Genomic DNA, 72,089 nt, shown 5'->3' with positions numbered 1-72,089 from the left:
AAACTGATGCATAAAAGTTCCACTGTGCCTGAAATATTGCACATGTGTCATAGCATCGTTCTTTAGTTCTATTATTTCATACGAGTACAAGATAGGAAAAATAATACATGACATGTTCATGTACTTAATTTCGACTAATAATGTGTACTACTATTATCTGTCACCACTAATTAGTGGCTAGACCTGAATTGCAATCAATAAAATTATATATACATATTCCGTGATAACTGTGTGTGCGTATACCAAAATGGCTAACACCTCGATGTATTAGATTATGCAACTAAACTTTGACTGCAACTCATAGAAATGCTTCTAAGCTTATGTATTAGATTCATGGTAGAAGACAACGAGACTCATGATGTGGTTTCCATCCAAGTGTATAATAACAATTTTAATCAACTTAGTATCACTTTTGTTAAGCAACTTTATTTCCAGCACTTGCAGCTTCACGATATTTTGTAATAGTAAATAATTGTTGATAAAAAAAAATAAAACAATAAATCTAATTGTCCGACATAATATAAAACCATCAACATGTTATTTCTAACGGCTTATTATTAAAAATAATTTTTATTCAATAAAAAAATACAAATATTGGAAGTTTTTTACTTTATAATGGCATCATATCTTGAAGGGGTATTGATAGAATCCAAATAATTTTTCTGAAATTATGGCACCTAGCAATTAAACTCATCAATTATTTGTAATTAAGTTATTAAATATTTTATAATTATGTTGTCTATAATTATATATATATATATGATTTAGATCTACTCTTATCTATATATACCTATATCCAATGGATAATAAGATATACATTCAAATCATTTTCGCCTCTTACATGGTATCGCATGTTTTTTTTTCTGATCGAGACCCCACCTTTTGTACTTGATATTGTGCGCTCCTCTCTTCACTAGTGCAAAAAAAAAACGTTTAACGTTACCCTTTAGACGTCCGATCCTTTAGACGTCCGATCCTTTAGACGTCCGATCCTTTAGACGTCCGATCCTTGAATATCTAACGTAAAAAATGACCGGTGACATTTTCTATAAATAAGTGGGTCTAGTTTTTAGAAGTATATACCCTTGAATATTCATAGTTTAACGTTACCCTTTAGACTTCCGACAATTCATAGTTTATAAGTAGGTGCAAACTTCATCCAACAAGCCGGTTTTGTGGGGTTGAGTTAGGCTTAAAGTCCACTTCTAACATGGTATCAGAGTCATGGTTATAGCCTATGCTAGCGATATTTGTTGTTTGTTGGGCATATTGTTCCACCCGCTATCGGACTGCTATCAGACCACCCATTAAAAATGTCTAATCCCACTCTTGAGATGTATATACCTCGGCATGATGGGGGTGTGTTGGAAGTCCCACATCGACTAGAGATAAGGTCAATTCATAGTTTATAAGTGGGTTCTATAGCAGAGCATGATCCTCTATAGCAGAGCATGACCTTATAAGTGGGTTCATAAGGTCAACTCATACTGACCGCTATATTGAGTAGGTTCTATAGCAGAGCATGATCCTCTAGTGCTGACATAAGGTGGTGTGGGAGCTTTAGCGGGCCCCATGGTGCCTTGCGTCATGGAATGCAGCTTCTCTTCAAGCGCTTTTTGTATTTCTTTTTGTTCTTGTAGCTGCTCGATGAATCGTTGCTCCATTGATCTCATGCTTTGGTTGAGTCTTTCCTCCCACTGAAGATCCATCTGCCTCAGTGCCTCCTGACTCATTGATTAAGTGTTTTTCTGTGTAGGGCCAAAGTAGTCACGAAGACCAATCACCTCAGGAAATCCACGTACACGTCTTGGGTGCTCGGGTTTTCTAATGGCCATTGTTAGAATGTCGTCCCTACCTTGGACAAGCAAATGTTCATTGAGTCTGCTGCTCAACCAACTCATCCTGCATATAAAAAAACTAAGTTACTTAGAAGACATGCTATGATAAATACACAATCAAACAATGTTTAGAATTTTAACTTACAATTCTTTGTGAGATCAAGGCAGTTGAGGAAGATGTCATGTTCCCATCAGATTTAGTCCGAGCAGCCTTCCACAGCTCGTACCTAGCAGGTGCAGGTGCTACGTCCGGGGACTCAAGCCCCAAGGCATCCGCTCGAGACTTTCTAATTTTCTTTTCCAGTTTTGCATAAGCACCTCGTGATAATAAGTGTGGTGCATTATTTAGCCTTTGCCTTTCTTGGGTGGCTAACCTTTTACCTTGTGAAACCATGTATATTCATAAGTGTAAAATCATAAAAACTTAATGAAAGACTTTGTAGAGGTTAAGAAACATACCTTCCATTCCTCAGACTTCTCTAGATGCACGAAACTATATCCACTCCTCCTCTGTGATGGTATAATGCTGACATGGATTTTCATGTTGTCTGTCTCCAAAGACATATAGTCGTGTCAGCCTTGTCTTGAAATCCCTCCATTTTATCGCTATATGCGATAACACTTTATTTCTAATCTGTATTTTGTTTGGAATATCATGACGTTGCTGTTTAAAACAAAAAACATGTTAATGACATAATAAGATAAAAGAAATAAGTATATCAAAATTCTTTTAAGTAAACATACCTGAATATCTTGCCATAAGAGGTTCTTCTCGACCTCTGGGACGTCATCCCAAGATGCATGAAGGATAGAGACATGACTTTTTGCTAACTTACCCAGATAACTCCTAAACCTCTCAACATTTGGCCCTGATGCCTGACCTGATCTAGGGTCAATGTTAACATGTCTCCTCTGCCCATCAACGCGTCCGGATGTCACATCCGGCAATCGTGTGACGCCTCGACCACGTCTGGTCTGTCATGATCCTGATTCTGAGGCCGACATACCTGAAAAATATATACAAGGTTAATAATAATTCAAATATGATGAAACTACATATAAAGTCATTACAAAAAATATCACAACCTATTAAGTTATTGTTTTCTCTCAGATCCCTTCATTGTGATCACTACGAATTGCCTGAATGTCATCAGCAACGTCATCAACTGAGTCCTCAATGGGTCTTGATTCAACAGATGTTGTCTCAAGTATATCAAGAGAATCTTCATCATCATATCCTTGCATGCTTTTTCCTTCTAAAACCATTGACCATTTTTTCTTCGCTGGATCATTTACGTAGAATATTTGTCTTGCTTGACTAGCCATGATAAATGGTTCATCAGTGTAATTCATCTTATTCAAGTCTACCAATGTGAAACCAACACTAGTACAAAAACAACGTACAACTTCAAATATTGGCCTTTCACGTCGAATTCTAGAACAACGTCATATCGGGAGACGTTAAATTTGTCAATATACGACTTTAATTTAACGTTGAATTTTGAACATATACGACGTTAATCAATTTTTTTATTTTTTTAATTAATTGTAATCCTTTCTAACAGCTCTACGAAACCTGAAAAGCAGAACTGTGAACGATAATATAGGATCAACAACAAATAACAATAACAAACAACAAACAAGTTCAATCAAACAAAAAACAAGTTCAATCAAACAACAACAACAAACAAGTTCAACCAAACAAAAACAAACAAATTCAACAAAAAAAAACAACAAACAAGTTTAACAAATAAGTTCTTCAAAATGAAAACGAAAACTAACTTTAAAACGTGGGTTCATAGGAATAAAGTGTTGCCACAAGTGAGAGGGAAAGCAAAATGCGCCTATGAAGGACAAGAACACAAAAATAATCGGTGAAAACAAACGAAAATCATACATAAAGTAGTTAATTAACATGCATTTGTATCAAATGAAAGAAAGATTACATGTGATGGTCGTCAAACTTTGTTCGAGAAAAGTTTGAGCAGAGAAGAAGGTCTCGCGCGCTAAGATAAAGTGAATGAATTTTCAATCTCTCGCCCAAATTTTTATTGAATTCACTGGCCTTTTGACGTCTAACGTTGAGACATTCAACGTTTTATATCGTCTTACGTCGAATTATAATTCTAAACGACGTTTAATAATTGCATTTATTTACAAAATTTCCACCGGTCATTTTTAACGTTGGTTATTTAGTGGTTAGACGTTAAACGCTTGACTTTATACGTTGTTTTTCCACTAGTGCAAAGTCATCTATCATGACACAAGAATTTATATCAACCCATTTACACTTGAAAATTGGGATCTAAAACTAACATAATCAACTTCCCATATTTCTTGTATTATTCCAAAATAACTCATGGATGCTGTGATTGGATTTTTGTTTTTAGAACTAGCAAAGTGCACAACCTCAGCTTGTAGTGTAACACCACTATTTTAAACTCTAATTTTGTCATCTTCTACCTTTGTCTGAAAAGAAATATTGTTTATATAGTACCTAGCATATGTAATAACATCTGTGTTCGGCCCACGAGATAACCTCAATAAACTTTCAGAAACATGTGGAATCGCATAAATCTTTTTCTTAAACTATTGTAAGAAGATTTTGACATGTTCATTAAGATGTCATTTTTCACTCATTCTTGGGTGTGATGCCTTTACTTCATTAACGTGTTCAAAAATGTAAGGAATCACATCAATAGTGTTGTGTACGATGTACAAATGAGCTTGGTCAACTTAGTTTCTACTAACACTTTGAATTCTCACACCTCAAACACCCTTACCTTCACATTTTCCTTCATGTCTGCTCTTGGGAAGACCCACTGGTTCACAAGTTGGCATATAACTTGAACAAAATTCAATGGCTTCTTCTGCAACATATCGCTCTATGATTGAAGCTTCTAGTCGATACTGATTCTTGAATATCCTTTTAAGATCTTCATGTATCTTTCAACTGGGTACATCCACCTTAAGAAGACCGACCCACATATTCGAATTTCTCTGACTAGATGAACAATCAAATGAACCATGATATAAAAAAAGAAGGTGGAAAATACATCTCCAATTCACATAGTAGTCTTATTCCTTCATTTTCCAATTGATCTAAACCTCGAGGGTCAACAACTTTCTTGCAAATGGCATCAAAGAACAAACTCAAACATGTCAGAATACCCCTAACAGAACGAGGTAATATGCCTCGAATAACAACTGGTAAAATTGTTGCATCAATATATGACAATCGTGAGACTTTAAATCAACTAACTTTAACTCTTGCATAGAAACAAGGTTACTAATATGTGAAGAATAACCTTGTGGAACCTTCACACTTCTTAAACAGTTACAAAAACTGTTTTTCTTTTTTAGAAAGAGTGTGACAGGCTGGGGGTAGATAGGTGCGTCTTCAGTATTATCTGTGGATGTAACTCAGATCGGATTCCCATGTCAGCCAAATCTTGTCGTGCTTTTATTCCATCTTTGCTCTTCCCTTTCACATTTAATAAAGTTTCGATGACACTGTCACAAACATTTTTTTCAACGTGCATCACATCAATACAATGTCTAACAGCAAGTTTACACCAGTATGGAAGATTAAAAAATATTGATCGTTTCTTCCAAATGTTTTTTGCAAAGGTACTTTTATGATGTTTTCCAAACACAATGTCAATGTTTTTGACTTCGTTGTACGCCTTTTCACCATTATGGGGCCTGGACACAACCTCATCCTCAACACTTACATTAAATGCTTTTTTCAATCTACGATAAGGGTGATTACGAGGAAGGAATTTCCGATGTCTTGTATATACTGTCTTCTGACCATGCTTCAATTGAAGGTAACTAGTGTTTTCTTCACAAATGAGACATGTAAAATGACCTTTAACACTATAACCGCTCAAGTTTCCATACGCTGGGAAATCATTTATAGTGCAAAACAACATTGCACGCAAACGGAATTGTTCTTCAACATGTGAATCAAACACTTCCACCCCTTTTTCCCACAACAATTTCAAATCATCAATTAAAGGTTTTAAGTAAACATCAATGTCATTTCCAGGTTGTCTCAGACCCGATATCATCATGGACAACATCACATATTTTCTCTTCATGCACAATGAAGGAGAAAGATTGTATATCATCAACATAATTGGCCATGAACTGTGTTTGGTACTTATGTTCCCATAAGGATTCATACCATCAGTTGCAAATGCAAGTCTTAAGTTTCTTGGATCTGCACCCAATTTTGGAAATGTTTTATCGATCTTCTTTCATTGTGGTGAATCAGTTGGGTGTCGAAGAAGATTATCGCACTTTCTTCCAACAACGTGCCATTTAAGGTTCTTTGCATCTTCTTTAACAGAGAACATACGTTTGAACCTAGGTATTATAGGCAAATACCACATCACCTTAGCAGATGCACCATCATTACCTTCATCAATAGTGTTTCTATCAGATTTCTTTTTAAAACAGGATAAACCACATGTTGGACAATACTTTAGCGAAGCGAACTCCTTTATGTACAAAACACAATCATTAGGACAAGCATGTATGTTTTTATATTCAAGACCTATTGGACATAAAAAAATTTTTGCCTCGTAATTACGAATAGGTAGAGTATTATTTTCTGGAAGCATCTCCTTCAATAAGTCCAACAACTCTGTGAAACTTTTATCGGTCAATCCATTCCTTGCTTTTAAACTAAACAACTTCAAAGTTGCAGACATACGTGTAAAGTTTGAGCATCCTGGGAACAACGGTTGCTTTGAATCATTTATAAGAGAATCATACAAATTAGCTCTTCCAAAATTATCTTCACCGACATCACGTATCATGTCCTCTAAATGATCACTCATCCATTCTTACACATAATCCTTCCTCGTGACGTGGTAGGCTGGTCCAGTACTTCTCCATGCCAAGTCCAAACGATATAAGTTCTCATTATGCCGAACATGAATATATGGTCACACACATTGCCTAAGTCTTGCCGTATTTGATTAAGACAACGAACACAAGGACACAAATATGTCCCGTTCACAGCTTAGCATTTTGTTCAGCATATTGCAAGAACTCCGAAACACCCTTCTCATATTCTTCACTGATGCGACGTTCATTCATCCAGCTTCGATCCATACTATGTTCATAACATACTTCATCAGTTTAAGTTTTTTAACTCTCACAAGGTTAGGCCCTACTCATTCAGAAAAATTATTTTTCATAAATTTCTAAGACACATGCAAAGAAGTCTACATCATAAATTTGATAAGATTTCGGCAGCATTTCGCATTGGTCTCCGAAATACACGAAATGAGAGTAGTCAAGGATGACCACAATCAAATATGCATCCGGAGAACAACACAAATACTGAACCGAAATTTTATCAATCTTATCCATAAACTCCAACGTACATGTTATAACAAATTATGAAAAATAATTTTCCCAAACTGTCCAATTGACAATTCAAAATTTAATACAAACGATTACAAGATTAATCGTTTGTGTTAAATTTCAAACGGGAACTAAGTTTCACTTAATGATTTCATACTTATAATCTAACATGCCAATTATAATAACACAACTATCGCATGCATATTCAAAAGTCAATAACACATGCATACCTAAAAGCCAAAAACATGCATACGCAAAAGGCAATAAAAAGCATACACAAAAAACCAATAACATGCATATAACAAAAGTTTTCAACAAAGCAGCTAACCTTTTTAGCAAATTAAAAAAGCAATGGAGTAATGCACGCCCAAAATCGTAGGCAAAAAAGAGTCAAAAATGCCGCCCAAGAGTAATTTAAATGGAATATATCATGGCAAAATCTGTGTTTTCTCTTTTTGTTTCAATAAAACTAGAGTTACTTTTTTTTTGTAAATGAAAGATAACAATTGTTTTTTAAAATTTTAAGTCTAAAAGGTTGACCCTTTTTTGTCTTAAGATTAATGTGAGAATTTACTGTACACATTTTTTTTTCTTTACTAGACTTGAAAGTTAAATTTATAAAAACTGGTGAGAGTGCATTATTTTCTTGGAATTCCCCTAATGTTTGATGTTTTTATTTTGTTCTAGTAATTTTTTAAATTATTTTTTTTTTGTATTTGTTGATTATAAATTATAGACAACTAATTTTTATGTTAATTTGTTCTATTGACTTTGTCAACTTAGAAGTGCAATCAATTACAACCTTCATCTGTTCTAGTTAATTATACCATTTTAGTCAACACGTAATGTAAAAGAATTTAGGTTACCTTTGTTGTAGGTAATAATGTTTAAGACAAAAATAGATTATGTTGATTAATGCTCCCAAATGTCTACAATTTTGTGCTATATTTAAGAATTATTGAAAGAGTGATTACACATTAAATTTTGTTTGAAAAATCAGTTTTACAGATAGAAGACTTAAATATTTTAAAATTTTGTTAAACTTTATTTATAAACTTTGATCCAAACCTACACAAAACAAAAAGGAGTGTCTTAAATAAAGGTGTGTTCAGCCCGTGAAAAGTTCAGAAAACATGCTCTAACTAGCTTCACGAAAAGTATTATGCATAATACTATGCTTTTGACTTCAAGTTCACATGCAACAACGTCTGGTCTAACATTGATTTAGTCTTTCTGCTGTTTTTCCCTCCTCTTTCTGCTGCTGTGTCTGTATTATTAATTATGACGTTGCGAGCTGTTGAATTAAATAAGCATTTGTAACTATTAATCTATCAGATGGATCAGCGTATGAGGAAGAATTAGGATTAGGTGGAGATGTAAGAACTATGAAGAATATTTACTTTAATAACAATTTTATTATTAGTAATAATAAATTTATTTGTGAATGAAAAATATAATTAATAAGTTTATGTAAAAATAAAATGTGGAAAGCTAAATAAGAAATTTTAGTAGTTTAAATGGTAGAAAATTGTGGTGATTTCAAGAACATGAGTTCAAACTTTTTTCTACCTTTTTGTTTAAAAAAAAATAAATTAAAATAGTGATAGTGGATAAGCACTCCACGTTTGAAGTCATTATTGAGGGATTAGATATATCAAGAGATGATTAAAATATTAATATAATAAAATAATATTAAAATGATAAATAATATTAAAAAATTGTTAAATTGTAAAATTTTTGGACTATAAATAGCCATGAGAGAGGAGGTTATTCTGCACAAAGAGAGGAAGAATCAAGTGAGAAATCTTGAGAAATAGAGAAGAAAGAGTTAGGAAGAAATTTTTAGTTTCAAGAAGAGTAGAGGTTCTCGAGGGTTTTCGGGGAAACAACTTATGAGAAGAGATTAAGTCTGAAATAGAGGTAGGGGAGCTAACCTTTCTAAGCTTTTATATTATGATTTAGTATTGTTTTATGACTATTCATGTCTTGAAATTCTGTGTGAATACTTTTAATGAAAAACATATGTGCTTGGTGTATATCTATCTATATTTAATTTCTGTGTTAATATTATATGTTGTAGTTTTAAATCTGTAAATAAAAAATTTGTTAAAAACTAGTTGAGGAACACTTTGCCTAAGGAAAAACTTGGTACTTAAGTTGTCCATGGTGACACACCTCTCTTTCCTAGAAGTCTACTCGATAGGTTTTTAACTTAAATCCTATTGAACAGATTAAGTACTGTTAAACTATTATGCAATATATTCAATTAATATAAAATATGTGATGGATTCATCTTTTTGGAAGGATAAGAAGATGTCTAACCGGCTATGCCAGATTCAACTTCTTAGTTCCCCAACACCTTTATATTAAGGTTATAATTGTGATGGTAGGATAGAGGAATCTTAAAAACCAGAGTTGGTACATCACTGATCATAGAACAACCCTAGTCAATTCCAGTAAGTTGTGACTAGTCATATGTACTGGCGTTTATGGTGAGTTTAATTCGTCAAACATTTGATTCTTCTCTGGTACCATTTATGGTGATATTTTAGTATTGTTAATTTATTTTGTGATATATTCATTTTGTATGATTTATGTGATGATTGTATTTTATTATATTGGATTTGAATTTATGCATCTGAACATGATATGAGTATTATGGGAAGATTTTGTAATGGTATAATATGAGTTGAGGAATATGAGCATGGTATGAGTCTCGTGGAGAGATTCTGTAATGATATGGTATTAGTGTATATGTTGATGTTGAGGGTCCTGTTGTTGGAGGTTATCCTGATACTCTAATAATCATCCAGTCTCAAGTAGAGAAGGATGAATTATGTGGTGAGAGGGGCAGGAGGTCCTGGTCTATGTGCCAGTTTTGGACATAGTGTTGAGGACTAACCTTGTGGATGGTATAAAGTATTTTGGAAGTGTATTTGTAAGAAGAAGTAGAAGTCATCACAAGTGCATAACCTCCCGTGACCGCTTAAGTATTGTGGGATGAATGTCTATTGGGTATTGTGGAATGATTGTCTATTGAGTACTGTAGGATGAGTGTCTATTGGGTATTGTGGGATGAATGTCTATTGGGTATTGTGGGATGAGTGTCTATTAAGGATTGTGGTATGATGGGATGAGTATCTATGGTGCTATTATTGTATGATGGTATGAGGGTGTCTGACATAATTATTATATGAGGTTTGTTGAGTGTATCAAAGTAATTATGCATGTTTTATAAATGATTTGTTGCATGTTAGCTCACCCTACTTGTTTGTGTTTGTCTATGTGCGATGATCGTATAATTCATTATACGGGAGCAGATGAAGGAATGTCGTCTGATTCAGTGCCAATGAAGAAAGAGATAGAAGAATAAGTTAGAAGAATTCGAGTTATATTTATGAGTTTGTAGTTGAAATCTGAGTTTAAAACACACACAAACACACACACACACACACACACACACACACACACACACACACACACACATATATATATATATATATATATATATATATCAACTATGAATTATCAAGTGTGAGATTATGGAATGTTACCTTAAACAATATATCAATTATGAATTAACACACACACACATACACACACACACACACACACACACACACACACACACACACACACATATATATATATATATATATATATATATATATATATATATATATATATATATATCAACTATGAATTATCAAGTGTGAGATTATGGGATGTTACCTTAAATGTAATATTACAATATATCAATTATGAATTATCAAGTATGAGATTATGGGATGTTACAAAGAAATGGTCAGAGACGGGATGATCACGTTTCTAAGAGATCATCACTCTCTTCATCTTTATAAATACTAACTCCTTAAGTGATAAAATTCCATCCTGAAACTTGCAAAAAGCTATACATACATAGATTTTGCTAAAATGGCCATCTATGGTGCCTCCAAATTCATGACATTTGTTGCCGTTGCAGCAATAGTTTTACTCATGTTCTCTACGGTGGCAAGAGCTGACCAACCTGCTGTTAAACTAGGTATGTTGCTGTTTGTTTCACAATCCTTATCCATTTCCTTCTTTCAATCAAATATTTATATATATATATATATTCGCCCTTTATATTGTGCAGGGAGAAAACTATTCCAGTATGAATTACCAGAACCATATCCTACCTATCCTGGTGGTGGAGCATATACCCCTCCATCAAATCCATCAAAACCGTGAAGAAAGGGATAAACTGATGCATAAAAGTTCACTGTGCCTGAAATATTGCACATGCACTAGTACAAAATACGGTAAAGAAGACGGCCAATAGGTCCCGGTTTTCAGAGAACCGAGGTATATGTAAAGGCGGTGGCATTTTTGCAATTTAAGTGAATTTATAGGCCTCGGTTCTCTTAAAACCGAGGCATAAATGTCAAATTACCTCGGTTAATGGTTAAAACGAGGCGAAAGGCTTTTCCAAATTGACCTACGGCATCGGTTGAATTGGACCGAGACAGTAAACTCACTATAGGCATCGGGTTTTTAAAATAACCGAGTCAGTATTACATTTTTATCTTCAAAAGTGCAGAACCCTAAAATCTCCAGATCCTCTTCCTCTTCTCCGCGCACAGGTATTCTTCCTCTTCTCCCCCACAGTCCATCTCTGCTCCCAAAGGCCACTTCCTCTTCTCCGCGCACAATTCTTCTTCCTCTTCTCCCCCGCAGTTCTTCCTCCGTCTCTGCTCCCAAAGCCCATGGCCGCATCGTCGTTGTCCCACCCCCAAACCCGTCACGCCTCCCACCCCCGCAACCCTAACCCCACCACCAATCAGAACCGCCACCGGACGCGATCTCGCTCCGCCACGGGAAGCGATCTGGACGCGTTTTCGCTCCGGCACCGAACGCGATTTGGACGCGATCTGGACGCGATCTGAACGCGATCTTTCTCCCCCATCGGACACGATCTTGCTCCGCCACCGGACGAGATCTGGACGCGATCTCGCAACGCCACCGGACGCAATCTGGACACGATCTGGCTCCGCCACCAGACGCGATCTGGCTCCGCCACGGACGCGATTTCTCTCCTCCACCGAACGCGATCTGGACGCGATCTGGCTCCGCCACGGACGCGATCTCTCTCATCGTCGAACTGGCGCCGCTTCCTTGCTCTCGTCTCCGCCCCCCAAGCTCGACAAGTTTGTTCCGCCGCACCTCTGGCCTGGGCTCGTGCCCAAGAGGAGACCCACCTGGGCCGGGTTCTTTCTTTATCAATTGTTTTGGGTTTGATAGTTGTTGTTTTGTGGTTGTAGGCATCACCAACACCATTGAAAATATTGTTCAATTTTTTTTTCAGAGTTTTGCTACTGGTCCATGGAGTGCGGTTGTCCAATTGGCTAATACAGGATGGCAGCCCATCACTATATGGAGTGATTCATGAAAGACTCCTTGGTATGTACATTTGTACTGGTCATGGAATTGAGGCAGAGAAACAGTTGATGAAGATGAAGCTTTGGAGATGAAGCTTGTGGGTAAGGAAGCTGATGGAGATCTTTGTGACATTGTCTTGCCATTTTTTACTTCACAGAAATAGGGCAATGCCATTTCGTCATGAGTCGTGATAGTCTAGGAGGATATCTTTTGCATCTTGTTAATTTGTGAAAAGATTATTCCTTGTTTGTCGTGGTTGAAGATGTTGGTAACATTTGATAACGATGATTATTGTACTACTCAGTGGAAACTGCCAAATTTTAGATTACAGTAAAGCACTGAAAGAAGGACTCACGATAACATTTTTTTTTTATTGAATTTTCCAGTATATTACCCCGGTTCAAAAGAGAACCGAGGCAAAATCCTATTATTTTCGATTTCGGTCTATAACCGAGGCAAAAGAAGCAGACTTTTTTTACCTCGTTCGTATATGCTTCGGTTCTAGAACCGCTATCTATAGGTAAAAACAACCGAAGCGGTATCTTTTTACTTATAGCATCGTTCTTTAGTTCTATTATTTCATACGAGTACAATATAGGAAAATAATACATGACATGTTCATGTACTTAATTTAGGCTAATAATGTGTACTACTATAATCTGTCACCACTAATTAGTGGCTAGACCTGAATTGCAATCAATAAAATTATATATACATATTCCGTGATAACTGTGTGTGCGTATACCAAAATGTCTAACGCCTCGATGTATTGGATTATGCAACTAAACTTTGAATGCAACGCATAGAAATGCTTTTAAGCTTATGTATTAGATTCATCGTAGAAGACAACGAGATTCCCTCATGACGTGGTTTCCACTCAAGTGTATAATAACAATTTGAATCAACTTTGTACCACTTTTGTTAAGCAAATTTATTTACAGCCCTTGTAACTTCACGATATTTTGTAATAGTAAATAATTGTGTGAAAACTTTCAGTGAGATAAAAAAAAATAAAACAATAAATCTAATTGTCCATAAAAAAATACAAATATTGGAAGTTTTTTACTTTATAACGACAACATATTCTCTAAGGGTATTGATAGAATCCAAATCATTTTTCTGAAATTATGGGAACTAGCAATTAAACTAATCAATTATTTGTAATTAAGTTATTAAATATTCTGTAATTATGTTGTGTATTATTACATATATACTTGATTTAGATCATACTGTTATCTATACATATCTATCTCCAATGTATCATAAAATAAACATTCAAATAATTTTCTTCTCTTACATGATATCACGAGTCTTTTTCTAATCCAGACCCCACCTTTTGTGCTTGATACGGTGTGCTCCTCTCTTTTCCGCATCGCCTTATGCTTCAAGGCTCTTTCTTACGTAGTCATTGCTTCCAATGACCATCACGCCCTCCGTCCATCAACAACCTGCTTTTGCACCTTAACTCCCTTCCTTCCCCAAGTCGCACGCTATCCCTTCTATTTCAACAGTCGTGAGCCACCTCTCCCTCATTGCTCGCATGCCATCGCCTTTTTTATCATTATATATTCATGAGCCAACTTCGATCTTGGATCCTCCTCCTTATTTAAACTTGAAATTCACCCACCACTCACGTCACTAATATAAAAAATAACATCCTTTTTATGTCGGACATGGAGAAGGACCATTATGCTCTATGGGCTCAACTGTTTGAAACACATCCTCAGTTTACTTGAGTTCTTTGTCATATCATCCCTCAACCTGAGAAGGAACGTCCGACTCTAACCAATGTTAATTACGGAAAATTACGATATAAAACACCTTTTTTAATAGTTATAAAAAGTTTTTTCTACACTAGTGACCTTTGAATTGATAGTTTGCTTTAGTTTTAGTATCATATTCCATCTTGAGTTTGATTTGATTATTTTAAGATTTGAGGTGGTGGATGAACTTGTTGATGAATTTTGTGATCCAACCAATGGTAAATTAACCCTTGACAAGTTTTCTCTTCATTATAAAAATAATTTCAATGTTATATATTGTTCACAAATGAAAATTTAAAATGAGTTAAGTGGACTTACTTTTAGAGATAAACATTTGTCAAATATATATATATATATATATATATATATATATATATATATATATATATATATATATATATATATATATATATATATATATATATATAATGATTTAAATTCTTTTGAATTGTTTTTCTATGAACTTTACAAAACATGTGATTGTGTTTGTTATATGATAGCCTTGTTTATCCAAGCTCATTTACAACATTGAATTATGATAACATTAGATTGTTTTCCCTTCATTTTCCCTAACATTTGCATGGTTACTTTCCAACATTTAAGATATGACATAGTGTTAGATATAACACTTATTCTCACCATACTTAATAATTTCACATCAGTTAGGAGTCTAGATCAACCACAATTTAAATACTCCTTCCATCTTTCAAGATGCCTTCTAAGGACAAAATCGTGACAGACAAGGTTCCAAAGAGCACAATACCTCAAATGTATAGTGATTGACTCTAACGATATCACTCGACGAACTTGGGATGCGAACAATACGCTCAAGTCAATAAAAGAGTTGAGATCTTTGTATAATCAACATGAGTCGTGGACCTAAGTTCCTATTGGAATAATACTTACTTGGAGAGTATAATAACAATATAATAAATAATAACAGAATGATAAATAATAATCAACACACCAAACTACCGACATCTAGTTATAACATGTAAATATGACCCAAATAGATGTAGATTTGAGTTTATCCATAATCAATAATCTTAAAAGACCTTATTAAGTCATGTTCTTTAATATGCCTATTGGACATAGAAAAACACTATTTATGAAAATCAATGAACATTACCACCTTTCTTCCTATCACACATGACATCAGCCACATAATTGCCTCATTAATTAATGCAGAAGCTTTTATTTATTTATTTTTGGCTTTTATTTATTTAGTTTTGACATTTTTCTGATATTGCTTCCAACAAATCCCAGATGCAAGAAACATATGCATATTCCGTTCCAAATTTTCTCGTTCATTGTCTTTGCACAGGCTTCATTATCCTAAATATAATGGTTGCATAACTGAAAAATATTAGATTAGTTATAGATCTTAACTGATTTAATATGATTTTTCACTACAAAAAGGTAGGGCATTACCGAAGGCCAGAAGCCCTCGGTAAATGCCACAGGCCGTCGATAATGGGTGTTTACCGAAGGCTTATCGACGGCCAAAAATCCTTCGGTAAATCCCTTGTCGCTAACAATTACCGAGGGCTTTCGCCCTTCGGTAATTACCGAGGGCCAAAAGCCTTCGGTAATTACCGAAGGACAAAAGCCTTCGGTAATTACCGAAGGGCGAAAGCCTTCGGTAATTACCGAAGGGCAGAAGCCTTCGGTAATGAGCAAACGAGGGTATTTACCGAAGGGCAGAAGCCTTCGGTAATGAGCAAACGAGGGTATTTACCGAAGGGCAGAAGCCTTCGGTAATGACCAACAGTGGGCATTTACCGAAGGGCAAAAGCCTTCGGTAAATTGCAGAGCAGGTTTCAGAGAAATGGCATTTCTTGTGCAACCCAGACCTGTATATCAAATTTCAATTACAAACAGACCTGCATATCACTTTTCAAGCACATACAAACATGCATAATGTGCATCTCAAAGATGCAATCAATTATCAGGAATACATTGAACATCAATTAATCCATAGAACATTCATTAATGTATAGATAATGTAATTATAGTTCAAATATAAAACAATGTAACAAAAGGATGTTCTAACATCCAAAGTCTGGAAGTAGATAAAATTAACACTGAAATGATATAAAGTCCAAAATGTTATAATATCTAAATGTTTGTCTAAGTTATAATAAAAAAATGAAACTAATAATGTACATAACTATCATCAGAATGATCTTCATCATCCTGCTCCTCTACTGATGGGTGGACTGGTGTGGGTTGGACTGATGAGGGTTGGACTGATGAGGGTTGGACTGATGTGGGCTGCTGAGTGGCAGCAGGTGATGAGGAGGGTCGTGACTGGGTGGGAGGGATATTTTGTTCGTCCTGTGAGGTTTGAGGCAAGACTCTCATGACCAGGGCCTTAAAGTTTGTAAACTCTGCTCTGAGATCAGTGATCTCCTGGTCACGTTGATGGAGTTGCTGCCTGAGTTGAAGAACGACCTCGTCAGGAGTACTGGTGGAAGAAGAAGGCTGATGCTTCAGAGTACCTCCTCTGGATGCTGTATAGTTTGCAGCAAGCTGTCCCGCACCATACACTCGTCCTTTTTTCTTCCCACCAACGATGTCGATCCAGCACTGTGTCCTACGGATGTCATCATCTGCATTACTGGCATCATCTGGTGTAGGAGCTGACTCATGTTCAGATCTAACCTGTGAAAGTCTCGTAGAAAAGTCTTCCTGTTGAAACATTAAAAGCAATGTCAGGGAACGATAGTATAACATAAATGAACAATTAGTAATAGTAATAGTGTTATTTGCTTACATGAGTCTTCCGAGATGTTTCATCAACAAATTCATTAGTTCCCTTCCGAACAAGAGTCTGTGCAAAGACCTCATCAACATGGACCGCCCGTCCTAGAGCCTGTGCCTGTAACATAATTAAGAATTACAAGCGTACATATGAAATAGAATATACATAACTTATGTATGAAAGAAAAAGTTATGTAATGAGATTATACCATACGAATGGCATGCTCATGAATGGTGATCGACCCACCAGTATGTAGGGTGCCACCCCTTTCAGACGCGCTGTTCCGCTGGGCTTTGGCACACTTATTGCGGAACTCTACTGTATTCCAATGGGCCAGTAAAGAGTTCCAAATGTGTTCACCCAGCCAGTTAGGGCGCTGTCCTGCATTGTGGGCATCCCTAAACATCTTTGATAGCCGATGAGATGCTTTCATGTGGAAATTTCTGTGTATCTGACTTTCATGTTCAGGTTTCCACTGCACCTTCATCTGTAACATTAAAGAGAACAAACATTGATTACAAAACATACTAAAATAAGACGGACATTAGTGTAATAGATTGCTCACCTGAAAGCGCTACCAGAATGCCTTTCTGTCGTCATGAGGTATTGCTCCCCAAGTAGGCCATGGACTTAAAAACTATTGCTTTATTGAACGTGTGATGGCCTGGGAAGCAACCCTAGATGGAATAAACCTGCATAACAAAACTCATTTCAATTACAATATGGTTTAAACATCAAATGATATCAACAGATTATAAACTTACCCTTTACCATAGGGCTCAATCCATGGTCGATCATGGAGGGGCGGGTCAAGATCTTCAGCATCACCACTTGAATCTGGATCACCAAGTGGTGTGACAGTCTCAGAAGGAGGTACAGAAGATGAGGAAGGTATAGAAGTAGGGTCAGGGAGAGGAGTGGGGGTAATAACAATAGGGGGAGGAGTGGGGGTGGCAATAATAGGAGGAGGAAGAGGGTCTGCTGCAGGGGTTGTAGAAGGGTGTGCTGCAGGAGGAGGAGAAGGGTCTACTGCAGTGGTAGTAGAAGGGTGTACTGCAGGAGGAGGAGTAGGGTCTACTGCAGGTGTAGGAGTCTGTATACTAGGGGTAGGAGGAGGCCCCACAGATGATGTACTACCGGGAGCAGGGGTAGGTAGTCTAGCAGGCACCCTAAGTACATACTTTGGTGCCTGCCGTTGCCTCTTTGTAGGCCTTGCTACCCCTTTTCCTTTATCAGGACGCTCTGAACCTTGTCCTGTCATTACTGCATTCAAATGGTTACAAATAAAGCGAAAAAATATAAACAAATAAAGAAGGATGAATTGTTTTCAAAGTCAATGTATAAGAAATTGCAAACAACTTAAAGATGGTATTTTAGATAATGGTAATGAAATGATAGTCCAATTTGCTACAATAGATTTTCAACATTCAATCATCGTCATCATCATCATCATCTTCATCTTCATCTTCATCTTCAGCATCGTCTTCTTCTTCTTGTTCTTCTTCTTCATCGTCATCATCATCATCTTCTTCTTCTTGTTCTTCTTCATCTTCTTCTTCTTCTTCTTCTTCTTCTTCCTCTTGTTCTTCATCACCTTGTATTGTTGCTTCTAATTCATCTCCATCACCATCAGGGTCGACCAATGCGGTTATACGTTCAACTTCGATAATTTCTTGTGTTTGTGACATTTGGTCAAGTTGGTAGGCTACATCTTCCTCAACTTCATTTGAGTCTATGCGACCTCTAGGCTTCGTTTGTATTGCTACGGCCCAACCACGCTTGTCAATATTGCGAAATGGTGGATATGACACATAATAAACCTGTCTGACATTAGATGGTAGAATGAAAGGATCAAAAGGCCCATATCTTAATCTCTGGTTCAGTTCGACAATATTAAAGCGTGGATCGACTCTAGTACCAGCTCTAGAAGGATCAAACCATTCACAATAAAAAAGTACCACTCTGTTTGGAGAAGTAGTGCTGTTGTACTCTAACTCATATATTTTATGAATGATGCCGTAGAAATCATCATAAGACCCCTCTGTTAGGCCCTTGACATACACACCACAATTTGATGTTTTCTTTCCTTTAGACCATTCATGTGTATGGAATTTGTAACCATTGATGAAGTAAGTGTGCCATTCTTTGACACATCGCATTGGCCAATTGGAGAGATGTCTTAACTCTTGAACCGTGGGAGTTAATGCCTGATTAAAAACCTACAAAGGTACTAACAAAATTATAAAAGCAATAGTCAAATTAACCTTGCTTTAAACGTAGGGAAAACTACGGACCTGATTTCTAAACCAATGGGGAAACTCTGAGTGTATTCTAGCAGAAGTATTTCCTTCTGCGACTTGCTCAGCCACAACAAATGAGCTGGTATAAATGAAATTCATTAGTGTATAACAATTAAACCGTTTGATAGATTAGAGATGGATGATGACATACTCAAGGTACGGCTTGACTTCACTGCAATTGATCAAGACATGGACATGAGCAGAGTTGAATTCAGCATCAGTTAACCAATGAGTGAATTCTTTCCCTGCGTGACGGCCTGATTGTCGGAAAACTGATAATGCACCTTCACGTGGTTCAACTTGCCATTGCATTTCATTTCTGACATGAGTAGGGACAACATGAAGTTCTTGAAATAATGTGAACAAAAATAAGTTGTCTCTCTGTGCAAGTAAGCTGCACAAATTGAGCCTTCCACTCTAGATTTATTTTTAACTGAGCGTTTGGATTCTCCCATAAACCTTTCAAAGGGATACATCCACCTGTACTGCACGGGTCCCCCGAGCCAAACTTCATATGCAAGATGAATTGGAATGTGCTCCATTGAATCAAAGAATGCACGAGGGAATATTCTTTCCAATTTGCAGAGAATAATCGGGATATTTTCATCCATCTTTTTAAGGGAATCTTCCTTTAGTGTCGTGCAGCACAAATCTTTAAAGAAGTTACTGATTTCTATCAGTGGATTTAACACGTGCATTGGCAAACAACTGAACGCAAGAGGGATGAAAGTCTCCATGAATACATGACAGTCATGACTCTTCAACCCTTGAATAGTACCGTTCTGAACATTGGCACATCTGGACAAGTTAGAAGCATATCCATCTGGCATTCTAAGCTCCTTGATCCATCCACACACTATTCTTGTCTCGCCTTTTGACATGGTGTAATTTGCTTTTGGTTTAAATAATCGGCCGTTACCTTGTGCCTTCAACTCTAAGTCTTTTCGTCCACAATACAAAGGTAAATCTTTTCTTGCTTTCTCATTATCTTTTGTCTTACCTTTAACATTCATAACTGTGTTGAAGACATTGTCAAAGAAATTTTTTTCTGTGTGCATGACATCGATGTTGTGTCTTAGCAAGTTGTCCTTCCAATACGGAAGTTCCCAGAATATGCTTCTTTTAGTCCAATTATGCCATTCCCCAAACCCTTCTAGCCTATTCTGACCAGATTCAGTCACTTTTGGATAGTCTTTCACTCTTCTCCACACGTGTGATCCAGTCAACTTTGGCGGGGGCATATCCGTTTCAACTTGTCCTTTGCGAAATGTCTTTTTGTTTCTTCTAAAGGGGTGATCAATGGGCAAGAACCGTCGATGACAGTCAAACCAACTACTTTTCCGGCCATGACTCAATTGAAATGACTTTGTATGTTCCATGCAATGTGGAAAAGCTAATCGACCATGTGTGCTCCAACCAGATAACATGCCGTACGCTGGGAAGTCATTAATAGTCCACATCAAGGCTGCCCTCATAAGGAAATTTTGCCTCCTTGAAACGTCATACGTCCAAACACCATTCCATAACTTCTTCAAATCATCAATCAAAGGCTCCAAGTAAACATCAATCAATGATTTGGGATTAGATGGACCTGGTATTATACATGATAAAAACATGTAAGGCTTTGTCATACACATCTCAGGTGGTAGATTGTATGGGGTAACTATCACGGGCCAGCATGAATACGGTGATGCAGACGCCTGAATGTACGGGGTAAACCCATCAGAGCATAGACCAAGTCTGACGTTACGTGCTTCACTAGCAAAGGATGGATGTTTACGATTGAAGTGCTTCCAAGCTTCACCATCAAAAGGATGACGCAAAAATCCCGGAGTTTTGTTACCATCATGCCATGTCATGTGTACTGATGTTTGCATTGAGGTAAATAATCTTTGTAATCTTGGAATTATAGGCAAGTAGAACATGGACTTTAATGGAATTGGTTTTTTTTGCCTCCGTCCAGCATGCATTGTCTGATATCGAGGTGAGCCACAAAACTTGCATTCAACCAACAATGCATCATTTTTGCCACTGTCATTGTCAAAGAATAACATACATCCATTAACACAACAATCAATCTTCTTCACATCCAATCCCAACTTTGAAACACATTTTTTGGCTTGGTAATAGTTCTTCGGCATGAAATTGTTTGGTGGTGTCAAATCTAACATCAATTTTGTATAGAAGTCCACTGCTTGAATGGGAACGTTCCAATTAGATTTCCCAGCCATGAGTCTAATGCACACTGACAATTTTGACTCAGATGAACCTTCAAATACAGGTAGATTTGCCTCTGTCAGTAAATTGTAAAACCTCTGCGTCGTTTCATTTGGAGGTTCTTCATCATGACTATCGTCTTGTTCTTGTTGAGCATGGTGACGAAGTGCATTGTCGACCATCTCTTGCATATAGGCAAATTGATCTATCTCAGATGTATGTACAATAGTATTCGAACCTGATGCAATCCGCTCTTCAGCTGCGATGGAGGTCGATGGCATTTCTTCACCATGAAATGTCCAAACTGTGTAATTAGGCATGAACCCTTTTTGGTAAAGGTGAACTTTGACGACTTCATCTTTCAAAATCATTGTACATTCGCACTTGATGCATGGACATCGAATCCCTCCATCAAGGGCATAATATTGACAGCGTCGGGCCGTCTCCACAAACTCTTCAACTCCAAGGACAAAAGATTCCTTCAAACCTCTCCTTCCACAACGATCGTACATCCATCCACGATGATTGGGAAAATGGGCCATGTTCTGTGACAAGCCAAAGAAATCAAAACTTAGCCAATACAGCAACAATCCATGTGACATAAGTAATAAACCTATTACTACTCAAGTCGAACATGGAAGGCAATTTCAACACTATTGTCATACGCATTCAATAAGGGCATGCAAAGACAAGTCCTCAGTATTGAAATGTGTTTGACATCCTAAGTGGTTGTGTATTAAATTTGGGGGAGTCAACTTTCTGACATTATTGAAGTTCTATTTTATACAGTACTTCAACATATTATGTACATTGTAAGTGTTTAAGATACTTTCACCATTCTCATTCCATTGAGAATGTGTGTAGTACCATAGGACTTTAAAAGACTACTTAACTTAATCAAGTTGTAGCCTAATAAATGAACATACAATATCGAGGAACATACAATATATACATCAACATACAACATATACACGAACATTCACTCATGGCCTAAATGTAGGTTTGATAACAAATTTCTGCAAGGAAATAAAATTCTCACGTACTTTAGTCTATTTAAGGTGTGCAATAGTCAAATTTTGTTTTTCTATTTATTTTTCAATTGAGACTTCATTTTTATCTTTCTTTTATCTTTGATAAGTTGTGTAGATAGTTAGTTTACTGTTTTGGTCAGTACTTTAATAGACTTTGCATTCTTTGCACTTTTAGTGTTTTCTAGGTACTACTTTTAGGTTCTAAGTTGTCATATTTTGCATTTTAGGTACTTTTTGTGGTAAGTTCTTAATTAACTAGTTTTTACCATTCTAAACTTCTTAGGATAGTTTATTTGTAGTTTATTTTCCTAGTTTAGTGCAGTTTGCAATTGTAGTACACTTCTAACAAAGGTTTGAGTAGTGATTTTTAGCTACTTAATCTACTTTTTTAGGTTTCAAGTAGGCAAACTTTGAGATTTAGCTACTTCATATATTTTGACATGTTTCTTAACTTCCTTTAACAACTTCAAACTTGTTAGGATGTGTAGAATTGAAATTTAAAGATTGCAAATTTTCAAACAGCAAGCCAAAGGTGAAAAATTGCACCAAAAAAGGCTAAAAAAAATGGGACTACATTGGTAAAACTGAATTGCAGTGAATCTAAGGCTCAATTGAGACTTCAAGCAAGTTTATATCATCAAATTGGATGTGTGCAAACACTTAAACACCCAAGAAACATATTACACCAGAAAATCAGTGGTGCACTTCCAATTATAGGCTAAATTTGGTGGTTTAAGGGGTGATTCTTCATAAACACGTTTGGAAATATAAATTGATGTTTTTAGCAACTTTGTATCATCATTTTGAAGGTGTTTAGACACTGAGCTAGCAAAGAAACACATTGCACTAAAAATGACTAGTTCACTTCCAAATTAAGGCAAAATTGATGGTTTAGAAAGTGATTTTGCATATGACCTCAAATTTGACCAAATGAACAGTGCATACATGTTTCTTAACTTCCTTTAACAACTTTAAACTTGTTAGGATGTGTACAATTGAAATTTAAAGATTGCAAATTTTCAAACAGCTAGCCAAAGGTGAAAAATTGCACCAAAAAAGGCTATAAAAAGTGGACTACAGTGGTCAAAATGAATGGCAGTGTCTCTAAGGCTCAATTGAGACTTCAAGCAAGTTTATATCATCAAATTGGATGTGTGCAAACACTTAAATAGCCAAGAAACAGATTACACCAGAAAATCAGTGGTCCACTTGCAATTTTAGGCCAAATTTGGTGCTTTAATGGGTGAATCTTCATAAACACGTTTGGAAATATAAATTGATGTTTTTAGAAACTTTGTATCATCAATTTGAAGGTGTTTAGACACTGACCTACCAAAGAAACACATTGCACTCAAAATTGACTAGTTCACTTCCAAATTAAGGCAAATATGATGGTTTAGGAAGTGATTTTGCATATGAACTCAAATTTGGCCAAATGAACAGTGCATACATGTTTGAAAAGGTGAAATACACTTGGAAAAATGTTTAAACTGCACTGAAATGGACAGATTAAAAAAAACACCCCTATTGTAGCCAAATATGCAACACTTTTTACACAAAATTTGGACCACAATGTAGAAATCAATGGAATCAAAACTGGACAGTAGAATCAATGACTCAAGAAGGTCATAATACACTAGATCTAAAGAATAATGTTTGGTAATTTTAAAAAACCACATGAAATGCCCACTGCACCAGAAAAATGACTTTCAAAATGGTGGTTTTAAGGCCAAAAATGCTTGGAAGTGTTTCAATAGCAAAAGTGATGCTTGAAGCAAGTTTATATGATCAATTTGAAGGTGTGCAACCACTTAAACAATAAAGATAAAGACTACACCACAAAATCAGTGGTCTACTTCTAATATTAAGCAAAATTTGGTGGTTTAAAGGGTGATTTTGCACAAACACGTTTGGACACATAATTTGCAGTTTTGAGCAACTTTGTATCATCAATTTGGATGTGTTTAAACACTGAAACAGCCAACAAACACACTGCAGCAGAAAATCACTAGTTCACTTCCAATTTTAGGCACATGACTTTAGACAAAACTAGGAAATGAATATGTAAGCTGGAATTCAACTCAGCCAAACCAAATTCACTGATTAAGATGATGAAGTAACACTAAGGAACACTGGAAGTACAAGCACAACAAGTACAAAGACGATTTAAACCCATTTGTCTCCTTTTTAGTAAACTTTTTTAGGTTCTAACAACTCAAAAATCTGAGTTTTAGGTCAATGTTTGCTTTTGAGTAGTTTCCTAGTCTCATTTCACTACTTTAGACTTGTTAGGATATTAACATTAGTTATTGTTAGTCTACTTTAGCTGAATTGCCTCTTTCTCACCCTTTTAGTAGACTTTTAGGTAGTCAAATTTTTAGATTTTGCTACTTCATCCAATTTGACATGTCTATTAGCTTCATTTAAGTACTTTAAAGTTGTTAGGATAACAACAGTATACTTTCTTTGCTTATATTAGGTGAATATCAAAATTGTCAACTATTTTTAGAACACTTTTTATGTTTCCACTGCACCTTCAATTTTGAGACTTCACAATTGAAGTCCAAAATCATATGTTCAACTTTAAGACACGTATCTTTGAACATGTTGAAGGCCAAATTAATCACTGGAGTGGCCTTAACCACTACCAGGTGGAGTAAAGTTAATAAAGTTTAACCTAAGAGATGGTCTACTTTAGCCTTAGTAAGGAATTTTCAGTTTTTTAGTTAATATATAAACTATAAAACAACTATAACTTTGGTTCCTCCTTCTACTTTCGTAACTTGGGGGATTCATGATAGTATATAACCAACATATATGCATGTTGGTTTGTCCTTGTACTCTACTTCATCCTTATAGTTACATCATGAATTGGTGTAATGAAATTGCCTATACTTAAATGTTAAAAGGTTGGGTTGTTGTTATACCTTGTTTACAGGAATGTTTGAACCAATTTTCCAAGGTTTAAGTATTTTAGAACATGTTATAGGGTCCAGTTTTACTTTTTCTGCAGATTTCGTGCAATAAAATTCAAGTTTTGGCATTTTTAGTTCATATCACCAAGGCTAGACATGGTATCATTTCCTTATAAGTTAATATCTTGCTACACAACCACCTAAAGACAGATTGAAAATGAAAATAAGAAGCTGGAACATATTCACACAATTCACAACAGAACCAAAAACACCAATGCTAACAAATAATTAAATTTCAACCTCATGATCAAGTTCAATAATGCAGAGCTGGAATGGTAGGAAATTCATTATGGATGACATCAATTACAAATAAAACTTACAAGTTGTAGATTTTTTAACTGAAGCTACCACTTACAGCTGCCTGAAACTTCCCTATTCAACCAATATTCTGTTTCAGCTCCTCTTCCTAAAGATGCTACCTCAAATGAGTAAGGTCTCTAAGTTGGAAACTGCACCACAGCACTTAAGGTCAGCACAAACCAACAATATAAACATCAATCCAAATGTTAACACTAAACCAATAAACAGTTAAGGCAATACAAAATGTAACAAAGTGAAAACTTAAACAAGTATTGACAAGGATCAAACAAGAGTTTCTATCACATGTCTACTTCCCCTACTCTTTTATCAATAAAGAACCACCTCTTCAATGTTATCTTGTCACTGCTCTTGGGGTAACAGTCCAACAACTTCTGAGCTTCTGAAAATAATGATCATATATTTGATTTACTTTTAAGTACTTGAAAATCTGGTTATAAGAATCATTTCAACAAATGGAAATCTGGAGTATGAGTCCACTTGTTCATCTTCTTATCAAATTGGAAGGTAATAAAACACTTGCAGGCATGTATTCAAAAAGCTGCTTTTTTAAATATATATATATATATATATATATATATATATATATATATATATATATATATATATATATATATATATATATATGTATATATATATATGTATATATATATGTATATATATATATACATATATATATGTATATATATATATGTATATATATATATATGTATATATATATATATATATATAATTCTAAATAATTAGTGGCATCAATAGAATTGGGAAATTTTTTATGTTTGATGGATGTTACAGAAAATATTCACAGCAAAATGCTATAATCAACATTCAATCAATTAAAATACCAAAAATGCTTGAGATCTATACAAGTTGGCCTTAATTGACAGCTAAAGATTATTGAGGTTACCTTGAACTATGGTTGAGTAATACGTAGGTGCTAGGATCATACACATTCAAATAACTTGTAAAAGACAAGGTTGAAAGAGTAAAGGGATCAATGAATGTATGCACTGAGTGTGAAAGGGTAAAGGCATCAATGAGAGTTCAAAGAGTAAAGCCATCAATTTTGGCAGCTGAGTGTGAAACCCTCTGTCTCAATTTAACTTCTTGCCTTTGACCAAGTGAAAATGAAGAAGGACAAGAAAATGGTAATTAAAAAAGTATCACAGATGACTCTATTTTAGTTTGTAGCTTTGGATCACAGGGGAAGCTTATATGAAGTGGTAAATGACCAACTAAGGCTTGCACTGTGAAATACAATATATATTCAACAAAGAGATGATTGACAGTAGTAATTTTTTTATTTTAAGTCACATTGAATGAAAAATACAGGGATATAATGATGACATCAGAGCACATGGGAATGATGAAAAGAAAAAGAAGATTTGATGCAGAGACTGATGCAGGATTTCTAGATGAAAGAATTCATAATTTTTAACCTACACGCTCCAGCAAAGAGATCTTTGTATTTTTTCAAAATGAAACCTATTTATGGATGGAAACAACATAAATTGGATGGAAGCAACTCCCTACTCCATTGATCTCAAGCATAAGCTATACGAATTTAAAGTAAAACTTGCAGTATACAACAGAATGAACCAAAGATGGCTGGAACACTGATGTTTTTTAAACATTGACAAGGCATATAACATCCACTTAATCTCATTAGTCAATTCATGCTCAATGCAAGAGAACCTCACCTTCAAAAACCAACATACAGACTTTTAATCAGTTCACAAAGGAACCCCAAAAATAGTCTTATTCAAGAATAGTGAAAAAGTGATGTTACGATCCAATTGCAAAGTATGGGAGTTCTGTCCCATATTTGAACTAAGGACTCTAGTATGGACTGTCGGGTTGAATGGCACTTCAACTACAGTAGCTAGATTTTGTGGTATGATTCAGCAAAGGTTCTTATTAATTAGTACAAGAGTGTAAAAAATGTTTTTCAACACCAAACAAGCTACATAAGTATTACACTACTCAGCAGGGTAGTCAAAGGAAAAGTGCATAACAAACCAACATGATTATAATGGAGTGTGATGGGATGTTAGAACCTAATTGGGTTAGGACTTCACTCCCACAAACGTAAAGGATTTTAAAGCTGGGTTAGCTAGACCTTGTTGAGCTTTCCAACTGCAACAACTAACTTTTTATGGTGTGGTTCCCCCATGATTATTAACACACTAATGCAGGCTATACAGGTTCACTAGTGGATAAAAGATCAATGTTCACATATTGTACTTTCCTACAAGGAAATTTAGTTAAATGAAAAGGTAAGAACACAACACAGTAGCTAGATCATCTACATCATTATGGAAAAGCTATAAGAAAACTTAGTGTGTTTCATACAGAGAGCAAATAGCTCGTGTCCAGCATAAGGGCTGGAAGGCTCCAGCCCTTTTAATTTCAATGATCCAATTAACAAGCTAAGAATGGGAAGACTTATAATTAATATAACTGGGGCAGAGGGGATCAAGCTGAAGATGTGGATATTGTAAATTAGATGTAAATCATTTCAGTGTTTCAGGTTTCAAATCCCTTGAATCAAAGGAATTTGTAAAGGAGTCTATCCAGGAAGCTAGACCTGCTTATAATTAGGATATAATTTCTTATTATTGGGGTGATTTATTTCCTTACATATACCCTTGCACTATGTTAGAAATATCTGCGATATTATTTTCAAATATCAATGACATCATTCTATTCACTTTTCAAATTGCAATTTTCTAGTTATTGAAAGTCAATACTACCATTATACACAGACCAATCAAAGCTCTTAGCACTACAGTAAACAATGAATATACTACTTAGTTACTCACACTACTGCATAAAACACCTCCATTAACCTAGGAAGAAATTGCACAGGCAGCCATGGTGGAATTTCCTTATTTCTTGCCAAACTAAATTATGACCTCTAATTTCTAATACATGCATTATGAATTTATGATGGGACAGAAAATGTATATTCATATTTCCCTAATCAGCATATATTCACACTCTTAAATCTAAACTCTCACGCATATTTGATTTAACAACGAACATGCACTCTCCCAACTTTTTCTTTCTTTTCTAATATGAAAGTAGCTATTTTCATGTTTTGCTGATTTTTTTTTAATGTTATATAACTTCATTCATAGAGAAAACAAAAAGAAAAAACCTTAATTATAATTTATATCTCTGTATTTAATCAGCTAATTACTCTCAACAACCTTCATCTCCATAAAAAAACAGTTCAGACCAAGTCAAAGAACATTGTTACCCTTTGCTAACAAAGCTCACACACCACCCCTAGAACTTGCTCCTCAATCCTCTCCCTCTCCCTTGTTAATTGACTTCATTTTTGAACTTTAGGTCCCTTTTTAAGTCCAGGGTGCCCAACCCTACTATTATATGAAGAACACTTTCACTCTTTGGCAGCAAGAAAGCACACACTACACTAAAGACAGCGTCTTCAAATCCGAATATGGAAGGTGAATTCATCTTCCAATTGGTATAATAGGGTAATGTATCTTTATGGATGTCAAAGCAAAGAACCTAACAAGGAAACAACTTAGGTATGCTAGGGTGCAAGAGTCCTATTAGCTGAATGAAATTACTATTTCAAGTGTTTGTTTTACACACAACATATGACCATAATTACTATTTCAATGTCTACCATTTACAGACAACATATGAGCATAATTAAAGCTAAAAATAGAAAGAACAGTAAAATTTTAAAATATGACATCCAACTAATATTTTCCATGGTTAAATGGTTTAGAACAAGTTCAGAACAAATTCACAAAGCTAAAAATTTAAGCATAACAGTGAAAACAATATGAAAAATAGCAAAAATGAGGAGTAAAGAGACTTACATATTGACGCCAGACAAGTCCAGCAGCTGGGTTTTCTTCGATTGTTGCCTCTTCCACGCACCACGAAGCCCCTCCTCACCGTTGTGCCCTCCTCCACGAAGCCCTCCTGACGCACCCACAACAAATTTGTGACGCAGCCCTTGCAACCACGGAACGTTGGGGAATGTTGGTGACTGAGACGACCTCCGACAACAAAACCTCCCAAATTTGGGCAATGTTGGTGACGGTTTGATGGCTGGAAGAAACGAGAAAGCTGGTGAGGGTTTGATGTCTCCGACAAAGGGGGAATGCTGGTTAGGGTTCGAAGAAAGAAACGCAATATTTTGGCTCGAAAAATGAAAGTTAGCAGAGGGAAACCAAGTCCACTGGGGTTAATTACACGAGCACCTTACCGAGGGTCATATATCCTTCGGTAAGTTAATTCACTAAAGCCAATACCGAGGGCTCAAAGACCTTCGGAAAAAAAACCTTCGGTAATGAGTGCATTTCACCATGGCCTTCGGTAATCATCTTTGTGACCGTCGGAAACGCAATTTTACCGAAGGGCAAAAGGCCGTCTGTAAAAACCCTTCGTAATGCCTGAATTTCTTGTAGTGTTTAAAAAACGTTTTGTATTCTTTTTCTGTAAAGGTATTATATTGGTTTTGTCAATCGATTTAATACGAGTATATATTATATCAGTTGTGTAATAAATCTATTATATCTTTAACATATTCGTTATATCGGTTACAGATTTGATTAAATATACACTCTAAAACTAATTTAATATATTTAGTTTGCATTAGTGAACTTATCCAAAATATGACAAGTCGGATTGAAATTTTCAACTTACCTTTGGTCTGACCCTCCTTATCCATCAAATTGGCATACTAAAGATGATCCACTAGCCTATTTTTTTAAATTTAAAAATTAAAAATTAAAATAAAAAATAATTTTAAAGACTAATTTTTTTATATTATATGGTTAGATATGCAAATATGTAATAGTATTGTAACTTACCTCACTAACAATTTGTATATTTATTTAATTATGTATTAAAATTTTATTTACTCAGTTAAATAGTATTACTATATTTTATATTTTATTTATAATAAAAGAATTAAGAGTTTTGAAAGTATGATTTACGTTTTTTTTTTTAAAACGGAGGAAATTGTTACGTAAACATCATTGGATGTGACAGAACTTGATGATGAGTTGTGTTTTTTTTTTCACCAACGGAGACGATAGAGTGAAGAGATGCAAGGAAGAATTGGTCCATACAGAGTAAGATTGGGGCAAGAATTAGTGATCCACAAACATCCTTTTTCCAATTATCTTAATCTCTGTTATAAATACCACTTCTTAGGGACTGATATACACATTTCCATTCCATCCTCAAACCTGCAATAAGCTACATACATAGATTTTGCTAAAATGGCCATCTATGGTGCCTCCAAATCATGACATATGTTGCCGTTGCAGCAATAGTTTTACTCATGTTCTCTACGGTGGCAAGTGCTGACAAACCTGCTATTTATAAACTCTGTATGTTGCTGTTAGTTTCACAATCCTTATTCATTTCCTTCCTTCAATCAATTATTTATATATATATATATATATATATATATATATATATATATATATATATATATATATATATATATTCGCCCTTTTTATGGTGCAGGGAGAAAACTATTCCAGCGTCCACCATCATATGAAACATATCCTGGTGGTGGAGGATATACCCCTTCATCAAAGCCATGAAGAAAGGGAGAAACTGATGCATAAAAGTTCACTGTGCCTGAAATATTGTACACGTGTTATAGCATCGTTCTTTAGTTCTATTATTTCATACGAGTACAAGATAGGAAAATAATACATGACATGTTCATGTACTTAATTTCGGCTAATAATGTGTACTACTATTATCTGTCACCACTAATTAGTGGCTAGACCTGAATTGCAATCAATAAAATTATATATACATATTCCGTGATAACTGTGTGTGTATACCAAAATGTCTAACACCTCGATGTATTGGATTATGCAACTAAACTTTGAATGCAACGTATAGAAATGCTTTTAAGCTTATGTATTAGATTCATCTAGAGGTGTCATTTGAGCCCTTGGCCCATGGGTTGACCCTGACCCCTTCTAAAATCAAGCCCCAATTTTCTAGCCCACTTAATAGGGGGCTTTTTAAAAGCCCCAACCCCTAAAGCCCCACATAAAGTGGGTTGGGGTAGGGTTAGGATGGGGCTAGCCCCCAAACTAAATTAATTCACTTTTAATGTTTTTTTAGTTATTTCTTTATTTACTTTTCAAGTTCAATAATTTCCAAAATTTACATGATATTTAATATCTTTTTAATTAAATATAAATGTATAAATATTGATTTTAGAAAAAATTATTTAAAATAATTTTTTAATTATAAGCATATTTTAAATATATAATTTTATTATTTTGGAAAGTTAAAAAAGAAAATTTTTATTATTATTTTTATTTAAAAGAAAATGAAAAAAATTTCAAAAAAGAAATTATAAAAGTAACACAGTTGAAAATTTGATTTTTCAATAATCGAATTCTGATATCTATATAAATATTTGAAATATTAATTATGGATATATTTTAAATTCAAATTTACTGATTGGATGAATTTTTAATATCGGTGTAAAATTTTTATTTTTTATAGTTTGTCATATAAAATTCTTTTGTTGAATGTTTTGTATAGATATATATACATTAAAAAATTAAACCACAAATTTTATAAAGTTTAAAATTAATTTCACGTAATAAAAGAACTAACTTTTTAGTGAAAATCCTTGTTAGGCAAAATTGTTATAAATATCATATATGTTAGTATACAAGATCTAGATGTAATCCTAGTGGTTATAAAATCAGATTTTTTTCTAACCTTTTAGATTAAATTAATATTTTAAAATGACTTATTTTTATCCAACAAAGATCGTTTTTATTGAATTATATATCATAACTGAACCGATTGTAATAAAAAATAATTAAATAATAGATACAATATTTTTAAATAAATATAATGTTATCATTTATAATACTAAAATTAAAATTATTATTTTATTTAATTATTAACATATAAAATAAATAAAAATTATAATAATTATAATAATAAATAAATTACATCAATGTCTCTTAATAAGAAACTAATAAAGAAGACAAATGAATATAATATGAAATATATGAAAAAAACATAAAAATATATAAATTGATTTAAATGACTAAATTATACGTTTTATAAATTTTTTTTAAAAGAATTATATAACTTTATAAATAATAAATATTAATTTTATTAAATTTGGAAAATTAAAAAAGTTAAAAAGTTATTAAGTTAAAATTTTAACATGTTCACACCAATGGTATCACGAGTCTCCTTCTGATTCAGATTTCGCCTTTTGTGCTTGACACCGTGGGCTACTCTCTTTTTCGCATCGCCTTATGTTTCAAGGCTCTTTCTTTTCGCTCCCAATCATCGTCACACCCTCCCTCCATCAATAACCTGCTTTCGCACCTTTACTCCCTTCCTTCCCCAAGTCCCACTCTACTCCTCCTATTTCAACCATCGTGAGCCACCTCTCCCTCATTGCTCACATGTCATTGCCTTTTTTTATTGTTATATACCCATGTCCCACGGTTGACACCATGTCTTCATAAACCAACTTCGATTTTGGCTCCTCCTCCTTATGTAAACTTGAACTTCATCCACCACTCATGTCACTAATATAAAAAATAACATCTCTTTTATGTTGGACATGGAGAAGGACCATTATGCTCTGTAGGCTCAACTTTTTGAAACTCATCCTTAGGTTACTTGAGTTCTTCATTATATCATCCCTCAACTTGAGAAGGAACGTTCAACTCCAACCAATGCTAATCACCAAAATTGATCCATTCTTGATTCTACTTACTTTAATGGATCTACTCTACCATCTCTTTTTGATCTTCGTCACTATCATGGAGAAAGGCTCCAATATTATGGCTACTTAGCTTTCATTTTTCAAGACAACCATAATCCCGTGTTGTTGCTCTCAAGCAAGATTTCTCTTCCACTTGCATGAATAGCTTTCTAAATGTTTTTACATACTTTCAACTACTCAAACAAATCTCTGATTAGTTAGTAAATGTCAGTGCTCCTATTAACAATCATCATTTGATACTACAATTAGTCTCTAGTTTGTCGGAGCCCTTTCGTGGTGTAGCCATCCTGATCCGTGAGAGCATTCATTTGCTTTCCTTCATTCAAACCTATTATATGTTAACTCTCAAGGAATCTTGTCTGACAAATATGCAAACCAATGTCCTCACACCGCCATGCACACTTCAACCCATGGGACCCTGATCAGTCCTCACAATAACGCTCCAACTATCACTCAAACAATTGTTCTAGGTTTGTTTGCAATCGCAAAAATAAGGGCTTTAGTGGATGTAATCAACATAGTGAATCCTGCTCAAATGGTTCATTTACTTCGTCTTCTTCTCCTGTTGTAGCTCTTTCTCCATCATGGCAGCCACCTTAGTCTATTTCTTAGAACCCTGGGATTAGACTCCCCCTCCTTTGTCCTTGTCCCACATCTTAGTGGACTCGTCCCACAAAACCTTCGAAGCAAGCCGACATTATGGGTTAGATCTTCAGGCCTACACTTCTACAACTTATCCAACACTTACTGACATTGTCGATGTTATGCACACCATGTCCCTAACATCTTTTAACAGCATGTGGTAGTACATGGACACTAGAGCCTCGTCTCACTCAGCGATATCATATGGTAATCTCACGTCTTATACTAATTTGAGCTATTTAAATCATACACTAATATTGGTAGTGGTTAAGGTATTCCAATTTAGGGTTTCAGTCACACAATCCTTCCTATATCAAATCACCATAAACTTCTCAACCTTAACCACGTCTTGCACACACTACATACTAAAAAAAATTTAATTTTTGTGCGATAACTCACTATTGATAATATCGTTTCTATTTCATTTGACCATTTTGGCTTCTTTGTTATTGATTTTAAGACGAGGATCCCTCATATGAGACATGACAATGTTGGTGACCTCTATCTTGCCACCAACCCTCCTTTTGGTGGTCTAGCTTTTAGTGTCTGGCATAATCGTCTTGGTCATCCAGTTCTTTTATTTTTTAATATCTTTGTAGGTATAAGTTCATTGTCTTTGAACATTTGAATTTAAAAACTATTTGTGATTCAAGCGTGTTTGACGAACATGTTAAGTTGCCTTTTGTGTCATCCAATAATGCTACTTTGATGCCTTTCAATATTTTACACAGTGAACTCTAGACATCATCTTTTTAAATATTTTGTTGGACATTTCCTTTAGGTATTAAATCTTAAGTTTTTTGAAAAGCTCACATCTCTCACTATTTAAATTAAAACACAATTTTTGCGAAAAAGATACATGTTTGGCTTAATACCTCTTTTGGTCCCTCGAAAGAGGGAGATTGTTCAAAGTGGTTCTACCTTTTTTAAAAAGTTCGAAGCGGTCCCAACTTGTGAAAAATCGGGTCAAGTTAATCATTTTTGGTTACGGCGTAAAAATTTTAACGGTGCATGTGTCCCCTGGACAAAACATAACGAGGTGTCCAGTTTTTGTGATTGCGTGGCACTGTGAGGGTGAATGAGGTGTAAAATAAAAAATTGGACAAAAAAATTGAGAAGGGTTAAAAAAAGAGGGGTTAGGGTTACAATGAAATCGGGATTTGGGATTAAACATTCTAATAAAAGTGGAGTTGAAATTGGAGTCAGTGTTTATGTCGTTGAAGGTGAAATTTGAAGATCAAATTGAAAAGCATAACTCATGTCATCTTTGAAACCAGTAACATTGCCAATACAGGACATGGAATAATTATCAGGGAACTCATCCTGATAACCTATTGGGTTCCCGTTTTTGGTAATAGCCTTTGCATTCAAGTCTGTCACTAATTTTTCTATTTCTTTATCAATTTGGTTGCCAAGCTATTTTTGAGCCGCTTTGAACATTATATCACCAAAAAAGCAGGAGTAATCTGGGTGCTCTACAAGTTCATACGCACTCACAGTTTCCTCCAATTTTTCTCCAGTCAATTTATCTGGGTTACATATGAAAATATTTTTCCATTGTACCTTTACAGTACCCTTCTTTGCATCCATACATTGGACAACACCCCATCTTTCTTCTACTTTTAAGAGATAATCAGAACACCTTTTTCCATAACAAATTGGTGTGGCCAAAATTCATGATTGTTTATAACATTCACAGGCACTAAATTCTATGGATCCAATCCCAAAGTATGTTCACCATTTTGTAGGTTCGAAGAGTTTGATGCGCTAATGACGAATTTTGGTTGAGTGATTTTTGCGAGAGGGTTGGACGTTTTTTTATTCGCAATGAACTCGCGATTAGGGTTCCTAATTTGGGGTTTCCTGTCCTGTGATTAGTGTTCATCTGGGATTTGGTTTTCGCAGGTTCTCGGTGGCTGTGGATGAGGCTTGATTTGAGTTTCTTTAGGTTTTTGTGGTTTCTTGCAAGTCTCGAAGGAGGAGATTGGTGGAGGAGCTCGCATTTTTGTTTCTGAGTTTTTTCAAAAGTCTAGCGGAGAAGATGATGGTGGTTTTTTAGTATCGTTGCAGTTGCACATGGAGCAGGAAAATGTAATCTGGTTGTTAGGAAGAATTTGGTAGCCTTATCGGTGGTTTGAGGTGTTGACGACGACGATGTGTGGCTTTGGCGTTTCTGGAGGTGGAATATGAAGGTGATGTGGCAAGCAACTTTTTTTTTAAATTCAAAATTGACACGTTATATTACGTCAGTGTGCCACGTATGAAAAAAAGTGGACAACTCATTAAGTTTTGGCCAAGGAGGCAGCTGCACCATTAAAATTTTGACGCCGTAACCAAAAAGGATTAACTTGACCCGATTTTTCACAAGTTACCGTTTCAAACTTTTTAAAAAAGGTAGGACCACTTTGAACAATCCCCCTCTTTCGAGAGACCAAAAGAGGTATTAAGCCTAAATGTTTTAATGTGATAAAGGACAGTGAGTACGACAATGTGTTGTTTCATCGATTTTGTGATGATAATGGTTCTCTTCCGATTCTCTTGCTCCCATACTTCTTCTTAAAATAGCAAAGCATAAAATAAAATCTAAACCATTAACAACATGATTCATATTATCCTCGCTCATTCATCCGTTCCTCTTTCGTTTTGGCATCACGCCCTTCAAATTACCATTTATCTCCTTAATATACTTCCTCAGAAGGCCTTGTCTAATTGGTCTCTCACTCAACTTCTGTATCATCATGATTCCTCCTATATGCATTTGCGGGTCTTTGGTTGTATTTATTATCCTTTGTTCCTCTTTCCTTACATTAACAAACTACAACCACAATCGCGACTTTATATGCTTTCTTGGGTTATCCCTTAATCACAGAGTTTATAAATGTTTTGATTTGTCCCATAGAAAGGTAATAATATCACAATATGTCATTTGTAATGAAACACAATTTCCTTTTACTCTTATGCCTTCCTCCCCCATCTTTACTAATGACAGTTTCATTGATGGCATATATCCTTCCCTTTTTTATCCCTGGTCCAACTCTGACCCAGAGCCTTTGCCTAACCCACAACCTATAAGATTACGCTCCCCTTCATCCAACACATCAACCTCGATGACCACCCTATCTACCTCTTCTACTTCAGACCAGCATACCCTGCCTTCGAACCTTACCCCTCCATCACGACCTGCCTCTTTTACTAGGACCATGGCCACCTGTAGCATGGTTAGTGTCTACAAATCCATAAAGCTCTTTAAATTTTATGTTCCCTTCACCGACACTATAATATCAACTCTTCCCAAAAATTCAACCCTTGCTTTATCGACCCTAACTGGAAATTTGTCATGTAGTCTGAAGTTGATGCTCTAATTAAAAATAATAAGTGGGATTTTGTTCCACGACCTTGTAATGTTAATATCATTCGTTATGTGTGGATTTTCAAACATGAAAAAAAATTAATGGCTATTTTGAGCATTATAAAGCTCGTCTTATAGGTGATGGCAGGTCTTAAATTGCAGATGTGGATTGTGATGAGACATTTAGTTATATATGTGGTGAAATCCATGACCATTCGTGCAGTTCTCACCATTGCTTTCACCAGATCCTAGCTAATTCATCAGTTAGATGTTCAAAATACTTTTCTCCATGGTGATCTACATGTGACTATATACATGCATCAATCGTTCAGTTTCCGTGATCCCGTTCATCATGATTATGTTTGTTGTCTGAGGAAATCTCTTTATAGTCTAAAGCAAATGCCTTGTCCTGACATTGGCTATGTTATTTAACATGTCTGTCTTCATATGCATGCCTCTACACTAAGGACATGCTAACATTGAAACGCCTGTGGTATGTTCAAGGTACCTTATAATATGGTTTGCACCTCTATCCGGTCTTTATTGAGAAACTTATTTCTTACATTGATATTGATTGGGATGGATGTCCTGACACCAGACGCTCCACATCTAGTTACTATGTGTTTCTAGAACAACCTTATCTCCTGGTCTTGAAAGTGCTAACATACTCTCTCTCTCTTTCTTTTTCTCTCTCTCATTCTAATGTAAAGGCTGAATATTGAGGTACTACAAATATTGTTATAGGATCTTGTTGGTTCCATAATCTCCCTCTCCTTCAAGCTACTTTGGTATATTATGATAATGTTAATGTCATTTATCTGCCTGATAATCTTGTGCAATATTAGTACACAAAATATATTGAGATAGATATTTTGTGCACAAAATAGTGCACAAACCTCCCACTTAGACTGCGAGAGTGTGATAGAATCTATATTATTTTCCTGAAATTATGTCAATTATCAATTAATCTATTGTAACTAAACTAATTGATTCCCTAAAGTTATTAAATAATTATGATATGTATAATTACATATCTAATTTAGATCATACTATTTTATATATATATCCACTATATAATAAGACACACAGACACACATTCAAATATCAACTTTCTCTCTTATAAATATCTTCAAGGCATGCTATTTTTTTATCAGCACAGTAATATAATATATATAGATGTTGATTATATGGAAGAGCATGTTAATGACAATCGTATAGACAACTTGAAATCAAAGAAAGAAATATAAATTTTAAGTGGAAAACCTGTTACGTAGAAGATCCTTAATTTACCTCAAATAAAAGTTTGGGCATGGATAAATATCAAGAAAACCAATTTCACATATTCAGGTTCAGGCTGGTATTTGAATCCAATAGTATGTATAAAATTTGTGGTCTAATAGTACTGTTGTGACATTAATACGCTTCCTTCCTTTGTGCCAAAATGCACTTTATCTTGTACAGTGGAAATGGGTACAGTGAAATGGTGCTGTCTAGATGGCTTAGATTTTTTAACAAGGGGATGATGGTAGCAGGTATCCGACAGGGTGAGGAGCACATATTGAACTTGGTGACTGCCCCAGATCTGGTATAGAATCATGCAGTCATTGTGTGCTTAATCTTATTAGTGGATAACTCATAAATGCTTGATGAAATGCTGGTTTCCAATTTTAACCTCTGTTAGGCTACTTGTAGCCAAGCCTTTAAAATTATGCAGGACAATCCCAGTAGTTTGCATAAAAGAATCTCATTTGGCTCGGTCACTAGATCAAAGGCTGCAATGTTTTGTAGTGGGAAATGCGAGATGGCTAGAGGTTCACCATATCAAAGGCTACATGTTGATTTTTCGTAACCTCAAGGATGTTCACTTTTCCTTTTACCAATAGAAAAGAAAACATTCATATGATCATTCGACTTAATTTTGCGTTTAGCCATTGTTTCCACTATAACTGAGAGGAAGGAAAAATGAACTTAGGCAACACTTATATTTTCGAAACTGATTTACTTATTTATCTTTCATACCTCTATTATACTACATCTATAATATCTATATTTTTGTAAGTGCATCATTTTTCACTGGTTATTCTCCTTTTAAAAGATTGCAGGACACATGCAGTTGGCATAGGACTAAAGTTGAAAGGGCAGCATAGAGTGCTTAATTGTTTGCAATTTTGATGAGGCGTCTCTCATGCTCCATCGTTCTTTGGGTTGATCAGCCATGCAACAAAACCCAAGTCTTATCACATCAGCTATGCACTCCTCCGCATTATGCATCCAATCTGTTTTTCCGTTAAGTTCATCGCTATAATCCTCACTGCTTGAGCTTTGTTTCCAATATCCATAACCATCAATAAGCCTTCTATCAACGACTTTCAGCATTTCATTCTCATCCATGGCTGACAAAAATTTGCTTACGCTCAATCCTTCTTTGAATATTTCATCAGTTGGTTTTTTGGCCGTAAACATCTCTAACAGAAGAGTCCCAAAGCTGTACACATCGCCCTCAGTTGAAGCCTTGCCTCCTTGACCATATTCTGAAGCATATCATCCCCATATTTTATGAGCGTATGTTAGTTCTGTACATATAACAAATAAAGGAAACTGCAAGAGAAAAAGGAAAGTCGATTAATTTGTACCTGGGGCAATGTAGCCGATTGATCCTTTCAGCCCTAGAGTGCTTTGCTTCTCTGATGTATTTTGGGAGAGAAACCTTGCTAATCCAAAATCTGCAATATGTGCCACCATATTTTCATCGAGAAGGACATTGGCAGGTTTCAGATCACAATGAACTATCGGTGGGTCGCAGCCATGGTGCAAGTACTCCATAGCACAAGCAACATCAATGGCAATGTTCAGTCTTTGCATCAAGGTTAGAAAAGATCCCGACTCTTCATCTTCCGGGTGTATTTTCATGTCCAAGTTGCCATTGGGCATGAATTGCATGACAAGGGCCTTAAATTCCTCTCCTTTATAATCAAGGCTGGAGCAAGAAGTGATAACCTTTACTAGGTTCCGATGCCTGACATTTTTCAAAGCTTCGCACTCAGCAACGAAACTCTTGGAAGCTCTGCTTTGCTGCAGGTCCAGGACTTTGACAGCAAGAGTGGCGGTTTCCCCAGTGCTGAACCTGAACACACCCTTATACACAGAACCAAAGCCTCCTTTTCCGATCAAGTTTTCAGCTGCAAAGTTGTTTGTGGCAGTGAGAATATCGCCGTAAGAAATATTTTGAGGCAGCCCTTTAAGAGGGGCAGATGACACACTAGTTTTCCCTTCTTTTCTTTTCTTATCTCCAGACGTCATTGTCCAAAATAGAAAGAGCGTTGAAATGAACAAAGCAACAGCACCAACGACTGCAAGAATGATAGGCAGTAAAATCTTTCTTTTCTTTTTGCCAACAGCACACAGGAGTACTCCAAAATTCTGGACAATTTCCTTGTTAAGGCTACAGAGTTGATTGTTACCTCGAAGATCAAATTTGGTAAGGTTCGTAAAAAGACCTTTCATAGGAACCTCCCCTTCCAAATGGTTGAAAGACAAATTTAATTTCTGTATATACTCGAGCTGTCCTAAACTTTCAGGAATAGCACCAGTGAGACTGTTTAATGATAAATCCAAAGTCTCAAGGGATGCTAAATTCCCAATTTTTGTGGGGATCGAACCATTGAATTTGTTTCTTGCCATCGTTAGCGACTTCAAGCTCAAACACCCCCCTATTTCCACAGGAATGTTCCCTGACAACTGGTTGTCAGAAATATCCATGGTCTCAAGCTGTTTCATGGTGCCCACCATAGGAGGTAGCGGACCCTGCAGAGAGTTTCCTGCTAAATACAACGTAATTAAGCTAGGAAGTTGAAAAATCTCATCTGGTAAGGTCCCACCAAATCTATTCATATTCATGTAAAGATAATTTAATCTCTTGCATTGTCCAATACTTTGTTGTATTCTACCCGAGAGTTGGTTATTTCCCATTGCAAGGTTAAACAGATTTGTTAGATTGCCAAAAGTGTCTGGAATGTGCCCAGACAATCTGTTGTTGTTTATCACAAGTTGCTGTAGATTGTTTAGTGCTCCTATTTCTGATGGTAACTCCCCAGTGAAAAAATTATATTCAAAGGACAAGGATATGATATTTTCAAATTTCTTCATTCCTTGAGGAATGCTGCCAAAAAAAGAGTTATCAGCAACACATAAATGTTGGAGATTTGATGACAGATTAGCAAAAGATTTTGGAAGCTCCCCAGTCAAGTGGTTTCCATAGATCCGGAGTTCCTGCAACTTGGTAGAGTTTCTAAGGCAATCAAAGAACTGAAAATTTAACGAAGTTGTGGAAGAGAGAAAATTATTACCAAGAATGAGGCGGGTAAGGTTTTTTAAGTTGCAGAATAGAGGTATGGGCCCAGTAAACATATTGTTGGCAAAGTCAATCTCTTGAAGATGTGAGGCATTGGATATGGAATTCGGAATTACTCCTTCAAACATATTAGTTGCCAGGTATAGAATCTTTAAATTTGGAAGAAAATGGCCAAAATTTTGTGGTAACTCACCTGTAAGATTGTTTTCTGTCACGGATAAAAAGACTAAGGAAGACATGTTGAAGATAGAAGTGGGAAACTTGCCAGAGAAATGGTTTTCTGAGATTTGAAGAAAGGAAAGATTGCGGAGATTACCAAGTTCAGTTGGAATCTCCCCCTCCAAATGGTTTCTTGCCAAGGAAAGATTCTGAAGAGAAGAGAGATTGGCAAATGATGGAGGAATCTGACCAGTGAGATTATTGACAGAAAAGTCTAAACTTTGTAGACGGTGGAGATAACCCAGTTGTGGTGGAATTGTACCACTGAGATTGTTGGAAGATAATAGAATGGTACTGAGAAGAGAGAGATTGCCAAATGATTGAGGAATTTGGCCATGAAAAGTATTGTTGGAAAGGTCGAGTGAGTGTAGGAAAGTGAGGTTGGAAAGGTGAGGGGAGAGTTTGCCAGAGAGGGAAAGTCCTCGTAGATTAAGATATTGGACCCTGTTTCCAACTTTGGAGCATGTGACACCATACCAGGTGCAGTGATTGGAGTGTGTGGACCACCCAGAGAGAGCATTTTTAGGGTCAGTGACTTGAGATTTGAAAGAAAGAAGGGCTTCTCTGTCTGTGTTACTGTCACATAGGATGTGATGAAAATGAGTAAGTAGGAAACATAAGAGCAAAATGAGTCTCAATAGGGTCATGATGAGTAAAGTAGACAGTGGTGGGCAAGTGTTGTGTTGAACTGAATGAACATGCAGATATTTATAATACAAACGAAATGCTGGTTCAGATTTATTGATAGTGCATGTGAGGTGAAGGAACTTTGCTTTGGAACCAGTCAACTGGACCTCTCTTGTTCACTTTTTGGTTGATTGTTTCAACACAGTCCTTGTCTATGATAGGGCTATCATGTATGCATTATTTGCTACAGCTTATCTACTTTTTGTTTTTCTTTTTATTGATTTCGGATGAGAGTAAATCCAACCGTGTTTTGAGCATGGTGAGCGTAAATCCGGGTTCAGAATTCAGGCCCCTGAAGCTGAATTATGACCTGGAAAAAAGGATATAGTTCTATAACGAATAATTATAGAAAATTTTCTTCATGATTTAGTCCGTGGGTGTTGTCGGAATATTTCTCAAGAAAAAAGTGTATTTGTAAAAAATTTCTAATTTTGAAGTGTACTTTTTTTTTTTTTTTTGTCTTAGATTGAACTGTTTAGTTGGGTAAATGTTTAATTCTTGCATTATTTGTATTCCTGTGTCCCACACGTTTACACAGAGTGTCCGCAAGTTGTAACAAAAGGCAGTGCCAAAATAGAATACAAAACAGGGTCACGTCCATATCAGTCATTTACCCTTCATATACGGAACAAAACTTTGTTTTTATGCAATTTAGTTCTATTTCTAATTTTGTTTTTTTTTTTTGTTTTAATTTTGAATATAAGAGTATCAATTTATTATTGAAGTTTATCTTTTACTATAATTGTTTTACGACATTTTAAATTATTTTTCGTTTTAGACTACTGTCTGAAACGCTTCGTTTTCTAAATATTATCTCACTTTAATATTATTTGTATTGTGTATACTGTACTAGTATTTTTTATATTAATTACTAAGTTTATTTTTATTTGTTTAACATTTATTTAGTGATTATAATATTAACAATGAAAAAATTTATATTATAGATATTGACCGAAATTTATTGATGCTTTTAAATATTTTATAATATTTTAAGTATATTTTATGATTCTTTTATAAGGTTTCTATTATGATTTTACGTTGGGTTTTCTATTATAATTTTTTATTGTTTATATTATTTTTATATTCAAGCATGTTTATGTAAAATAATTTAGTTTTTATATTTTTGATAAAAGATTCTTTTCAAACTTTCTTTCACTTGTGTTTTATTAAACATTCATATAGTATTATATTAATCAATTTTCATACTTTTCGTCTTTATTTTCTTTTCACCATTTTTCATGTTTATCCATAAAAAAATAATATTATTAAGTTCTTCTTCTTACTACCTTCCAAATGTTACTTTTAACTTGGAATTTTATAATCTTTATATCCAATTTAAGAGAAATGTTAAAAATATTTTCTAATATTCTTTCTTAATTTTCTATTATAACTTTCTGTTATGAATTTTTATTAAGTTTTTGGTTAAATTTTGTATTACTCACATTTCTCTTTTATATTCAACATTGTAATTAAACATATGTAACTTCTATTTTTCAGTTTTCATATTTTCAATAAATGATTTCAATAAAAGGATTCTCTTAAATTTTTGTCGCTTATATTTTATATTTTATGAAATACTAAAAAAATTATATTCGAGTGCCGGACACCGTTTGCGTTTACTCAGAGTCTCCGCCAAGTTGTAACGAAAAGACCGTGTCAAAATAGAATAGAAAAAGGAGTCATGTATATCAGTCATTAATCTTATTGTATTTTATTTTTCTTTTTTAATATAACTGTAAGAGTAGCAATTTACTGTTGAAATTTATTTTTCGTTTTAGACTATTATCTAAAACGCTTTGTTTTCTAAATATTATACTCACTTTAATATTATTTGTATTGTGTATACTGTATTAGTATTGTTTATATTAATTACTAAGTTTATTTTTATTTATTTTACATTTATTTGGTGATTATAATATTTACATATGAAAAAAAAAATTATATTATAGAAATTAACCCAAATTCATTGATGCTTTTAAATATTTTATGATATTTCAAGTATCTGTTATAATATTAATTTACAATCATTACTTATTTTATTTTATTATAGAGTTTCAATATTATAATGATATGGTTTAATCTAAATTCCAATCTAATTTATGAAGTTTTAATTTCATACAGGATATAATTAAGTTCGTGTAGTTCGATTTATATTTTTTTTTCAATTGAACAAACATTATATTATTGGTATGAGTGATATTTGTTAAGATACGTAAAATATTTTTAGCTATAATTTAGACATTATTATAATTTAAATAATGGGTATTTTTCCTCTGCTTGTTTCTTATCTGCTTGCTTCTTATCTAGGTCAGGGTAAAAAATTCTATTTGAGTCATAATGGGCAACTTGCAGAAGTTGATCTTGGTTCCTCTTGTTCTTCTTCTTCTTCACCCCACCCGCCACATCCAGCGTTGTCCCCTTCAGCTTCAATTTCCCACCAACAAGATTTTCATACGATGACATCTCTGTTCCAAAAAATAAAACACGATTGAAGAAAATTTTTCAAAAGAATATTTAGGGGTAGATGACCGGCAGTGGGGTAGATGAATATTTAGGGGTTGAGAAAAACCTAAATTTATGGATTTGCACGGAAAGAGCTATAACAGTTAAAGAATGACATAATTTGAATTTGAACAAACATGAAATAATTAAATCGGAAAAGTTGAGAAACCTGTGGAACTTTCCGATCTCTGGGACTCAAATTCTTAATGGTACACGCCTTTCTAAAGAGGAGAGCACCATTTATATTTTCATGCTTTATATATATATATTATTCTGAATACCCTATTTAAAATTTAAAAAATAAAAATATGAATTAAAAAGTAGAGAAGCAGAAAGCGGATGAAAAAAAAAACAAAAATGGACTTCATACGGCCTCGGTTCAATCTAAACCGAGCCATAAAATCTAACGAAAAAAAATAAAAAAAAAACAAAATAATTATGACTTCGGTTGGGGAAGAACCGAGGCAGTATCCTATCCTTTTATGCTTCGGTTTTCACCCGAGGAAAAAAGTAGGAGACTTTTTACCTCGTCTGAATATACCTCGGTTGATGAACCGCTGTCTATGAGCAAAAATAACCGTTGTCGTTTCCCTTTATTGTACTAGTGTTTGTACAGATGTTATTTTTTAAATAGATGAGAATCACATGGTATACTAATATTTGAAATAATATATTAAAATTATTCTTTAAACTTGTTCATACGATATCAAGAGCTAAACACGGATATTTTCTACAATATAAGAATTAGTGTTTCTTTTTTTAATAAATATTTCTGATGGCTCTTCCGATAAAAATCAATCACAGAAACATTATTTTGGGACTTTCATGACTTCCAAGAGTTATATTTTTACTACTGTCGGATTTGTGACCAAGTCAATTATATCTAACTATGCCCTTAATCTTTGTGTTGTTACTACGGGTAGTGATTGAATAATGGATTTAGGTGTTATTGATCATATGACTTTTAAACTAAACAACTTCAAAATTGCAGACAGACGTGTAAAGTTTGAGCACCCTGGGAACAACGGTTGCTTTGAATCATTTATAAGAGAATAATACAAATTAGCTCTTCCAAAATTATTTTCACCGACATCAGGTATCATGTCCTTTAAATGATCACTCATCCATTCTTCCACATAATCTGTTCCTCGTGACGTGGTAGGCTGGTCCAGTACTTCTCCATGCCAAGTCCAAATGGTATAAGTTCTCATTATGCCGAACATGAATAGATGGTCACGCACATTGCCTAAGTCTTGCCGTATTTGATTAAGACAACGAACACAAGGACACAAATATGTCCCGTTCACATCTTAGTATTTTGTTCAACATATTGCAAGAACTCCGAAACACCCTTCTCATATTCTTCACTGATGCGACGTTCATTCATCCAGCTTCGATCCATACTATGTTCGTAACATACTTCATCAGTTTTAGTTTTTTAACTCTCACAAGGTTAGGCCCTACCCATTCAGAAAAATTATTTTTCATAAATTTCTAAGACACATGCAAAGAAGTCTACATCATAAATTTGATAAGATTTCGGCAGCATTTCGCATTGGTCTCCGAAATACACGAAATGAGAGTAGTCAAGGATGACCACAATCAAATATGCATCCGGAGAACAACACAAATATTGAACCGAAATTTTATCAATCTTATCCATAAACTTCAACGTACATGTTATAGCAAATTATCAAAAATAATTTTTCCAAACTGTCCAATCGGACAATTCAAAATTTAATACAAACAATTAAAAGATTAATCGGTTGTGTTAAATTTCAAACGGGAACTAAGTTTCACTTAATGATTTCATACTTATAATCTAACATGCCAATTAGAATAACACAACTATCACATGCATATTCAAAAGTCAATAATACATGGATACCTAAAAGCCAAAAACATGCATACGCAAAAGCCAATAAAATGCATACACAAAAGCCAATAACATGCATACAACAAAAGTTTTCAACAAAGCAACTAACCTTTTTAGCAAATTAAAAAAGCAATGGAGTAATGCACGTCCAAAATCGTAGGCAAAAAAGAGTCAAAAATGCCGCCCAAGAGTAATTTAAATGGAATAAATCATGACAAATTCTGTGTTTTCTCTTTTTGTTTCAATAAAACTGGAGTTACTTTTTATGTGAATTTGTTCTATTGACTTTGTCAACTTAGAAGTGCAATCAATTACAACCTTCATCTGTTCTAGTTATACCATTTTAGTCAACACGTAATCTAAAAGAATTTAGGTTACCTTTGTTGTAGGTAATAATGTTTAAGACAAAAATAAATTATGTTGATTAATGCTCCCAAATGTCTACAATTTTGTGCTATGTTTAAGAATTATTGAAAGAGTGATTGCACATTAAATTTTGTTTGAAAAATCAGTTTTACAGACAGAAGACTTAATTATTTTACAATTTTGTTAAACTTTATTTATAAACTTTGATCCAAAGCTACACAAAACAAAAAGGAGTGTCTTAAATAAAGGTGTGTTCAGCTCGTGAAAAGTTCAGAAAAGTATTATGCATAATACTATGCTTTTGACTTCAAGTTCACATGCAACAACGACATTGACTTAGTCTTTCTGCTTTTTTTCCCTCCTCTTTCTGCTGCTGTGTCTGTATTATTAATTATGACGTTTCAAGCTGTTGAATTAAATAAGCATTTGTAACTATTAATCTATCAGATGGATCAGCGTATGAGGAAGAATTAGGGTTAGGTGAAGAAAAGGTCAGAGACGGGATGATCACGTTTCTAAGAGATCATCACTCTCTTCATCTTTATAAATACTAACTCCTTAAGTGATAAAATTCCATCCTGAAACTTGCAAAAAGCTATACATACATAGATTTTGCTAAAATGGCCATCTATGGTGCCTCCAAATTCATGACATTTGTTGCCGTTGCAGCAATAGTTTTACTCATGTTCTCTACGGTGGCAAGAGCTGACCAACCTGCTGTTAAACTAGGTATGTTGCTGTTTGTTTCACAATCCTTATTCATTTCCTTCTTTCAATCAATTATTTATATATATATTCGCCCTTTATATTGTGCAGGGAGAAAACTATTCCAGTATAAATTACCACCATCATATGCTACCTATCCTGGTGGTGGAGCATATACCCCTCCATCAAATCCATCAAAACCGTGAAGAAAGGGATAAACTGATGCATAAAAGTTCACTGTGCCTGAAATATTGCACATGTGTTATAGCATCGTTCTTTAGTTCTATTATTTCATACGAGTACAATATAGGAAAATAATACATGACATGTTCATGTACTTAATTTCGGCTAATAATGTGTACTACTATTATCTGTCACCACTAATTAGTGGCTAGACCTGAATTGCAATCAATAAAATTATATATACATATTCTGTGATAACTGTGTGTGCGTATACCAAAATGTCTAACACCTCCATGTATTGGATTATGCAACTAAACTTTGAATGCAACGCATAAAAATGCTTTTAAGCTTATGTATTAGATTCATCGTAGAAGACAACGAGATTCCCTCATGACGTGGTTTCCACTCAAGTGTATAATAACAATTTGAATCAACTTTGTACCACTTTTGTTAAGCAAATTTATTTACAGCCCTTGTAACTTCACGATATTTTGTAATAGTAAATAATTGTGTGAAAACTTTCAGTGAGATAAAAAAAAAATAAAACAATAAATCTAATTGTCCATAAAAAAATACAAATATTGGAAGTTTTTTACTTTATAATGACAACATATCTTGAAAGGGTATTGATAGAATCCAAATCATTGTTCTGAAATTATGGCAACTAGCAATTAAACTAATATTTGTAATTAAGTTATTAAATATTATGTAATTATGTTGTGTATAATTACATATATATATACTTGATTTAGATCATACTGTTATCTATACATATATATCTCCATTGTATAATAAAATACACATTCAAATCATTTTCTTCTCTTACATGGTATCACGAGTCTTTTTCTGATCGAGACCCCACCTTTTGTGCTTGATACGGTGTGTTCCTCTCTTTTCTGCATCGCCTTATGCTTCAAGGCTCTTTCTTATGCTGTCATTGCTTCCAATCGCCATCACGCCCTCCCTCCGTCAACAACCTGCTTTTGCACCTTGACTCCCTTCCTTCCCCAAGTCGCACGCTATCCCTTCTATTTCAACAGTCGTGAGCCACCTCTCCCTCATTGCTCGCATGCCATCGCCTTTTTTATAATTATATATTCATGAGCCAACTTCGATCTTGGATCCTCCTCCTTATGTAAACTTGAAATTCACCCACCACTCACGTCACTAATATAAAAAATAGCATCCCTTTTATGTGGGACATGGAGAATGACCATTATGCTCTGTGGGCTCAACTGTTTGAAACTCATCCTCAGTTTACTTGAGTTCTTCGTCATATCATCCCTCAACCTGAGAAGGAACGTTCGACTCTAACCAATGTTAATTATGGAAAATTACGATATAAAACACTTTTTTAATAGTTATAAAAAGGTTTTTCTACATTAGTGACCTTTGAATTGATAGTTTGCTTTAGTTTTAGTATCATATTCCATCTTGAGTTTGATTTGATTATTTTAACATTTGAGGTGGTGGATGAGCTTGTTGATGAATTTTGTGATCCAACCAATGGTAAATTAACCCTTGACAAGTTTTCTCTTCATTATAAAAATAATTTCAATGTTATATATTGTTCACAAATGAAAATTTAAAATGAGTTATGTGGACTTACTTTTAGAGATAAACATTTGTCAAATATATATATATATATATATATATATATATAATGATTTAAATTCTTTTGAATTGTTTTTCTATGAACTTTACAAAACATGTGATTGTGTTTGTTATATGATAGCCTTGTTTATCCAAGCTCATTTACAACATTGAATTATGATAACATTATATTTTTTCCCTTCATTTTCCCTAACATTTGCATGGTTACTTTTCCAACATTTAAGATATGACATAGTGTTAGATATAACACTTATTCTCACCATACTCAATAATTTCACATCGGTTAGGAGTCTAGATCAACCACAATTTAAGTACTCCTTCCATCTTTCAAGATGTCTTCTAAGGACAAAATCGTGACGAACAAGGTTTCAAAGAGCACAATACCTCAAATGTATAGTGATTGACTCTAACGATATCACTCGACGGACTTGGGATGCGAACAATACGCTCAAGTCAATAAGAGAGTTGAGATCTTTGTATGATCTGAGTGTTTCAATGTTTATAAGAGAAAGTGTACAATCAACATGAGTCGTGGACCTAAGTTCCTATTGGAATAATACTTACTTGGAGAGTATAATAACAATATAATAAATAATAACAGAATGATAAATAATAATCAACACACCAAACTAATGACATCTACTTATAACATGTAAATATGACCCAAATATTATCTCACTTTAATATTATTTGTATTGTGAATATTGTACTAGTATTTTTTATATTAATTACTAAGTTTATTTTTATTTGTTTAACATTTATTTAGTGATTATAATATTAACTGTAAGACCTCATTAAAAACGCACTCCAAAATCCTTTTTAGTGAAAGTCAAGTGTCGAGAAGAAAATTAGAATTCAGAGAATGAAAAACAGGTGACTGGAAGGAATTGGACGTTCGGTTTTGGTTGATAGATACAAAATCTGAGTTTCAAAAAGTTATATTTTATGAAATACTAAAAAAATTATATTCGAGTGCCGGACACCCTTTGCGTTTACTCAGAGTCTCCGCCAAGTTGTAACGAAAAGACCGTGTCAAAATAGAATAGAAAAAGGAGTCATGTATATCAGTCATTTACCCTAACAAACTTTCTTTTCTGCAATCTATTTGTATTTCTAATCTTATTGTATTTTATTTTTCTTTTTTTAATATAAGAGTAAGAGTAGCAATTTACTGTTGAAATTTATTTTTCGTTTTAGACTATTATCTGAAACGCTTTGTTTTCTAAATATTATACTCACTTTAATATTATTTGTATTGTGTATACTGTATTAGTATTGTTTATATTAATTACTAAGTTTATTTTTATTTATTTTACATTTATTTGGTGATTATAATATTTACATATGAAAAAAAATTATATTATAGAAATTAACCCAAATTCGTTGATGCTTTTAAATATTTTATGATATTTCAAGTATCTGTTATAATATTAATTTACAATCATTACTTATTTTATTTTATTATAGAGTATTTTTATTTCAATATTATAATGATATGGTTTAATCTAAATTCCAATCTAATTTATGAAGTTTTAATTTCATACAGTATATAATTAAGTTCATGTAGTTCGATTTATATTTTTTTTTCAATTGAACAAACATTATATTATTGGTATGAGTGATATTTGTTAAGATACTAAAATATTTTGTGTGAGACCCTAAATAATTAGCAGTAATAATTTCCTGTCACATCAAATTAATACACACCACAATCAATACTTATTTCATTAAAACCCACTCCCAAATCTGATACATTACTCTGCTGTGCACTGAAAACCGAGCCACATCATTCCTCTGAAAGCATTAAAAACGCACTTTGCACCACATGCACACACGCCACCTGTCGCGGGAGAAGCTTCCAATTTAGAGTTTGGTGTGCAGGTGTCGGCTTGGGAGACGTTCGTTCAAACGAACGTGAGTTTAACAAAACTAGATTTTTGAAAACTCTCTCTCACCTGCACCACTCATCTTCTACCTCTGAACTCAACCCTTCATTTTCTCCACCTTCTCTCTAGAACTCCCAAACTTCTCTCTACTGTAACTCACCAAGCTTTTCTCCGAATTCCATTTCAGAACCGTAGGAACGTTCGTCCAGCTGTGATCTTCCTTTTGGACCGAACAGAATTGGAATCTAAGCTGGTAAGTTCCCTTCTCTAGTAGTTGTCCATTTAGGGTTTCATACGAAACCATGCTCTCGGTTCATGCATGGAGGTCTGGTTCATATTTAACTAGAGGTTGACCACGATTTAGAATGGGGTGGAAGATTATATTGAACAATACTAAACTTTGTTTGGTGTGCTAGTGGTCTCATGCAGACAAGAATCAATTTCATGATCGGTTTCATCTAAATTAGTATCAGCAAGGGTACGATCAAGAGAAACAAGTTCATGATTAATATCATCTACATTAGTATTATCAGAGATAGGATCAGAAGGTACCTTTGAAGAGTCAAGTCAAACCTGTGGAGAAGATTGAGCCAATTGGTTATGATTATAAGACATTTGTATTATCCAAAAAAAAAGTGTCCATATTTAGGATTGGCTCACTTCCTGTAGAATGATCCTCACACGATAATATATCTTCACAATATAATTGTATATCTGAGATATCAAACAAACTAACATTATGGTTATGAAATTCACTTTCATTGCCCCCTTGAAGTGTAGAATCAACATAAAAAAAATTATGCCCATTAAATATCACATCCATAGAGATATAAAATTTCTTTGATGGTGGATGGTAAGCACGATAACCTTTTTGAGTTTATCCATACCCAACAAAAACACATTTGATAGCTTGTTTTTCAAGCGTTGTACGTTGATGTGAGTGTAAGTGGACATATATAACACATCCAAAAAGATGAAGGGGTAAATATACCATGGAAGGAAGGATACAATGATCAGACAACACATCTAAATGCCTTCGGAAGTTAAGCACACTATAAAGGGTTCGATTAATTAAATAAACTACAGAGCTCACAGCCTCACTGCATAAATGAGATGGGACATTATCATCTATCTAAAGTGATCTTATCACCTCTAATATATGTCTATTTTTCATCTCAGCCATTTCATTTTGTTGCGGTGAATAAGAACATGTAGTTTGATGCAAGATGCCTTTAGGTTCATGAGCTCTATTAATTCAATCTTAAAATATTCCCTTCAATTGTCTTATCAAATGACCTTAATAAATGTTTTAAATTGTGTAACGATCATATAATGGAAGGAACAGACCAAGTCATACACATCACTTTTATGTTTCAGAAAAAAACACCTAGATTACCCTAGTACAATCATCAACAAAATTGATAAAGCATTTTTTTTTTCATTATGTGTAGATTGTGGGGAAAAACCCCAAACATGTGTGAATTAATGAAGAAGGAAAATCAGTTTCTTTTATTACTTAGAGGAAACACAACACGATGACTTTTTGCCATAACACAAGTTTCACAAAGAAAATCATAAATATTGCATGTATGAAATAACGTTGGAAATAATTTTTTTTAAATAACCAAAATAGGGTCTCATTGTCTATGTCATAACAAAATTTCCTTTTTGTTTTTATCTTGTATGTGATCATTCGCAAGACAGGCCAACACTCTTTTATCGGTTTGCTGTGAAATATTTTCAAGATAATACAATCATTCACTCTCTTTACCATTGACAATCTTCTCCTTCGAATGGATATTCTGAAAAAGACAACGGGTTGGGTAAAATAAGGCAACTCAAGAATGTGATTTGGTTAACTTGTTGACAAAGATAAGATTACAATTCAATGTAGGAACAAATAAAACATCAGAAATTGATAAGGAGGGTGAGAGAGATATAATACTTACACCTTCAATAGGAGATGAGACTCATGGACATTAATAATAACAGTTTTAGAACATTTAGGGAAAAAATAGTAAATGTATGAGGATCATAAGTCATATGATCAATAACACCTGAATCCATTATTCAATCACTACCCATAGTAACAATAGAAAAATTAAGGGCATAGTTAGATATAATTGACTTGGTCACAAATCTGACAGTAGTAGAAATATGACTCTCATGAAAGTCCCAAAATCATGTTTCTCTGATTGACTTTTATTGGAAGAGCCATCAAAAATATTTAATAAAAAAAGAAACACTGATTCTTATATTATAGAAGATATCCGTGTTTAGCTCTTGATATCATATGAACAAGTTTAAAAAATAATTTTAATATATTATTTCAGATATTAGTATACCATGTGATTCTCATCTATTTAAAAAATGACATCTGTACAAATTATAATAATGTCTAAATTATAGCTAACAAAATGTAACATCCCCAAATACAGTAATTACCATAAATCAGAATTAATTACAATTAACAGCAAAATATACAGTCTTTCTATACATAATTGAAGTTCTAGAGCCGAACGGCTTCAATACAAAAGCAACGCTCATAAAACGTATACAGTGGGAGTCTAAAACGAACGGCTTAAGTGCGCATATACGAGGGATTTGGACGAACGGTTTTACAAAATTAATAACCGAACGTCAATATAAGCTAACGTTTACAAACTAAACATCTATGAGCGTTCTAAGCAAAAAGAAAGACGGACGTCCTACTGCTCCGCTTTCACTTCCACTTCAACCAAGTTCTCTTCCTCAATAACATCCTCCAGGGTAGCCTCGCCTTCTGCTCACATCCACACGGATGATCATTGCAAGACAGGACGAACGTACATAGACAGTATGACAACACAAGGAAAAACGAAAGGGTAAGCTTATAATATTTAATTCATACAATTAACACATACATTTAACATTTCCATTCACACATACAACATGTAACTTAACATAGAACAACATAGAAATAAATATATATATAAGACAGACCGTCCGGACTGTATGAACCATGTAGTTACAAGCGTCCTTGCACCCGAGTGGTGTAGTAACTGATCTAATCTCACAGCTGCCACTCGAGGTTAGTCCGTTCTTACGTCGCCCACGTTAACTTATGGACTAAGGACCTCCTGCCGTTCCCACACATGACTACCCTCCTCTACATGAAGATGAGCATCACGGAACATCAGGATGGACAGCGAGTCTTAACTTATCCACGGTCATACTTTACCAATTTAACATTTAACATATCTGAGACGTTCCTCCTTGGAACGCTCGTTCAAATCCCATACTCGTATAACCATTTAATATAGTGTTCGAACATCTTAACATTTCATATTTATCACATTTTCATTCTATGTTCCACTCTCTTAATAAAACGAACGTTCAACTCTCGGAAGGAAGAGGACGAACGTTAAAACCAGATTTAGCAGGACCCAGTAATGATCAAAAAGACTCCAGAATAATAAGACCCTTTTTCAGAATATTTTAAGTACCAAGAGGTCAGGTTGACTCAACTTGTACGAAGATACATCAAGATAAATACTTAACTACATTAGGAACTTTTTGTTTAAAACGGGAGGCTGCCAGTTAATGACCGAACGCGCCAACATTCATTTACTAAGTATTTTGGACGAACGCGACTTACGTTCGTTAAGGAATCAAAAATAAGGACGAGCGTTCAATCTAAGACCGAACACTTCATTAATGAGAACGCTAGGTAGATGACCGAGCACCAATCAGGACGAACGCTTGGTTTAAGACCGAGCGTTACTCAGGACGAACGCTTGGTTTAAGACCGAGCGCTATTTAGAACGAACGTTCGGTATAAGACCGAACGTTACGTATTTTAAAGTTTAAGGTATTTATATAAAACTGAGCTGAACCGAACGCTCAGACATTCAATTAGGGACGCTCGTTCTCGAGCGGAGTCCTTTCCAAATGAAAGAATTCCAGTCTAAGTTATTTCCAGGAAAAACCGAACGGTATAAGACCGTACGGTGACGAGCGTATTTTATCATAGGAAGAGTTTATCATATCCAGATTTTTTCCAACTTTCTTAACTTTAACATTTCTCATACGATACATACTTTATAATTTCATATCCACATTAATTTACATACTATACAGCTTTCTTCACATTAATAAATCCAACTATACTATAGTCATACATCTTTCATACGAGTCCAATTCAACATGCATTTCAACCAACAGAAAACATATTCATACAGCACAACAGGGTTCGTTCATGCAGATCCAAAACAGCACATATACATATATTTCATACAGACAAACCAGATCATGCCTTCATAAAATCATACAAGTATAAATTAAACATATAAGCTTCCCTTACCTGGATAGCAGTGTACGCCCTAATGCAAAAGTTGGGTTTGTCTCTTACAGCGTTCTACCCTCAGTTTCACTAGACACTTTCACTTGATCTAAATACCAAAATCAGAGATTACTCAGATACCGTCCATGCATGAACCGAGAGCATGGTTTCGTATGAAACCCTAAATGGACAACTACTAGAGAAGGGAACTTACCAGCTTAGATTCCAATTCTGTTCGGTCCAAAAGGAAGATCACAGCTGGACGAACGTTCCTACGGTTCTGAAATGGAATTCGGAGAAAAGCTTGGTGAGTTACAGTAGAGAGAAGTTTGGGAGTTCTAGAGAGAAGGTGGAGAAAATGAAGGGTTGAGTTCAGAGGTAGAAGATGAGTGGTGCAGGTGAGAGAGAGTTTTCAAAAATCTAGTTTTGTTAAACTCACGTTCGTTTGAACGAATGTCTCCCAAGCCGACACCTGCACACCAAACTCTGAATTGGAAGCTTCTCCCGCGACAGGTGGCGTGTGTGCATGTGGTGCAAAGTGCGTTTTTAATGCTTTCAGAGGAATGATGTGGCTCGGTTTTCAGTGCACAGCAGAGTAATGTATCAGATTTGGGAGTGGATTTTAATGAAATAAGTATTGATTGTGGTGTGTATTAATTTGATGTGACAGGAAATTATTACTGCTAATTATTTAGGGTCTCACATATAGCATCATTTTACTGATGTTTTTTTTATTTTATATGTTGTTAGTATTTTATATTATATTTTTAAGTAATTTATGTATAATGTTTGAATAAGTTTATTTCTTTTATTTAATGTTGTTTCTTTTCATTCTTTTATTATTTTAAAACTATAGGTGTAGGCTCTAATTTTTCACTTTTACATTTATTTTGAATGCGAAAAAAAAAAGGAAAGAACGAGAAGAAAGGGAAAAAAAAAGATGACGGTGAATCACCATTAGAATCCCTATGGCATTGGATTAGACTCTTGTGTCATAAAACTATTATATATTGATCTTTTAAACAACGTGAATCAATCTTTAGGCAATATAATTGCTACACTTGTACTGTACCATGAAGCTCCCAATGATATTATTTTTTTCACTGTCAACACATGCCTCTGCCTAGCTATGCAATGAGTGAATCATGAGGAGTAGCACAGAAGTATAAAGTTGGTACCCTAGCTATTAACCATTTATTATTGTATGCAAAGAGATATATGGACGATTATTTGCCATAATTACAGCATATTAGTTCAGTTGACTGTCACAGGCTTGATATAGAAATTATAATTTAGTAGCATGATGATTTTAAAATATATAAAATTTGGTAGCATGATGGTTTTAGAATATATAACAGCTTTGTTTTCATTATTAGAATGTTTATTCAAGATATTTATTTTTTTATGAATAATGATCCATAAGGATAATTTGTAGAACCAAATTTATGATATTCAAATCAAAATTATAATTTTATAGATTCAATATAAAATCGAAAGTTCAACTCCAATTATTAATTCAAGAAGATTACTTTCATATCTTTGAAATCATAAGACACAAGAAAATGGAAAGACGTATGTAATTATTGTGTCAAAAGTCTTTTGGGTAGAGATAATGATGTTATTAAATCATATGACACTTAATAATTGCACATGATGTTATTATTCGGAGTATTTTAGATAAGATTTTATTTAGGTTTGTTATTTTTGGTGACTAATTGTTATATGCCATGTTGTGCACATATAATATTGAATTTGATTCTGAAGGATGATTTGTCCATAATTGCTAATGTTAATGAAGATGTTAGAGAAAATGTAAATTTTTTAACGACTACACCTAAAAGAGAAGAGAAGTTTTATAGACACATGTTCTCAATTGATTATTCCATTCAGAATAAATTTAGATGTTCTCAATTTAATGTTTCAAGTAACCTACAATACAAAGATCTATTTGATCGTTTATCATAACAAGAGAGTTAATATAAAAATTTTCCCAACACACATGATTGGCAAATGACAAATGAAGTTTGTCAAAAGTTGAAATATTTTATGATGTAACACTCTTGTTTCTGGTACTTGTTATCCAACTTAAGTCGGCTTTAATGTAATGACTTAACTCTTTCAATTCTATAATGCTTGCATCTATGGTTTTAAAATTTGACAAGTATTTGAGTGTGATCGGAGGAGTGATAGCTATAGGTATTGTGTTACCCAGGTATAAAATTGATTAATTGGATTATTTTTTCCCTCGATATTTGGTGATGAATCTAATATTGTGAAATTGAAAATTTGAAGATTCATTTTAAGGACTTGGTAAGAGAGTATGAAATGAACATGAAAGATAAGAAGTTAGTTTCTTCATGTTAAAATTCGAACCTAATTGTAGGCTAAATTGTTGATGGATGAAAAGATGCTTGGAGGAGAGATTTTGCAAAACATAAGATTGCAAAGAAAAGTGAACCATCAAATTTATGTTGAAACTTGATTATTACTTGGAGGAATCAACACTACCCGATTCAAATGAAAAATTTGACATTTTAGTTTGATGGAAGGCTAATGGGTTAAAATATTCAATCTTACAAATGATTACAAGAAATTTTTTAGAATAATTGCTTTTGAATCTTCTTTTAGTACTGATAGTCAATTTCTTACTCCATATCGTAGTATATTACATCCAAACACTTTAGAAACATTTATGTATGTTCAAGATTGGTTATGGAATGACATAGAAAATAATTAAATGAACACTTCAAATTATATATTTATATTCATTCAATTGATTCGCTATGGCAGATGAATTGATTTTCCTTTTTCAAGTTTTTCGAAATTGAAAATGGATAACATGAAACTTAATACAATAGAAATAATTGATGATGATATTATTAGTTTTCTTTCTAATATTTTAATATAATTTTACTAATAGCGTTACTATGTCATTTGTTGGTGACTTGACTTGTCTGTTATTTATTTTAGGAATTAAATAGTCAAAATAATGATATTGGAGATGAAACATAAATTTTAATACAATAGAGATAATTGATGAAGATATTAGTAGTTTTCTTTCTAATATTTTAATCTAATCTTAGTATAGTATTACTATGTCATTTGTTGGTAACTTGACTTGTGTGTTATTTGTTTTAGCAATTAAGTAGTCAAAATAAAGATATGGGAGATGAAACATAGATTTTAGAGTGTCATTTTCAGTAGAATTATTGTTAAATTATTTGGGTATATGTTTTAGGTATAATTAATTTGAATTTATGTTAACTTTTATTTAGTTGTACATTAACTTCTATTAAGATATATATTCTAAATATTTTTTCTTAATTTAATTTAGACCTCATTTAAAAATTTATAAAATATATATATTTTTTTAAATATTCACAATATCCGTGGTTGAAAAAATTCACAATTTTTTTTATATAGATAGTGGAACAGGTAATATATACGATTTCTTTTCCATATATGAGTAAACAATTCCAACCTAATTTTTTGTCATCTCTTATTGAGTTTCATAGAGATAAATGAAAACTTTTGAAATTGAGATTGGTTTGTTTATTAAAATAATGTAAAGAAAACAGGCAAAGATAAAAAAAAAACTGATTAATTTATAGAATATAAATGGATAATATATCTTAAAAATAGTCTTTTATGTTTATTTATTTTTAAAAATAATTCTTTTTTTGTAACATGTTGATGGATTTTTTATTTCATTTTTAATAATAATAAAACATATTTAACGTGTTTTCATTTTTTTTATCAAATTAATTTTATTTTCCCTCATATATTTTTCTCGTCTACCATAGCATTAAAAGGTTATAAAATACTATTAAAAATATTCTGCCTAAATAAGCATGCTGCGAGGCAGGAAAACATGCAAGGTCAGGAACAGTGAAACATAGAAGAGCTAAAATAAAATTTTAAAATTAAAATCGAAAACAACATAAGTACGAAGTAACATACATATTTAACAAGAAATATAAAGAAGCATAAATATAATTTATAAGTTTAATAAGAAAATAATTAAAATAAAAACCTTACGTGAACAACATTTATATTTTAATAATCCCATATTTTATATTTTTTTCTCTGGAAAAGATAATCGATCATATTATTACTTCATAATTAACACACATATCTCACGGGAAAAAAAATCTCTATAAATAAATTCAATACCTATATATACATGAATTAATCAATCTACAAACGGTAATTTAGAAAGCAGGGTTTGTTCGAATTTTATTGAAATAAGCATATTTTAAAAAAAAAAAGTATTCATACAAGTTGTGTTTGTATGATTTAATTTTATTATAAAAAATTGTATTATTTAAATATAATATTATTTGTGTAAGTAAAGTTATGTTTGGTTGACATTATGTTAATATCAAAGTCATGTTCCATATACATAACTTTATTTTTTAGCGGATTTTATTTTGTTTAATTTGTTTTTTTGTTTTGCGTTAGGATAAGACAGCTTTGATTGAGTTGATTTTAGTTTTGAACTACTTTCTATGGTTATGTTAATACAAGTGTTCTTGAACAATGAATAGAAATGGAGCACGCCCTTTATTTCTACAGCGGGGAATCAATCATTATTCCACTTTCTAAAAGCTTCGAGGTCCCTAAAATCCAAAGTCACATAGTGTAATCGCATTTGTTTACAAAAGTAAAGGTTGTCTATGAAACATCTACATTTGAAAACACACATGATTGTATAGTTTAGTTATTTTTACGTATGGATTCTCTAACACCCATTTTGTTAATTTAATAAAAAAGAACTAAAATTTACCAATGAATGATCCAGTTAAATTAAAGTTGTCATTCTGGTATAACACTTTGAATGAAAAAAACAAAGAAATAAAGCATAATTAACTAAAAAAAGGTGGTATTTTTGTTACACAAATTTAGCACATATTAAAAGTCAATCAAATTTCACTTTAAAACACAAAAATGTTTGAGTAATATAACTTTTCTATAATGAAGACGTCTCATGTAAGTAAATTTTTTCAAAATGTGTTCATTTCAATAAAATTGGAACAAAATTACTTTACTTTGTTAATTATCTTTTTATTAATTGTTCTTTTACTTTCACTCTTTTATATTTTTTTAAGTTAGTTATACATAAATTTTCTACATATAAACAGATAATCTGGTTTAATATTTTTATATTAAACTAATATAAAAATTTTCTACATAAATTTTAGTTATACATATATTAATTGATTATCAAATTTTTGATAATTAGACTAATACTACGTATTTTATATTTTAACTTAAATTTAAAGGAAAATATAACATTACAACCTTTAACTTGATAAATAAGTTTTAATTCTATCTTAATTTTTGGACACTGTGGACTTGGTTTATATTTCATTTAGAACAAATCAGTTTAATTTTTGACATGAGTGGAATTAATTTAATTTTCGACTTGACCAAATCAATTCGACTTTTGGTTCAAGCTAAATTTTAAATTGACTTCCAATCTAGATTGATTATAACTTTTTTCAGACCAACTCATCTCAAATTTTAATCTGGATTGAATCTTGAATTTTATATATGACAATTCGGTAGAGTCTTGGGTCTGAATCAATAATTATCTTATGTGAACGAAATAAATTTTCAAATTTTTATATTTTTGAAGTATTTAAAGTTATTTTATTTTATTTATTTGAAATAACTTTTTTTAATATTTTAATACATTTTTTTATTTTATTCAAAGGAATTATTTTAATATAAAAATTTTGAATTCTTCAAATGATTGAATTATTCTTTTAAATTACCTTATCCAAGTGTAAGAATATAGTTTTAGCGGTGAGGCGAGGCTAACACTGAGAAATGGTGAAATAACGAATACTTGGGTTTAGTTATATTGCTTCACCATGTAGGCCTAAGCGAGGTTAGCGAGAATAAATAAAAGAAAGTTAAAAAAATATTCTTGAACACATGTACACCATAAATCAATTACTCAATTATTTAATTCGCTGATGCAGATTGAAATACAGGTCTATTCACTCAGTAGTCGTGGCCCATTGCAGTAGTACAAATCATTCGTCGAAATGAAATTGAGTACATCACATATATATTAATATTCTGGCACTACCTCCTATTATATAAAATCATAATTTTAAAGACCAATGCTAACATCTTTAATATTTCATCCTCTTATTTCTGCGACGTCGTCGTGGTTATAGTTTCATGGTCTTGGGGAGTTATATCCTCCGCCACCAGGATATCCTGGAATATATCCATAAGATGGTGTTGGGTTTGGTTTTGCTATGGGTAAGTAATGTGAAGCATAACCTTTAGGTTGAAGAAGTTTTCGTCCTGATCAGTCAGAAAAGGTGAATAAATAAATAAATGAAACTGCAAAAAGACGACAGAAATTGCATGTTACAGGTTAATTACAGACTATATAATTGTAAAAAATACCGTGTCTAATGGTAGGATGGGCAGCAGCAGCAGCTCCCAAAGCAGAGGTGAGGAGTAGTAAAAGTATTGCTAAAAAGGTAGCAAATGAGATGAATTTGGAGGCACCCAGGATCGCCATTTTCAACTATACTCTCTTAAGTTTCAGTATGGAATGGAAGTGTGAGTACATCAGTCTCTAAGAAGTGGTATTTATAACAGAGATTAAGATAATTGGGAAAACGATGTTTGTGGATCACTAAACCTCACTCTGTATTGACCAATTCTTCCTTGCATCTCTTCGTTCTTTCGTCTCCGTTGGTGAAAAGAAAGAAATCAACTCATCGTCAACTTCTGTCACATCCAGTGATGTTTACGTAACAATTCTATATTTCATCCTTCGTTGAGAAAAACCACGTAAATCATAATTTCAAAACTCTTAATTCTTTTATAATAAAAGTATATAATATAGTAGTACTATTTAACTTGGTAAATAATATTTCAAACCATCTATTTTCAGTTTCTAAAGATCTAATTAATAATTCTTGGAATGTTACTATTTCTCGTCGTTTTATTTTGATTTTGCAAAAGAAATTATAACGTCTTTAAGTTGTTTTTGAAAGAGTAGAATAAAAATGATTTTGGAAACGTACATTTGGTGGTGGATATTGATTGTTTGTTCATGTCATTGGGATTGCTAATTCATGAGACAAAGATAAAAGATAATTTAAATTTTGTCTAGGATTTTGAGGTGAAACATGTGATTTTTTTCTTAACAATGATAGTGCTCTTGATTTAAATAACTTTGATGGATGTTTTTATTACTTTTTTTAAATATTGTTGATGTTTGTAAAGTTGTACAACAATTCTTTTTACAAGGTTGAATTTTTTTTATGAATTCAAATATTATTTCTCTTATTTCTAAAGTTAACGGAACATAACGTAATTGATTTTTGTCCGTGACTAATTTTTGTTTCAAAATCTTTAAAAAAAATTTAACTAGGCTTCCGGTAATTACTAGTAGGATTATTTATCCTCATCAAAATTGTTTCATTAAAAGAAAGAGTGTTAAATAATGCATTTGTATTTATTAGTGCAAAAATCACATGTTATTTTGGATTTTTTACGTCTAACTCATATCAAACGTTTATATGGGTGATGTTGATGGGACGTCCGATTTGTTACGGGTCAGACGTCTAAGATCCTGGAACGAGTTTGGTCTCTGTAATTCATTGGACGTCTCTATATACACTAACAAACGTCTATAGACGTCCGATGTGGCATTAACAGACGTCTAGGGGGTACTTTTTTTAAAAAAAAATTATTTATTTTTGCAATAAAATTACACTTGAAAAGCAAAAAATTGTCCCAGAATATTATAATATTATATATCAACTCGTTTGAAGTTAACAAAGTACTAAAAAACAATCCAAAACCTAAACTAACAAAATTTAAAGTTAAACTAAATCTAAATATGTTGAACAACAATAATAAATCTTCCTATCTAAAGAAGATAAGTTGTCCACTCCTGTCTTATCTTCTTAATTGTGTCCTCTGCTATAATAGATGTACTCTTGAAGCGCTACAAAATGAAGAAAGATGCATTATGTACTTATCTTACAACAAAGTTAAGTTGTTAGAAACTAAGAATCTAAATAAGTTAAGCATCATTACCTCATTCCAGTCAACTGTAATGACAGTTCGAATGATACTCTTAATCCAAGACATGACATAATAGCCACATTCTCATGCATATAGCTGCTTGTTACACTAAAATGACAAACTAAATAGTCAAGCATTTAGACCATTCAATAACTAGTAAAATAAATTATAACTATAAATGACTTACAACCTTTGGATACAAGACGTGATGCTACCCACTAGTGCAGAATTGGCCTTTAACGTCACCCCGTAGATGTTGGACCACAAAATATCCAACGTAAATGATTGATCGGTGACATTTTTGTAAATAAGTTGGGCATATAGACGTCGGTTAAGGGAGTCCCTGACGTCTATAATATTATAGACGTCGGTGCCCCTCCTAACAAACGTTTATATTTCTGACAGGTAGATGAAAAGTTCTTTTTTTCCGCCATATAGACGTTTGATCCCGCCATCCCGACGTCTACATACGATTATCGACGTCGGCCCCCTGTAATAGACGTCTATATGCCTGACTGGTAGGTGAAAAGTTGTTTTTTCCGCCATATAGACGTCTGATCCCACCATCCGAAGTCTAAATGGCCTGACAGGGTAGGTGAAAAGTTGTTTTGGACGTCGGCTCCCCTTATGTCCGACGTCTATATACACCATGAATATTAATTTTTAAATCGAATGGACGTCATATTAGTGAGGTCCCCGACGTCTAGTCGGGAATAGACGTCGGACACTTGGGGCACCGATGTCTTGATTCCTGTTAAATCAAAAATCGCGAGCTCGCGGTTACGCACACTTCATCGTCTTCCTCCTCGCCTTTTCTCTTCGCCGCATTGCATTTCCAGGTGTGTTTTATCTCTTTTTAACCGTTTAATCTTACTTTTACTCCGATTAAATTAGTCTTTGATGGATTATCTTCCATTTGAACGATGAAAATGAGTTTTCGTTGTGTTTTGGTGTAATTTTTCTCGTGTCTTTGGGTAGCGTAGTAGCACCTTCTCCCCAGGTGAGCCGACGTCTATTTTGGCCTAGACGTCGGGGCCCTCACTAATATGACGTCCAAAACAACTTTTCACCTATTCTGTCAGGCCATTTAAACATTTGACGGTGGAAAAAAATAACTTTTCATCTACATGTCAGACATATACACGTCCGTTAGGAGGGGCACCGACGTCTATAATCAAATATAGACGTCGGGATGGCGGGATCAGACGTCTCTAAGGCGGAAAAAATGACTTTTCACCTACTTGTCAGGCATGTAGACGTTTGTTAGGAGGGGCCCCGACGTCTATATTATTATAGACGTCGGGGCCCCTCCTAACAGACGTCTATATGCCCACTTATTTACGAAAATGTCACCGGTCAATAATTTACGTTGGTTATTTTGTGGCCCGACATCTATGGGGTGACGTTAAAGCCTAATTATGCACTAGTGTGGAGAAATATATTATGTTATAAATATTGTTACGAGAACTTAATTTTATATAATTGTATAAATGTATTTTGTATATACATATAATATATACATATACTTTTAGATTAAACTGATATTTAAAAAAATAATGTTTTAATAACTCTTATTATATATTTTCATAATTTTTATTACATTTTCTACATATTAGTCATAGTAATTATTTTTTTTACAAAAACAACCAACTCAGTTGTTAGATATTTCACAAGCATACATAAAATCATGGTAAGACTAGTTGTCGTTTTTTCAAGAGACTCGTGTAATATTTAAGAATTGTATGATTAATAATTCATTTAGGCTAAAGAATGATTTGAAATGTGTAAGTAAATAAATACATAAAGAATAAAGATGGTCTTTGGCATCTAGAGACACTTAGGAGCGAAGAAAGGTCAAAAATGGTATGAAATGACATTGTTAGGGGTAGATTTTACCGAATTCACTTTCTTGCACACATAGAATCCTCTTATTTCCATCAAATACTAATGTCAACCCACTAAAACACTTTAGCCCTAATCCCTTAGGTGGAAGAGCCTAAGTTTTCTCACTAAGCGTCAATCCCTTGATCACTCAAGAAGCTAACCCACATTAGGACCTAGGATTTTAGGCAACTAATGGGTCATGTTCCATCCTTAGACACAATTTCCCACTAGATCTCTTGTTTCAAGCCTAGGGTTCACTAGATTTTTCTCAAAACCTAATGAATCTACAAATCGAGCCATGAATGTCCCCATTATATGCAAGCATTAAAAGTGAAAAGAAGAAATTGACATTTAATGAAAGAGGCATGTGTATATAATCAAAACATTCACAAGATACAAGATAGTTCAAGAGCTACATCTATCCCCAATAAGGATGGCAAAAAAACCCGTACCTGCGGGTATCTGCCGATAAAATCTGCTAGGGGTATTTAATACTCGCGGATAAAAGGTACCCGCGGGTAGCGGGTATTTTAATTCCCGCTTGTTAACGGGGCGGGTTCGGGTATCACACTATCCGTACCCGCGAATATCCGCTACCCGTTAGAAAAATGAAATTACAATTTTATCTTTTAGTGTTTTTTTTCTAAGTTTTCAATTAAGCTTTATTTTCTATAATCTGCTGTAAAATTGGGCCAAGCCCAAATCCCTTTTTAGGGTTTTTTTCCAAATTAGAAAAACATCCATCTTTAAGGTTTCTTCTTCAAATCAGAATGCCCCATTCCTCATCCAGTTGGCCGCCTTATGTCGCTCTGACTTCACAGTTGGTGGAGCTGAAGAGTTCTGCGATGCTTTCGACCTCTACAACCGCAACAGAAACAGACTCATCTTAGGTGGACGGAGGACAGTCGGCTGCCGCTAGTGGAGGAGGAAACGAAGACAGGCACGAGCTTCAGGTTAGAGGCTTTGAGTGCAGTCTGGAGCTCGAGCGAGGCACGCTACGGTGACGACTTAGTCTACGGTGACGCGGCAGAGGTGGCGGACGAAGTGGTCGACGACGTGAGGAGACCACGACGAGAGGCAGATATGAGATGCTTTGGTGTAGATTTGAGATGATGTGGTGCAGATCTGAGATATCAGGGGCGGGAAGAAGAAGAAGGAGGCTCCTCCCATTTGTTTGAGAAGAAGAAGCCCTAGTGGTTTCTGATCTGAAAAAGAGAAAATGGGCCATCCCGCTGCATATTATTTTTTTTTCTATTTTTGCTTTTGGCACCTAAGCTTGGATAATAATACACAGAAGAAAACGGGTATCCAACGGGTATCCGTGGGTAAGAAAAAATCCACGGGTTTTTTAATGCGGGTATCCGGCAGGTAGCGGGGCGAGTAACGAATACATTTTTTATATGCGGGTCGGGTTCGGGTATCACACTATCCACTACTGGAAAAGCGCGATTTACAGACGGCCTTTTACCGAAGGCTTTGAAGCCTTCGGTATTGAGATGATTACCGAAGGCTTTTAAGCCATCGGTAACTCCCTGATTAATTTAAGTCCCAATTGGGTTCTTCGTGCCCCAATTTCATTTTACTTCAGCTTCGTCGTTTTTGTCTGTATCATCCTTCTCTGCAAACACTTCCCTCCCTTGCTTCAAGCTTCGTCAGTTTGTCGGTCAGTCACCGGTGGTGGTCCGTGACAGTGGTGAGTGGTTCGGTCATCGCTCTTCGTTCACGGTGCGTGGTTGTTTGGGGAGTGTTGGGCTAGGGTTCGTCGTGGGTTGGTTGGTTCGTTGACGGCTGGTGGTGTGGAGGTTGAGGGACTTTGTCGGAGGGGCCGTTGTGGGCTGTTGTCGCTGTCGTGCTCGGTGAAGCGGTATCTTGGTAGAGGTAAGTTCCACACAACTTCATTCACACTGTGATGTTCATATTGGTGAAGCGTAGACAGTGTTGCTGCCTTCATCTACTTTTCATTCACTTGTTAGTATTACTCTGTGTAGGAACTTGGTTGAGGGACTTCGTTGGAGTGGCCGTTGTGGGGCGTCGCCGTCGTGGTGTGCAAAGGTTGCATCGTCAAGGGCTATTTCGGTTGAGGTAAGTTGTGCTTTTACAGATTCATTATGAGTTATGATGTGATCTTGAATTGTTTGATGTTGTTGTGGCTTGATTGTATGATGTTGTTTGATTGAGAAAGATTGGTTTTTAATTGGAATGAGGGGCAAGGAATTGACATGCCAATGAGAAGGTTTAAATAACCTTAACCGTAGTTTAGGGAAAATAAAAGCAAACGAGGTGGTGAAGCTTGAGCAATAGTGCCAATTGTTGTAACTGTTGCTTTTTCTTCTAATGCCTTCAACTATGAACCTTTGAACCTCTAACCTCCCCTTGATTTGCTTCCAATCAACGTATATAATGTTATATATTGTAAATGGTTGATACTATAGCAGTAGGTAGCAGTCCAAACTAAAACTCCCAGCAACAAGTCAACTCATGCATCATCCAATAGTTTTTGGTGCCTTTGCCTTCTCCACCTTGTGAGTACAGTAGTTTGTCTATGCCGGTTGCTTTGCAGAACCCAGACCCAGTCACTCTATCAGGCCTGATGCTATTCCTATACTTCCTTCCTTTTCTGCAGAAAAAGTACTCCTTCTGTCCTACACTCCCGTGGTCCCTTCATTGTCATGCTTTTCACTTTTTAAGAATAATATTCTCTTAGTGGCAGCCCATATTTTTGTCATATGCATGCTTTTCAATTTGGATTTGGACCGTGCACATTGTGCCAAGCAAACTAAATGCTCTGAACCAAAACCGTGGGTGGTGGCCCCTCTTTTCTATTTGATTTATTTCTTGAAAGATTCCAAGCAATGGCCGTGGAATTTACTTAGAAAATGTGGCAGCTGCACTTCATTTTTCACCCATAAAGGGGGGAACGAGTTGTATGTGAGGGAGTTTTTGGAGTGTTGTTGATTGTGCAAGAACTGTTGGAGTTCTTTGGGGAGAGGTTAAGCTCTCTGAGTACCTTGTATTCACCTTTTTCTTGATTCTTTTGCAATAAAAGGAGGCTGTATAATTCAGAGGATCTGTTCTGTGTCATGTTTCTAGTGCTATTCACAGGTTCTTGATTAAAAGAACCTATGAAAAGGTAGCTCAAATGTAAGGATTTTCATTACGCTTACTGTCCTGTGTGAGACCAACTATGGTAAGACTTGAAAATCAAAACATCAACTCCTCTCCCAGGCCGTCACCCCCTCTCTCCTGGAACACCCCTCTTTCACGGCCTCTACTTTTTAAATACCATTCACTCCTTCTTTTCCACTTGAAGCCAAATCATGGTAGTGCGATTTGCCCATACAGCTGCTGCTGTCTGTGTGTGGGACGTGCTGCTCCCCTTCTTTTCCCCACACCATGCTTCAATATTTTAAAAGCAAGAAACTGGTGCTGCCCAAGTTTTGTCTCCTAGCACTTTTACTCCAATGCACCTCCTGGACGTACCAAAACTAAGCAAGGGACTCTCCATTTTCATCCTTCCCTCTCCACACGCCTCTCCTCTGATCACGTGAACACCAACTCTGGACGTGTATCTTGAATGTTGCTGCTTCACGCTTGAAGTGTAGCAGGGAGCAGCTGCTGGATCCATCATCAAACGCCGTGCTTCCTTCTCCATTCCAGCCAGCTACTGAATCAGTTACAGTAGTATCTTGGAGCTCTCTCTTCACGGCCTTGCTGCAGGTGGCTGCCTCCATCCGTTTGTGTTTTTCTTCATCACCGTGCAGCTTTCCTGCTGGACCGAGGCTGCAATTGGGTGTTGCTGCCAATTCTGGACGGTGTGCAGCCTCTCAAGCATGCCGTAATACCTCTTCTCATTTGCGAACGTGGAAGTACAGCCCCTTCACAAGTGCACCACCAAAATTAATTCCTTTGTGGGTCATATAATATTTGGACTTGTATAAGTACCGTGAGCTCTTCCCTTCACGTTGAACTCGAACGAAAACACACAAGTTGACACAACATTCACGCAACACTGTGCGAAAATTGAAGGCTTTTGAGTTTATACTTTTTTTTTCAGCTATTCGGTAATTACCGAAGGCTTTTGTCCTTCGGTAATTACCGAAGGCTTTTGGCCCTCGATAATTACCGAAGGCTTTTGGCCCTCGGTAATTATCGAAGGGCAAAAGCCCTCGGTAAATGTTAGCGACAAGGGATTTACCGAGGGCTCTTTGGCCGTCGATAAGCCTTCGGTAATTACCTTTTACCGACAGTTTTGGGCTGTTTCCGAAGGCTTCTGGCCTTCGGTAATGCCCTTCTTTTTTGTAGTGATCCATGCCCGACCCAACCCGTTGCCATCCCTAATCCCCAACAAGATGGGTTTGACTCTCCATTTCCATGGAGAGCCTTAAGCTTACAAAATGGTCATAGAAGAAGAAGGAGAATCAAAGAGGAAGAAAAGAGTGTTCCCACGAGCTGTAGCAGCCTTCCTAGCTCTCCTTTGAGCAAAGTTGTGCCTCCAAACCACCAAAGACCTCATTTCCTTCGAGAGAACTTGATTAAAAAGGGAATTTTGACACATCAGCAATATCACCGCTCAACGCTACGACTCTAGCACTCAGCGCCAGCCTTCGTGGCAGCTTTTGCAAACGCCACGGAAAGTGGCGCTCAGTGTTGGGACCATTGGGAGTTCTTTATAAGTGTGGCACTTAAGGCTTATAAAACTTCACCTTTTGTTGATCTTCTTTCTTCTCTGGGTCACCGAGACTCTTCAATGTAATGGAGGATCTTCCTAACACTAAAATAGACCTCAAAACAGGAGATTAAAATCCTATTTATACAAGTGTAGCCTAAAATATAGATAAACACTAAAACAAGATAAAAGAGAAGATTTAGGCAAGTAATAAGCTAAAGAAGAGTTGATTTTTTCACTAAAATGAACCTCAAATAATAGTAAGAATTAACATTACTAAATCAAAATTTTGAAAAATCAATACAATCTCGATTTTTTTTAACTAAACTAAGTTGTATTATATTAAAATAATTTAAATATATTTTTTCAAAAAAAATATTATAAAATACTTATTTAACTATCTTAAATAACAGAGTATTTTAATTATTTCACAAAAAAAATGATAAAATCTAAAAAGAGTTTCACATTTATTTATATTATATTTATTATTTAAAATCAATTTTAAAAATTTTGGTTAATAATGTTTTAGTATATGAAATTTGAAACAAAATTAAAATTCCACTCTGTATACGCATTTTTGTTTTTAAATTTTAAAAGTGAATGAATATAGTCTTTTTAATTTAATTATGTTATACTTTTTATATGTCAAATATATTTTTCAACAAAGATTGAAGTAAAATCGTATCAAATAGTGTACAAAACTCAAATTTTAACATGAAAAATATTTGACATGTAAAAAAGTAACTAACCTAATTAGGTTAAAATGAGTATATCAATTTATTTTTAAAGTTTAAAGATCAAAATGTATCAAAATTTTGAAAAGAAAAGAGTTTCTATTTTGCATGAAAGTTTTTGGACTAAAAATGTAGTTAATCCTAAAAAGTTTATATATATTTTCATTTCAACATTATATGTATACACCTTTATATAAATGTATCTTTTTCATCTTGTTAATTGGTTGCTTGATCATATTTATAGTAAATTAACA

The 72,089-nt window shown here is 34.3% G+C and overlaps 2 protein-coding genes, 4 long non-coding RNA genes and 1 pseudogene across 15 annotated transcripts in view; 3 read left to right on the top strand and 4 right to left on the bottom strand.

Moving 5' to 3' along the window:
* Positions 1–227, top strand: part of LOC148203904 (uncharacterized) — a 693-nt gene extending 466 nt beyond the window's left edge. Inside the window, exon 2 of the long non-coding RNA XR_015784010.1 lies at positions 1–227. This exon is cut by the window's left edge and continues 93 nt beyond it. This is a non-coding gene — a long non-coding RNA (uncharacterized LOC148203904).
* A 1,192-nt stretch (positions 228–1,419) lies between these two features.
* LOC148203903 (uncharacterized) lies at positions 1,420–2,843 on the bottom strand (annotated as a pseudogene).
* A 13,645-nt stretch (positions 2,844–16,488) lies between these two features.
* Positions 16,489–30,371, bottom strand: LOC148203902 (uncharacterized). 8 transcript variants are annotated; one of them, XM_088106656.1, is made up of 7 exons: positions 29,861–30,255; positions 26,006–26,134; positions 17,927–18,425; positions 17,728–17,854; positions 17,371–17,649; positions 17,175–17,279; positions 16,489–17,089 (listed from the first exon to the last, which is right to left on the bottom strand). In XM_088106656.1, the coding sequence occupies exons 5-7, from the start codon at positions 17,647–17,649 to the stop codon at positions 16,553–16,555; spliced, it is 921 nt and encodes a 306-aa protein (XP_087962782.1). In that variant the 5' UTR covers positions 17,728–17,854; positions 17,927–18,425; positions 26,006–26,134; positions 29,861–30,255; the 3' UTR covers positions 16,489–16,552. The 8 variants fall into 8 exon arrangements, 5 of the variants coding, with proteins under 5 accessions (XP_087962782.1, XP_087962781.1, XP_087962780.1 ...); XR_015784283.1 differs by lacking the exons at positions 16,489–17,089; positions 17,175–17,279; positions 26,006–26,134; positions 29,861–30,255 and adding exons at positions 19,457–19,541; positions 19,614–19,924 and having other exon boundaries at positions 17,639–17,649; positions 17,927–19,381; XR_015784282.1 differs by lacking the exons at positions 16,489–17,089; positions 17,175–17,279; positions 17,371–17,649; positions 17,728–17,854; positions 17,927–18,425 and adding exons at positions 19,240–19,541; positions 19,614–22,224 and having other exon boundaries at positions 29,861–30,371.
* A 658-nt stretch (positions 30,372–31,029) lies between these two features.
* LOC148203901 (uncharacterized) lies at positions 31,030–31,838 on the top strand. Its single transcript, XR_015784541.1, has 2 exons — positions 31,030–31,384; positions 31,524–31,838. It is a non-coding gene; the product is annotated as an uncharacterized LOC148203901 (long non-coding RNA).
* Positions 31,839–39,137: 7,299 nt separating this feature from the next.
* On the bottom strand, positions 39,138–43,032 carry LOC124828206 (putative LRR receptor-like serine/threonine-protein kinase At3g47570). Of its 3 annotated transcripts, none has more exons than XM_088106649.1 (3): positions 42,124–43,032; positions 40,411–41,595; positions 39,138–40,308 (listed from the first exon to the last, which is right to left on the bottom strand). In XM_088106649.1, the coding sequence occupies exons 1-3, from the start codon at positions 42,992–42,994 to the stop codon at positions 39,902–39,904; spliced, it is 2,463 nt and encodes an 820-aa protein (XP_087962775.1). In that variant the 5' UTR covers positions 42,995–43,032; the 3' UTR covers positions 39,138–39,901. The 3 variants fall into 3 exon arrangements, with proteins under 3 accessions (XP_087962775.1, XP_087962776.1, XP_047157400.1); XM_088106650.1 differs by having other exon boundaries at positions 40,411–42,046; positions 42,124–42,265; XM_047301444.2 differs by having other exon boundaries at positions 40,411–43,031.
* Positions 43,033–48,229: 5,197 nt separating this feature from the next.
* On the top strand, positions 48,230–48,924 carry LOC148203900 (uncharacterized). Its single transcript, XR_015784562.1, has 2 exons — positions 48,230–48,507; positions 48,595–48,924. It is a non-coding gene; the product is annotated as an uncharacterized LOC148203900 (long non-coding RNA).
* Positions 48,925–62,430: 13,506 nt separating this feature from the next.
* Positions 62,431–63,072, bottom strand: LOC148203899 (uncharacterized). The gene is made up of 2 exons (XR_015784533.1): positions 62,914–63,072; positions 62,431–62,808 (listed from the first exon to the last, which is right to left on the bottom strand). It is a non-coding gene; the product is annotated as an uncharacterized LOC148203899 (long non-coding RNA).
* Between the last annotated feature and the right edge of the window lie 9,017 nt (positions 63,073–72,089).

Source organism: Vigna umbellata, chromosome 2 (assembly GCF_029865625.1).
Source record: "Vigna umbellata cultivar VRB3 chromosome 2, Vumbellata_1.0, whole genome shotgun sequence".
Lineage (NCBI taxonomy): Eukaryota > Viridiplantae > Streptophyta > Magnoliopsida > Fabales > Fabaceae > Vigna > Vigna umbellata.
Note: the sequence above shows the minus strand (reverse complement) of the source record. Positions and strands in the feature narration are given on the sequence as shown.

Bases quoted from the DNA above. Each gene is read 5' to 3' on its own strand.
- LOC124828206 (XM_047301444.2), bottom strand. From the start codon at position 42,994: ATGACCCTATTGAGACTCATTTTGCTCTTATGTTTCCTACTTACTCAT. The intron at 40,309-40,410 runs GTACAAATTAAT...GATATGCTTCAG, and splicing joins AATCGGCTACATTGCCCCAG to AATATGGTCAAGGAGGCAAG.
- LOC148203902 (XM_088106655.1), bottom strand. From the start codon at position 22,221: ATGGCCCATTTTCCCAATCATCGTGGATGGATGTACGATCGTTGTGGA.